Here is a 72089-nt window from a genome sequence, read left to right as displayed (position 1 = left end):
TACAGCGGCGCTTTGACTTGTTGAACCTGGTATGAAAGTGCCCTGCTGGTTGGGTGCAGAGGGAGGTACATGAGGCACTTTGTTCAGCAAGCATCGCAGAGGCGACATACTGTGACCTACGGCGGCGCTTTGACTAGTTGTTGAAGCCCGTGGTATGTAACGGTTGGGTGCAGAGGGAGGTACAGGCACTTTGTTCAGCGAGCGTCGCGGATGACTCACGACGGCTCCTTGATCAGCTGTCGAAACGGTGGCTTCATGAAGAGCCTTCTTCGACAATAATGACCGTCGCAGAGCTGATATATGGTGAAGGACCTCGGTAGCGCTTTTGCTGGGGGACGTTGTTGAGGCGCTAGCTGGGATGTATTTGTCGGAATTCGATGGAGAGAGACAAGCGAGTACGATCGTGAGCGGAAGGAAAAGCACTAGAAGACGAAGACGAAGCATTTTAATCCACAAGCTTGCTTCTCGCTCTACGTAAAAGAAAAAGGAGAAATTATGCGTTACTTATAGAACTATTGTGTACACTGTACAGACTTCCAGGCTTGAACTAAATGTCACAAGAAGGCAAGAAGATGATTTAGCTAGAATTAACAGGGTCTATTCAGGCATATTGAAGGGTCATGTATGATATGCAATTAAAAGAGCGTACGGCAATTAATGCAATTAAAGGAGCGTACATGTATGATATGCAATTAAAAGAGCGTACGGCAATTAATGCAATTAAATGAGCGTACGGCAATTAATGCAAATGAACAGCTTATAAATAGTTTATATGGGAATTGCTTCTCCCACTAAAGTGGCCACCATTGCATTTTTTTTTTATTTAATTGTGAAGTAATTATTTTAAAATGAATTTATATTTTTTTTAAAAAAATATTTAATAAATTTAGAAAAATAAAAAAAAGACAAAATTGGTTTTGCCTATTCGTGGTTTTGTTGGACTCCCTCTACATATAGAGTAACCTCGTCCAATTTATATATATATATATATATATGAGTAATTCTATATATAATTATAAAGTGCGTAAACGTCGTGTAATCGTTTTGAAAAAGAGTAGAATTTATTATTAAAAAATTAATTTTTTTTTTCATTTGAATCCCATATTTTATTTATTTTTTTCAAAACAATTACGCAAGCGATTACACAATTTTTAATTACAAATATCTTTTTTCTATATACATATATATATATGTATAAGTGATTATATATATAATTAATATTGTTTAAAATATGATCATCATGACATAATACGATATATATATATATATATAGTTGTTGCTACCATACCTTCGGCTTAATTAGAATAAAAAGGCTTGGCTTGGGTCCAATTCCAATGCTTGATCAATTCAATTGTTGTTGAGTTGAACCCGTTGGATGTTGAGCACGTGTCCCATTTCAGGACATAAGAAACACGTATCCCACATCTAACGGATTCACTTCTTGTTAAAATTGGACTCAAGCTTAATTAACTAAAATATGTAAAGCGCACTTCTCTTTTTTTTTTTTTTTTTTTTTTTTTTTTTTAGTGGAAAGATCAAACTTTATTAAATACACAGTTTACATCATAGAGATCAGACCAAACAATTTGTGAAACACTAAGTACTGGAACATAGTTCCACCAATTAAACAGTGAGGCTGTCAATACTCCATGCATGATATCTTGCCAAACTGTGAGCAGCTCCATTGGCCATGCGCTCTGCATGTTGCACTGTGACTTTAGGCATCTTCTTCATCAAGTCCTTTCACTTCTGAAATCAGATTCCCCAGCAAATTTCGACATTGATTCACCATGGAATAAAATCGCATTAACACTTAATAAAGAATTACTCTTAACTATAAGGTCCATAATTCCCATTGGATAGCTACTACAAGAAATAAAGCTTTTATCGAGAAAAAAGTTTGTCGCTAAATCTTGAATTTTCAATGTAAATAGTTTTTTGCAAGAAAAAAAAAATAATCGCACATTATTGGAAATATCTCGTCGTTGAAAGTTATTAATGACGACACAAGTACACCGTTACAAAAAATGCCACATTAAGCGACGATAATTTTGTCACAAGAAGGGTCTCATACTTGGTCTCAAAAAGTCTCCATAAAACCAAAATCGTCGCAAAAACTAACGCAATTATAACGATAGATTTGTTCGTCATTAATATTAGACAATTAATTTGTCACAGATATGAACATTATAGTGACCAAAATAACAATCACTAATAGAAAACTATTTGCGAGAAAGTATTGTCGTCGCCAAGCTAATTTTTACCGTCAAATTTTATTTATCACAAATAATACAATAAGAAGCTAGAATCTAGTATAGGTGACGACTTAAATTCGTCGCTATTATTTACTATTAGTGACGACTAACTCTCATCACTACACACCATAATTTAGAATTAGCGACAAATATTTATCATCTTAAATGGTGACATGTATTTAGAATTAGTGACAAATATATTTCATCATGTATAATTGGACAATTCTTCATTCTTTATAAATAAAAAACCAAATAATCATCAATATTAAAAAAAAATTAATAACAAATTCTAGTGCTACAACAAAATGCATAAAATTAAAGCTATCATTTAAATCTAGTACCATTGTTCATAAAAACACTCAAATAAAGTTTGTTCTTTGCAAAATAAAATAGAAATTTGAAATTGAATGTCTCTGTAAATGTCTCTTTAGGACTCTCTACGAGTCACTAATTGTGCCATAATTTTTGAGAGGCGGCGATCATATTCACTTTGTTTCTCTACCATATTGCTGGTATTTGATTACATAGATTTTGCCCATTGCATTGACTCCTCCCATTTCTGCTTATAAATCTCCATCTCATTCTTGTATTTCTCTAATTGTTGAGTGAGTTGGATGACTTTGGATGAACGTGAAGATGATGGAATAGGCATGACATAATTTCCTAATCCTTTTGGCATATCCAGATTTATGTCCCAAAACCTCGTTGAAAATATCTTCTACGGTCCGTGATGATACAACATCATTTCTCTCATTCCATAAATCTTTCATCCTATGCTGCAAAAGCAAGAGCAAGTTTTTCTTAGTAAAGTAAGTTAAAATATGTATGCATTGTGCTTGTCCAAGTCCAATGCATAACCTAAGTAAAATCAAATCAATTAACATTAAGAAATAAAATATCACAAAAGAAAAACAAACATCAGTAATATCTCAAAGTTGAAATTGACTTTTTATTTTTGTTTATTGATGTACAGTATAGTTTACAACCATGGCTAAAATAAGTGAGCAAGAGGTCTCATCTCACGTTTCTAATACATTATTTTAAAAAAAAAATCACAATAATGCAAGAACATTCTAATTACATGGTGCCATAAAACACCAAATCTAAAAACTAATAAACAATAACGTAAATATCAAACTCTTGCATATAAAAAATAACTTCGCATATAACGTTTAAGTTACCTGTATCAATTCATCTATGAACTATAGTAAGCAAATAGTGCAAGATTGACATATTCTAACTCTAACTCAAAATGGAACTCTATATAATAACCTAGACAAAGACAATGACAAAAAAAATATTAGATTCCTCATTACCAATAAAAGGAAAAAGCTATAGATATTACGTCTACATGCTAGAGTTGTAATAAAAAATAAGACTCGAGTTGAAGTAAGATATTTCGTTAAGAAAAATACATTACTTACATAATTTTCTTCTGTTGTAGGAGTTATGAAAGAGCCATCTTTCGAGTGTGTGAGTTTAAAAAAATCAATTAGAGTAGTATCCTCCCCACGCTTCAACAAATTAAAAAAATTAAAAAAACTCTATATTATTAAAAATCACAATGTATAAATGACAATTAAAAAATATATTTTCTTCGAGAAGTCAAGCAAATGATTTTGATCCAGTCATGTGATTAACTTTAAAGTTACTTCTATTCAAAGCATTTTGATCACACAGTCGACACTAAACTTACTAGAAACCAGAAACTTAGTTTTTAATTATTTAATTTAGAGAGATTTTTAGCGATTGAGAATCAGGTTAAGAGGATCTCGAAGCTGACACTAAACTTCATGCATACACACATAAAGTTAACTAGCAATAAGTTATAATTAAATAAGCATTCAAAACAAAGTAGCATTAAATGAGCACATGACCTGGAAAAACCACTTTTGGGATAATGAGATTAGACGTTAACGACAGATCAAAGACCAGCAGATCATAGCAATTACCCATGACTCCACCTTGTACTTTTAGGAAACACAACACATTCCATTTGGAATAGTACTAATTAATAAGAGTACGCACTAAGAAATGGGTCTATTCGAGACACAAGGGGCGGCTCAATGCACACCGTGGCCTAAGACAAGAATTTAATATGAGATTATTTTTAAAAACTTTTAATATAATAATACAAATAAATAGATTTTTTTTTTTTTTTTGTGCAAGTTTCAAAATCATAAAACTTTTCTTTTTCAGATCATCAATATTATTTAAAGTTGAGATTTTTTAAGTTTCCAAATTTTGTATCCCAAATAACCACGCTTTTATGTTATAAGGTTTTTATTGGAAATATTGTTTTAATTTATTTACAACTCATAGCAAAGTGTTAAAGGAATGTACGAGGTGTACGTGTTCATTGCAAATTACAATACTAACCTTTTTTAATATCTATTTTTTATAAATTCTGTTTTCGATCCGAAAGAATATAAATGTCTTGGGTCAAATTTTTTGAACAAATCAGGGAGTAGTTTCAATTTCAGTTTTTGAATAAACCACATTAGGGGCTTTAGGAGTGGGCCTTAGGCAAGTGCATTAGTCGCCTTGCCTTTGAGCCGCCCAGAGATGACCTTCTAATTAATTATCCCAACTTAATAATAATAATAATAATAAAGGTCGAACCATCACGTATATATGTGGTAACATAAGTGCATGCATATCTCATCTATGTTTTTGTTAAACCTGAACTCCAACTAATAAAATCCGAAAAATAGAATGTGTTAATTATCTTCCCGTCATTGATTCAATAGAAAAAGATTTCACCAAGTAGGATATAGGTTTTACGGTAGAATTTCTAAGAAATGAAGCCACGAGAGGCACCACAAACCATAACTAAATAAGAGGAATCTAATTTAAAAATACATCATGGTATATCAAGATATTATTAAGGAAAAAAAAATTAGAAAATCATAATAAGATTAAGATTTAAAAAAATTAAAAAATTTAACTTACATGTTCATTTACTACTCGACTGTGTTTCATGCACTTGACTACCAATTGTTGTTGAGTCTATTGCAAGGATCCCCCATAGAAGAAGATCTTTCATGAAAGGATCGTGGTTGATTTGTAGGAGCACCTCTTGAAATCAATTGGGATGATTGTCCTCCACGTCCTCGAGTAGTAATTAGAGCGATAATTACTAAGAAAATATACATACAAAGTTTCATGATATTGATTCAATAGAGATATTAGTATTAAACAATTAGAAAGTAAGAATTAGAACAATTTATAAAGATTTACCCGAAAATGATAAAGTGATCAATGAAGTGTAGTAGTAATCAAGATAGAAAAAGATTAAAAGGTTTAATGAATACATAAAAGAAAATGCAATGAGAATTGGTGGAGAAAGAAACTAAAGGAATAAAGGAAAGGCCGAATACGCACAAAAAAGCAATGAATACGTACAAAAAACTGCTCTGAAAATGGTGGGAGATGGAAATAAAGGCAAGGAATAAAAATGAGATTTGGAGGGAAAAAATTAGTGCCAGCCGAATGGATATTGCCGCCAACTTCATTTTAATGTTGAACTTGTCAACCCAGTGAACCCACTCTCTTGAAGAGAAAATCAAGGACTAACGTGCCGTGCCATTTTCCCTTGGTTCGCATGGTTGGTTGTTATATATATATATATATATATATATATATATATATATATATATATATATATATATATATATATTTGGAGTGTCAAATCATGTTAACGGATTGTGTTCATATCGTGTCAGAATATGTACATTACAGTTAATGGGTCAATACGAACGCGACCCGTTAAGGGTTTCGTGTTAAAATTTCAAATACGAACACGACACAGTAAGATAACGGGCTGGCACAACAAGACCCGTTATGACACATTAAGAAATAAATTGACATGACCCGACCCGACCCGACCCGACCTGTTCTAACCCGTTTACGTTAATGGATTGAACAAACACGATACGACAAGACACAACCCGTTTGACCTGATTATAAATATTTAAATATAAATAATATCTAAAAAAAAATTAACTACAAGTCTAAAATTACACTCCAAACAAATATAATCCACACATTGTAATAATATATTAAAATTACATCCTAAATATAATAAACAAAACACACATATTAAATATATTAATGTTACAATCTCAAATATAATAAAAACACAAATTTAACTCGTTGTGGAGCATCCTCCAAGTCCTTGCCCTTGTTGTTCTCCAACTCCATTACATCTTCGGTTAACTCGTCCAATTTAACTTCTTCTTCATGTGTTTCTATTAAAAAAAAGACATAAGTAAAATTTTATATTATTGAACAATAAACAGTCTTTAGTGCAGACTAATGCTTCAACAATATCTGCTTTTAGTACACTCCTAAACTGATCAATGATACGCCCACCAACACTAAAAGTGGATTCAAATGCAACTGTAGAAACTGGAATACTCAAAATGTCACGAGCCATACGAGCAAGATCAGGATAACGAAATTCATTTCCTTTCCACAAGGAAAGAATATCAATTTTTGCATTTCTATCTGCCTTAGGTTCATCCAAGTAAAGATCCAATTGACTTTTTTCATATGGACAGAAAGGTCATCAGGTTTAAATGTATCAAATTCCTATACACAATATATATATATATATATTTCAAGCCAATATGTGATATGAAACAACAATATAATATAAATCATTAAACAAAAAATATTATTATATATTACCTACAATAAAAAATTATCATATGAAGACTGACTTCCTCTCTACTAACAGTGCTATCAGAAGTCGTGGTAGAACATGTCATTGTGGGAGCACTTGAAGAACCATATTCCCTGAAAAGAGATGACATTTTGCTCCAAATATTCATATACTCTATGGAACATTTTCCATAAAGTTTTGTATAAGAAAAATCAATAAAATGAAGCTTGTATCGAGGATCCAATATAACTGCTATAGCCAACAACACATTGAACTCAGACCAATATTTCTCAAACTTAGCAAGCATTTTATAACACATTCTCTTCATGTAGTCATCTTGACTCTCAGAGTGCCGCTTTAATGTAAAATAAATCGAAAACACTAATGGAAAGTAGAGATTGGCTGTAGGGTATTCCATCCCAGAAAAATTACAAGTGGCTCCATAAAAATCTCTCAATAAATCGTTAATCTTCTGTACTCTTTCCCACTCAGATATTGATGGACAATGCTTAAAATTGAAATCAGTCAACTACAAATGAGTAAAGACACGACGATAGAAAAGAGCACTCTCAAGCATATTTTGTGATAACATCATCTGACCAATATCTCGTGAACTTCTCCTATGGCATGTGTCAATGTGATGCTTCATATTTCCGGTTCCATATTTGCTTGCGGCCATGTAAGTAACTCCACACATCTTGCACTTGGCTCGTGGCTTGCCATCATTGATCTCAGAATCAGGAACCATTTCACAAAAAGCTCACACGTTTGACCGTTTCTTTCTTTTTGCTTTAACTTCCTCATTTTGAAAAATTTCTGAGTCAAACGGGTCCAAATCAATCAAATCATCATTTTCACTTGCTGCCGAACTCATCTGACAACAAACAACAAGAATAAGTGTAAGAGGAGGACACTAGTCCATCAAAATGGTCATAATTAGTGTAAAGCTTAATCAAAATGTATTAAAATTAAAATTTAAACACTACAATTTATAGCAGATAATAGAAATGATGAAAGCAAGATCAATATCATTTGAATCTCTTTTTTGTTTTCTCCTTCTTCTTCTTCTTCTTCTAGTGTAAAGCTTAATAAAAATGTATTAAAATTTAAGCATTAGCACGTTCAATCAAGCCTGCAGAAGGAAAGGGCGATCCAATTGTGGATGCAATTAAAAAGCTCAATGAGGATCAGGTAAGAGTTTTAGATCATGTTCTCAATCAAAAAAGTTTCATTTTCCTTCAACTTTCAACACACCGCATTTTTATATAAACTACTTTTCCATCTATCTAAAAAAGGAAAAAAAATCATCAAACTTCTTATCAATGGTCCCCACGAGTCTCACAGATAGAAACGCAAAACGCAAATCACCACTTTTTCTCCAAATTCGCAAACATGCTCTTAGTTTTTAGGATCATGAATATTGTGTTTTAAGAATATTGTTGGCTCCATACTTAACTCTCTTAAGTGCTTTGTCTCTGTAATTTTGGTGCAATAGTAGCCTGTCATTACATTTTAAATTATATTATCTTCCCATTGGCATTCCTCTGCTCACCTATTTTCCAAACAGATATTGTTTTTTCATGGATTTAAGGGCACTTCTATCTACTTCTACTTATTACTCTTACGTCTAGCCACTCTCTGCAAACTGTTCGGATGGGGGAGTAAAAACAGCTCTCTAGTTGGTAAATCGGTATTCTTGCCAGTATAAATGTTTCTACGTTCATCCTACAGATTTATACTCAAAAAAGTTTTTTTATTCAATTTCTTTTTTTTTCGACCTTATAGCCCCTCCATTGCAATTTAAATGCATATATATAATAACAACCTAGATTAACAGTACATGAAACTTGGTTTTCAGTAGACATATTATGGACAGTACATCGAGTATTCACTGAGTACAACATAGCAAATACAGCAACAAAAATTGAGCTAATCTTCTTACAGTGGGTGGCACGGCGTGGGTGACGGGCAGTGTGAATCTTTGGCTTTAAGTTTGCGTGGGCGACTTGGCGTCACCATGAAATTGGAGGGGGGCGGCGTCACCATGAAGACTGAAGAAAACTTAAGGGTGGCGGCGACACGACGTCACCGTGAAGAGGAGTGGAGCCTGGAGGGGGCGGCGTGGTCGCGATGAGTTTCTGAAGAAGAAACATAGAGTGTGAAACTGGGGGGGGGGGGGTTGGTTAGATTAGGGTTAGGGTTTTTTACTTTTTTTTAGTTTTAGGTCATAACGGTAATTTTAAATTTTTTACTGGGTCATAACGGTTGACCCGTTAGTGACCCGTTAAACAATTGTGTCTTAACAGGTCAACCCATTTTAACCCAAACCCATTAACACTCAACCCGAACCCACTTTTATCGTGTCGTATTCGTATTGGGTTAACGGTTCATATCACATATTGTAACCCCTAATATATATAGAGAAAATGTAGGATTCTTGATTTGCCACCTTTTTAATCTGTTAACTCAATATATGATAAAATCTTGTGCCACTTTTTTCCTTTGTGCCATTCTTTTTTTTTTTTCTCAAACATAATCTATGTTTACCTAAAATCTAGATATGAAGTTCACAATCATTTAGGCAAATATATCATTAGTTAATTAGGAATAAATATGAAGATGCCATTAAGAAACTAGCAAAGCAAGAAAAATAAATAAAAATAAAAAGACTAGAGTTTTATTGTGTTTTTTGTGGAGAGTGGATTATATGATTTTAAAAGAATTCTCATATACTATATATTAATATTTCTTTATAACTAAAAAAATATTAATATCAATATGTGTAACCAAATACACTGAATGTATACAAGAGAAAAACCTAAGAAGGAAGATGAAATAGAAACAAGACTAGCTATATATTAATATAACAACGACATAAAGAATTAAGTGAATTCATATGTTGATAATAAGTCAACCATACTTGATAAGAAAATGAGCATATTAGGTTCAAAGGACTAGTGTGATGCATCATGAAACTTGAACTATAGAACGTTAAAATTGTACATACAGTTTAAATTTTCAAATGGAGTTCGAGACATATTATAATTTAATAATTTCTTAATCAATATAAAAAATGATAATATTTCTCAACTTCATTCTAAAAGTTAAAGGGTATATACAATTTTTTATATTGATAAAAAATATAATATGTGTCCAATTGAAAATTAAATGTGTGCATACATTTTTTTTTATATTGATTAAAAAGATAATATATGTCCAATTAAAAATGAAAAGTGTACATACATTTAGTACGTACGCCTTTAACTTTTAAAATGAAGTTAGAGACATATTATCATTTTAATCAATTTTAAAAAAAGTGTATAACCCATTTTTTATATTGATTAAAAAGATAATGTGTCCAATTAAAAATTATTTATGTAGGTACAGTTTTATATATTAATTAAAAGAATAATATGTCACACACATATAATACTCTCAATAAAACTAATTTTTTTTTAAGAAGAGGGACAATACCCCAAATTTTATTGATAACACTCTCTTACAGCGGAAGAATACCTTTTACAAATGGGGGAAGAGCTTTGGGGGTTACATAAATTCCTAAACCAAAACCCTTGCAAAAACCATATATTCTAATAGACTAATTCATACAGTAATTGAATAATAAATAAAAAACTAAATCTATTGTATTACTTAACATCCAAACTTTATTTTATAAGAGAGAATAAATATCTAAATTTGGTATACAATAAAGCATATTCACTACAGTTCATCATCAGTATCTGTATTACTTTGCATTGAAAACTGAAATTTATTTTTAAAAGGCTGCAATTTTTTTAATGCAACAGAAATGTTTTTTTTTTTTCTAATCAATGCAACAGAAATGTTATTTTAAAATATGTTTCATAGAAAGTTTTTTATATATAAAAGAGATGAAATAAGTTAGACAAGAGCATAATTAAACTAAGTTATCTATAAAATTAAAGTACAAACTTCGACAACATTATTAGTATTAAGTGGGAATTCCATTTCATCCGTACTTAAATTTTACACATAAAACTACATACTCACGTGTCAGCTACTGAAACTGTAAAAAATTTAAAATTTAAAATTTGAGATTTCAAATTAAAAAAAAAAAATTGACAAAATGCAACTCGTTGGCAATATTCTATTATAGCAAGATTATTAATGATGATTATAGTCGTTGCTAATTCTATAATTATCATCGCAATTACTTTCTCATTTGGTGGAAAATTCTCATTGAAAATAAACATTTAGCTACGAGTTTCATATCGTAGTTAAAACATTACCTTTTACAAAAATAAATTGGGTCGCATAAAATTAATTATTAGACTATAATGGACCAAAATTATATATTCACTAAAATTTATTATTTATGACAAAATGTTGTTTACCTATTAAAAAATATTAATGAGAAAATGCAACTTGTTAGTAATACTCAACTGTAGCAACATTGTTAGCGACGATTACAATCATTGCTAATTCTATAATTGTTGTTATAATTACTCTCTATGCTTATGAATTTGTGGCCAATATAAATGATGATATAATTTTAGTTGTTAAAAGTGATATCAGCGACGAATTTAAATTTTTTCTCACTGACGATAAACCTTTAGCTATTAGTTTTATATTGTCGCTAAAATATTACCTTTTGTGAAGATAAATTGAGTTATAAAAAGTTCATTATTAGACTAAAACTGACAAAAAATTACAGTTTCACTAAAACTTATTATTTATGACAAAATGAAAGTAGTTGGCAATATTGTACTTGTAACGCCTAGGCCAAAGCCCAGCCCAGATTTAATGAAGCCCGCCCACTACAAGTGATCGATTGAAGGGAAGCTTGAAATGGCATCGCTTGGTGAGTTTTTTTTTCCTTTCTGTTGCACTGTTTTTCTTCTTCGCGCGTCTCCCCATTGCACTGCAGTTTCGGAAATCCCTCCATCCCGTGCACTTGCTCCCCACGTCTCCACGGTTCGTTTCAGTTCCACGCATGAAGGTTTTTTTTCCTAACCACATTTTTCGAGCTACTCAGAATTTTTTTTTCCTCTTGCACAAAACTCAGTTCACCTGTGCGAGCACTGAGATTTCTCTTCCTTCTGTGTGTTCCCGGAGATTTGTAGCTGTTGGCTGAGTTCCTTAAAGGTGAGCCATCGTTCTCTCTCTTGTTCCCTGTTTCCCCTTTGCCTCACAGACATTTTCATGATTTTTCTTTGGGTTTTGGCACTGTGCAGCATCTTCGTAGGCATACCCTGCTTTTGCACATTTCGCAGACCCTCTTTTACTTTATTTTTTCTTCGGTTTGTCATTCACACACACCCACTCTGTCTTGGCTTGTCGTGCACACACTCAGACCTTAAACCTTCTTTGCGCAGACCACTCTTTTTCATTAGAGAATTCTGTGAAATTTTTAGGTGTAGACTATAGTGGGTTGCTTTGATTCGAGGAGGTTCGAAGCTTTTGTGACTCTTTTAGGTAAGTCTCTTCTGAAGCCTTTGGTAGTATTTGGATATTATATGGTTGGATTGTGAAATGTTGTAAAGTGTTATTGATATGGTTGTAGCGTTGGTCAAATTGCACTACTGAAGTAAGCTTTTGACAATTTATTACCTATGTAAATTTATGGTGTTTTGTTGTTTTATCTGTTGGATTGTGGTTGCTTATGTTGGAAGTCTTGAAGTTGAGGAGGATGATTATTTTGGACGGCTTTGTGAGACTGTTTTGTGCTAGTAATTGAGACTGTCTAGTGTAATTTTTGGGTTATTTTAGGCTGTTCGGGTTGGGTTAAGTGGCTGTTAGGTGGAAATTTCTTAGTGGTGCTAGAGTGAAAATATTGACGGCTTGAAGTGGGTTGTTCGGATTTACCTTATGGAGAATTTTAGATTAAAAAGGGGCTGATTTAAGTTTTTATTAATTGAGCTTAGTGGTATACCTGTTTGGATTATTAATTATGTGGTATATATTTATTGTTTTAGGTTGTGATACTATTGGAGGACAGATCCAAGGCATATCTTGTACACGGAAGTCAGGTAAGCGGGGTTCATATACTAGTTTTGTATAAAAGAAATGAAACGATGTTGATTTTGAAATAAACATGTTTATTTTTTAAAAGAAATTTGAAAACGACCTCAGATGTTTATTCTGCATATGCATAAATTCTATATAAGAAAAAATATTTTCTGTCATGACTGGTGTAGACATGAGCTAATTTTGTGCATTTTGTTTCTGAATTATGCAAAAGAGTGAATATGAAAATCTAAAAGTTTTTGTTATAAATAAATGAAAATATTTTGATTCTGTTTATTTAGAACATGTGAAATGATCTGAAACTATTCAGTATTTTATTTTGATATGATGTGTCATCTGAAAACCTTGGCATGAAGTTCTGATTTTGTATTTGAATGTGATCTAATTCTGATGATGTTTCGTTCTGTTTTTGTTAAGGCCCAACCACGGGTATAATGGTGGTTTATAACCTTACCACGAGAGTGAAACATGGTATACGGCCCAACCACTGGTATAATGGTAGTTTATAACCCTACCACGGGGGTGAAACATGGTATTCGACCCAACCACTGGTATAATGGTAGTTTATAACCCTACCACGAGGGTTACATGTTACTATATGCTCTTTGCTTGCTGAGTTGTTGATAACTCACCCTTTACTTTTCATAATATTTTCAGATGACATTGATAGTTCAACTGAGGATCAGTATTAGAGTTTGTGGACAAGATTAGCTGTGAATAGTTTTGAGTATCTCGCAGTATTAGTTCTGCTATTGGATGTTATTTATTTATTAAGTTGATTTCAATGGATTTAGACGGTTTATGGAGACTTATGTCAATTTTATTTTATTCTAGTTTTGTAACGCCCCAAACCCGGGTGGCTTGGAGAATTACTACCTGTCACTCATAAACATGTCTCCCAACACATCCAAAGGATAATCTCCAACAACTTCATAAATGAAAATCAATCTCAAATCTTCTCAATAATCTCATTATAAACTCCACACAATCTTTAATGCAATATTAATAAATCAAAGGGGTCCATAACTTCCCGATAGTCATAACAAACCAATTAAATATTTCATAAATCTTACTAAACTCAAGACATAAATAAAACCCAAAGATATTAAAACTAAGAACACCAGAAGTCCTTCTTCTACCAACATCTCCTCAGCTTTAGACACAAAGAGCATTCTAATCCAGGTCCTCATTTGGACTCACCACATCATCTGAAAAATATTATAATGATAGGGGGTGAGTCATCAACAACTCAGTAAGCAGAAATCATATGCTAGCGTGCAAACATGAGCATTTATCAAGGAGAGTATGCAGAACAAAATATTTTTCCAGAGTTATCATGCAGAACAGAACATATTTTCAAAATAACAGAGCGATGGTTTTAAAAACAAGTAAAACCCATGGTACTTTGGCATAACATAAACTGAGTATCATCATCAAATCAAAACAGAGCATCAAACAGAGCAGAGACCATGTTTCACCCCCGTGGTAGGGTTGTGCTAACCCCGGTGGCCAAACCAGGCAGAGACAGAGGTGAAATCTTTCCTTTATTCTTCTCGGAGCCCCGAGTGTGCACACAGGAAAGACCACAATAAAGCCACTTTGTTTCCAAAGTGGGTGCACTCAGAGACAGAGAAGTTGGTACCAACCCAAACAGAGCAGAGCATAACAGAGCAGAGCAGAGCAAAGCAGAGACAGAGTCAGATACAAAAACCAGTACACCATGCCAAAGGTTTTCAAATGTTATATCAAAATAATACAGAGTACCGAAACAGAATCAGACAGTTTACCGACACTGAACACAAAAGTCAGAACATCTTTCTAAATAAATGTACAACTTTTCATATTCTCAATATCGCTCATTTTTCAGATTTCAGAAACCACATGACAGAATTTAGCTCATGTCTACACAATGCATGCCAGAACATATTTTTCCCTTTTTCGTACAGATTTCATGAGTATGCAGATGAGTGACCGAGGTTGATCTTTATTTTCACAAGTTCCCAACACAACACAAAATATGCAAAGTTTTCAGAAAATCAACCTCAGTCTTATTAACTTGTATAAAACCTAGCATAGGAACCCCGCTTACCTGACTCCTGCAGTGTATTATCTATGACTTGGATACGGTCTCTATCCGTCTCGCCACCTATTCATAAGATAATATAAACTAAATATTAAAATCCAACAATACACAATTGGTCTTAAACAACTCAAGAACTCAAACTCTAGACCATAATTCAACGAGTTTAATCAAACTTAACTAGCCAAATAACAATCCGGACAGCCCAAACTTCGACCCAAAATATTCTATACTAAACTCAGTACGTTGGCTTTAAGTGGAGACTGATTCGGAACTGAAAAAGTGTTTGCTGAAAGTTGGCTTGACAGTTGGCTCGAGCCAAGTTCGCTCGACAGTCCGCTCGAGCGAAGGCAAGTCAGAGAGGTTCGCTCGAGTCTCGCTCGACACTCCGCTCGAGCTAAAGCAAGACAGAGAGGTTCGCTCGAGTCTCGCTCGACACTCCGCTCGAGCTAATGCAAGTCAGAGAGGTTCGCTCGAGTCTCGCTCGACACTTCGCTCAAGCCAATGCTCATTTGGCTGCTCGCTCGAATAGCGCTCGACAGTCTGCTCGAGCGAAGTACGCAGATTTTGCCAACAAAACCAGTTTACACTACACAACTTTCCATTCCCAACTCCATAACATAAAGTATAAACTAACACTTCCAAATATTTTCTCCACCACCATTCCAACAATTCCACTACAATGAAACTTCAAATAATCCAAACCTAGGACAAAACACCAACCCGAAATACTCACCACGCAACAACCAGAAAAACTCACAAAAACTACTCAAACTCACAGCCAAAACAGATATTGCATCAAAAAGAAGATAAACCAAACCCAAAACTAAGAAGCAGAAATCGCACGGTTACAGAAGGAGAAACCGATACTTGGATGAGAAAGAAAACCTTACCAATCGAAAATGGAGGGGATGCGAATTGATGCCCGTGAGTTGCAGATGGAAACCAAAATGCAGAAATGGAGGAAAAACAGAGTATAGCAGACGGCAACACTCGGGAAACCAGAAGCAACGCAGCAACAGAAATCCACGTGAGGAGGTCTAGGGCATGGGATTCGGAAACTCAAACTAATGCCAACAACAGGAAATAAAGATGAAACCGAAAAGAAAAGAGAGACGTGCGCGAGAGAGATGCGGGAGAAACTGAAACTGAAAACAGAGAAATGCGGAAAGAAACGGAAGTTGAAGGAGAAAACACTCACCTCAAAAACGACGTCGTTCAGGATTCTCACTAAACATGAAAATGGCTGGGCCATTTTCACGCACTGATCCGGGCCACTTTGATGAAGAGGCAGGGCCTTACAAGTTTGTTATTTGAGACATGAAGAAAAGTTGATATTTTATTTGGGTTGTGATATTGAGGATTTGATATGTGAGTATGTATAGTTTATTAAATTGAAGTATTTACGTTGTTTTGAATATTTGAAAGGATATATTCTTAGTTTTAGAAATCTATTAGCATTGTTCGAGTTGATTATCAGGTTATGTGAGTTAACTCTCCGGACCCTTTGGTCGGGGTGTTATAGTACTACAACAAGATTATTAGTGACGATTATAGTCATTGCTAGTTCTATAATTGTCGTCACAATTACTTTCTTATTTGGTGAAAAATTTTCCCGCTTATGTCTTTGCGACCAATATAAATGACGGTATAATTTTAGTTGTTAAAAGTAATATTAGCGACGAATTTAAATTTTTTTTCATTAAAGATATACATTTAGCTACGGTTTTTATATCGTCACCAAAACTTTCATCAATAAAAGTAATTTTTCTTGTAGTATATAGCAAAGCTGCAACCCTCTCAAAATTGCTAGCAGTTCAATTTCCATTGGATTAATCACGTCATTTTCTTTGTTATTAGCTGACATAAAGACTCTTGATCCCTTCTCATCCCTCAAAATGATCCCCAATGCCTATTCAAACTTTTATTTCCAAATCTGTGTAGGAGGATGTACGTCAAACTTCCCTTCTCATCATAGGAGTTCAGAGGAATTCAAACTTTTTTAACAACTATGTCCCCAAGATATAATATAAACATTAGCTAGAAGTACTCCCCTTGATCCTCCAAGATGGCATAACCCCATCTTGGTATGGTGTGGGATGTTGAGTAGAATAATCTCATCTTCTCGTATAGTCCCTTTGAAAAAAAAATAGATAAATTTGAGATCTACATGAAAAAGTTATTTTTTTAATGGTGTCCTCCACTTTTTTCAAAAGGAGTATACGGAGACTGCACACTCCAAGGCTGTATATTACATTACTCTCAGGAGAAGGGAAGAAAAGTAGGATAATCTTGTTAAATTATAAGATGAAATAAATTTAAATAATTAAGGTGGGTGGTGGACCAATATTTGATGATCATGTGTTGCGAACCATGTTCTTCTTTTTTTTTTTTTTTTTTTTTTTGTAATTATTATTATTATTATCTTTCAAATTACAAGATCATGAAATCAATTATTATTATTATTGTCAATGAACCAGATTTGAATCTTTAGTACCATCAGTCCAAACAAAGGAATTAAGCCCAAAGAACTTTGATAAGAGTACATTTCATTGATGCATCCAAAATTACAACATTATAACAGATAAATGAAATGAAATTGAAAAGCATAGGAAACATATAAATCCAACTACCAAACGGTTGATGTTTAAAGTCTCCTGTAGGGACCCTTCAAGTAAGATACATATTGCTTACTGAATTTGTTGGGAATAAAACCATTAAATATTTATGTTTGTTTCAGCATGATCATCAGCAATCTGATATATTGCTGTACATTTAGTGCAGTGGTCATCAAGCATGCTTCTCTGAGATCTTTATTCGCAGGGCTTTCCTAAACTTCAAGATGGGAGTCCTTACAATGTCTCCTCCATCAATCTTTTTCCACCTATATAGAGCAAACAAAGAGAGAAAACAAAAAAGGGTATAAAAATTAGAACAAGTTTTGTCAAGCCACCACCACAAATTAGGTACTGGCAGTTGGTACTTTCACGAATATCAAGCACAAATCTGGTATGTTTTACCTGTATTTAGTCACCAAAACATGGAAGAAGAGGCAAAGTAACACCCTGCTATACTCTGCACCAGCACATTGCTTCAGTCCCCCACCGAAAGGCATGAAATGCTTTGAGACCACATTTGCCTTGAGGTCCTATATATATATATATATATATGTATATATATATATGATATTGCAAATATAAAAGGAAATTAGATAAATGGAAACAGTCAATGTTGTTCACTTTTATGTTGTTAAGTACAACTAATTCAAGCACCTTCCAACGCCATGGGTTGAAAGCAAGAGGATCCTCGAATGTCTCGGGGTTCAATTGAAGTGCAGATGTAACAGCCAGGATAGTCCAGCCTGCTGGAATTGTATATCCTGCATAAGAAAATTTATCAACATTTCATTACACTTAAAATGTACTTTCTGATCAGAATCGATCGAATTCTCATGTACATATATGTTGTATGATCATGTTTACCATTCACTTGGAGATCCTTTTTTGCTCTTCGCATCAATCCGGGCGCCACACTTCCCAACCTAAGAGTTTCATTTATAACCTGTAGTTCCAGTCCAAAAACTTGGTAAATCATATGCCAATTTCCATGATATGATTATGGAATAAGAGTGTTTATCTGTAGAAGTAACTGACATATAGTGTGTAAGTCATCGATTTGTATTCTTCCCATGTGATTGGGGAATCTGGGTTTGCTTTCCTTCTGAGAATTGCCTCATGCTCAGCCTGATTATTGAATTCAAATGTGAAAAACATGTATTTTGTTGTAAACATGGTTTTCAAAGTTTGTAAATGATATATAATCTGTCACGTACAGTCAAGTCCTCTAATACAGTTGGGTTCTCAGCGAGCAGCTTGAAAGCTAATGTTAGTGCCGATGAAAGTGAATCAAAACTGACAAAAAGCAGTCCAAACATTAGCTGAACCACAAAATCATCTGTTAGGAAGCTCTCAACTTTCATGTCTTCGATGAGATGATCAAGCACGTCCCCATGATGCGTCTCTTCAGGCGAAGCGCGCCTTTTGTTTAGTACATCCAGCATGACGCTCAATGCCTTCTCATGGTCCTGAATGAGCTTAGAAGGTCAAATTATAGTCACATATGATATGTCATGAATTGTAGAGTGAGCGTGTTTCAAAATTTTAAGTACCTCTAAACATTTATGGTATGCAGTACCGGGAATGTTTACTGGGAATGAGAGAAGACCCTTTGAGAAGTTGATATACTTCTCGGGTAAGTCTACTGCAGACTCTTCAGGGTCATAACTAAACATCTGCTTTGCACCAAAATGAAGAGTCATCTGTTTTTTGGAACCAAAGTGAGATGTTTCAGTCATGGCTAAAGAACATGCATATTACATGATTTATATAAATAAAACCGTGCAGTTTTGCATAGGAAGTAACGAGAAAGAAGTTTACAGCTGCAGCAGCGCGTTTCACTTCTATGGATCCCTGGCTTGACCAAGTCCGTAGTGAATCAGTAACCAGTTCTTCCAACTGAGATAGCAACTTTGTTCTGAGACTCTCAGCACCAAAGTGGCCCAAAGCTAAATTTCTCATGTACTTGTGAATATAGGCACCATCTGGCCTATTCTCACCTTGTTTAAAGACCTTTGCAAACAAATCCAAGTACCATGATTCAACCAACTTTCCTTCTTGCTGTAGGATGAAATGGTTGAATTCGGGGTCTGCCGAAACCACGACCGGCCGACCTGCAACACTGGTTCGAAACACTGGCCCATATCTGAACAATTTTGGTAACAAACAAAGGTCAGATTTTTGTCATGCGCGCAAAGCAGAACAACTGGAATGATTAATGGTGAAACTGCATTTACCTTTGCAATCTCTTTTTAATGAATGGTGAAACATCTAAGGAATAGCTTGGAATTATCAACTGAAGGGTCTCTCCAATGAGAGGGAGGCCCATGGAACCAGGAGGGAGGATTCCATCAATCTTGGGGCTCCTCCGCTTGAATATCCAGTGAGTAATGCAGATTAGAAGCAATGCTACCGCACACAATCCCACAGTACTGGACATTGTTGATCAATCTTTGTGAATATATATGTCAAACAAGTCAGAAACAATATGGAAACAATGATGCTGGTGGATGTAGATATAAGAGTAGTGAGAACAAACTGCTTATGATCAAATGATAATGCAAGTGATGATTCTTAAATAGACCAGAGAGGATTAAGATGGTGATTCCTGGTTAACAAGGATAAAGCGTTGTGCAGTACATGAGATCACAAAAATAGGAATAAAAATCCTTGCCAACCATGACATGAATTCGCGGGAAAAAAACGAGATGGAGTATAACTGAAATATAAACATCCAGAAAACCATTTAGATCCTGAGAGCAACAGGTTAATTTAAAATTATTAATTGGAATATTCCTTTTGATTAGCATTGAATAGAACAACCATAGTTAAGTAAAAGACGAGAACACGAATCCTCACTATTCTCTAAGACAAAATACGAGACCTTGAAAAATGTTATTATTTCTCCTATGTACCACTCATTATCATGTCTCGGATGTGTCAACGTGGCTACGTGACTTATTAAAAAAATTTAAAACACAGACATAAAAAGTCGAAGAAATCTAAAATTTTAGTATTCTTCTTTTTTTATTTTCGAGAATCATTTTATTTTAAACTTAATTTAAAACACAAACACAGAATTTTACTGCTCATTTCTCAGTCTAGTATTAGTTCTAATTTTATTTTTTTTAAAACTTAATTTTCATTTTTGTAATATGGAAAATTTATTTTAAACTTTTAAAACTTCCGGGTTTTTTTTTTTTTTTTTTTTTTTTTTAAGTTTTAAATTCTTAAAATTTCTGTTTTTCTTTATCAAGGTCATATGTGTCAAATTGTTTTATGGAGGTAGATTACCATATTGATAGTTTGAAGGAGTGATTATCAAAATTCATAGGTGATTAGATGATTGTAAATTGCGTAATAGTTTAAGAGATTTATTATCATATGTTTCTTTGTTTTGGTTCTATTCTAGGTTCTAAACTCATTGTGGCAATACAAATAACAGGATCTGTTACGTTCAGTTTTGGTTCTAAATTCACGTCCTATCTATAAATACAAATGTTGAGTAAGTAATATCCTGTGTTGGGAGAACCTAGATATTTTATTCCTGGCAATGAATTTACCACGACAATTCATATTACTTATGATATTAATTATGGAATAACATATAATTTTAGGGTGTGCAAGTCTTGCATACTCCATTTGAAAAATAGTGGGGGTATACTATTAAAAAAATAATTTTTTTCATATGGATCTAAGATTCAACCATTTTTTTAAAGGGGGTGCACAAAGTTTGCACACCTTAAAACTACAAATATCATTTCTCTTAATTCAAAACTTAATCAATTAACGATTAATCTGAATGGTAAATTTCAAAACCACCTATATAGGACTATCTGAGTGGTAAGTTTCAGATCGCGATGTAGCATTATTCATTGTTAAAGACATGTTTCACCACCAACTGATCACGACCTCAAACCTGCAACAATGAAAAAAGGTGGCCCGGTGTGCCTAGTATACCTTCAATGCCTAAGTTAGAAATATGAGTATATTGCTCGGCAAGAAGGGATCTGAAATCATACCTACTACCTTGGGCTGCTATTGTTGGTCTCTTTTATAGGGGTAGAATATTGCTGATAAGATTAGTTTATTTCCTACAAGTCTCGGGGTCCTGATTACCATATTCTCAAGTATGATCGCATAAGGAATGTGCTAACCTATTGGGGATTAATACTCTGAATACCTCATCATTTCCTTAGGGGTATATATCTTCTATTAGTGTTAATAACCATAGTAATCTTATTCGGAGGTGATACGATCTTGTGGTAATGAGCATACAGTGTTCCTGCAGGTTTCTGGACCCGTTGGACCCATTATATGTTCCTTTTACTTTGTATCATTGGGCTTGTCTAATAGAAATTGAAATGACTTTCTAGTTACCCTGCAAATTCCTGTCACGTAGACATGGCGGGAATTTAAAGATTATGAAATGTTCTTGCATGTCGCATCATTTATTGTGATTGATCGTTCATGCTTTTTTGTCAGAGGGGGTTGCAACGGCCTCACGTCTAACCTTAATCACATCACTAGATCATGGAATGTGCTCGTGGCAATTGTTCTGTTAGATTGCCCATATTCTTCCTGACGCATTTCAATCATCGCATCCTTGGTTATAAGCAATCCCCTCCTTTTCATTGTTAACTCTTTCACTTTCGCATATTCCCCTTCCTTGGTTATAAGCAGTCTCCTCCTTTTCTTCGTCGAGACCCATTTTCTTTTCTCTAAAGTTCTTTGTTTGCTTCCATGGCTCGTCAGGGTTCTTCTCTTCCTTCTTCTCATTGCTCTCCCCCTCTAGAGTCCTCCTCTACCCAAAACGTGCCCGAAAGCTACGATTGGTAGTCGAGCTTGACTAAGACTAACCTTCAAAAACTAAGGGAAGCATATGGAATCCCAGATTCCATGATTCTCAAGGTTTGCCCTCTAGGGGTTGTCATTGAAGTGGATTTTGCTAAGAAAGTGACCCTCACGGTCTGTTCCCTCTCTCATGGGTTATGGCTTCCTTTTTGTCGTCCGGTGCACGACATTCTCAACTACTTGAAGATGGTGCCGACCCATCTCCACTCTAACTCCTGGAGAATCCTCATGTGTTGTTGCATCGCATGGAGGATGGTTCTAGAACCTACTAGAGGGGGGAATCCCGACTTGACAGCCCATGAGTTCTTGAATACCCACGCGGTCTGGGCGTTGGAGGGTAACATTTGCAACTTTCGCTCCTGCCCACGTTATCGCCTTACACGTTTCGAGGGTCATCACTCGAACGCCAAACAGTGGCAAAATAAGTTTTTCTTGGTTTTTGGGCAAGGATGAGAATTCCCAGTTAGGGATGCCGATAAGGCTGAATTTCCAATTTGTGGCATTTAGGAAAATGTTCTTGATGACAAAGTCATGGCTGTTACCCTTTCCCAACGGGAGCAAGCCCTTGTGGAGAGGGTTTATTCCTGAGTCAATAACAATCAGGACTCTATTTGGACCAAGGCTCTACTGACAAGGGCATACATTCGCAAGTTCTTGGTGATGCATGACCGCTCTCACATCAGCAGTCTTTGCCTACCAAAGGAGCCTAACGCTTCTCAAGACAAGAAGAGGCCCGCAGCAACCCTATTGGAGTAAGAAGGGAAATGGTCTTGTCGTGAGGCCGAGGGAGCGACTGAGTCTCAGTCTCACAAGACTCCTGTCCATAAGGATTCCCTGGACTCTAATGGTTCATGCAATTTAATGGGGCAGACCTTTTCGGATTTAGCCACTGCCCTCGACTTTGAGTTCCCTTCATAGGGACTCAACTCTACTCAGTCGCCTGACTTTGCATTACCATCAACCCAGCTAGTCATCCTAAAGTTGGTCGATGAAGAGGATGTGGACATCGACTCTGCTTTTACTTGTGGCCTCATGGATTCTACTACTCACCATTGTGATGTGATCTCGACTGAGAGAGTCAAGACCAGGGCCCCGACTAAATAGCCTCAAGTCGGTCTTGACTCTCAATGGGTGGTAGGAGAAGGGGAGTCCACTCTGGGCTCCCTTCCTTCGACTATCTCTGGTGGCTCGATAATTCCCTACAACTTAGAATTGAGCAGGAGCCGATTTTCGATTCCCTGTCGCCCTTCAGTGCCTCGGTGGGGATCGAGGAAGGGCCTTCTTCGCCCATGTTACTGAGGGGGTCTCAATCCTCCCAGTTCGGGCAGATGGTGACAAGATGGATTCCCCTCATGCTAAGGGGTAAGGTTTAGTGTTATCATCGCTTATTGTCAAGGCAGGGGCGAGGGTCCCCGAGGGTGATCCCAGCCCTTACCTCTTGGGGCTTTTTTCATGGCATGGGGCCTCTTCCTCGATATAGGGAGTTGGCAACTGTCAAAATTCCTTGTATCGGCTTAGCAGTAGGGTTAAAGTTGCCATCATAAACTTAGAACAAGATCTGTAACGATGTCTCGTTGAAATAATATTCATGGTGGCATATAACCAAAATTCATATGAATTATATGTTCCCCATAGAGAACATACAATTTGTCTTAAAAAATATCCTTTTTTGTCCATAGACCACTAAGACAGATAGATAGATATATTGTTAAATTGATTTTAATGAACAAAGGGTTCAAGCATGAAGGATATATACTCTATATTCCTGGAGTCAGAATCCCATCCCCAATCACCACGCAAGAGCCAATAAGTACAAGAACAAGAAGCGCAGTTTTCTTGAATGCATTTCCCTCTAACCACCTGTTGCTTCTTGTAGCAAATGATTTCTCAGGGAAAACAAAGAGCAATCTTTATGTTTGCACGTGGACAGAGTAGCAAATAAAGAGCAAATGTTCCACTTGTGGAGTATTTGTTAGAGGAGCTCATTGGTGACATATTAGCATCAAGTAGGGAATATGTACGCCTATTAAGAGGAGATATTATGTGCATTATTCCATGCCTCTACTGGAAGCATGCTATTAAATTGTTCGATGTATATAAAGGGAAACAGATGAGTTCAAATCTTGGTGAGAAAGGCATTGTCCAAAAGTTGACCTGTATATTTTAACATTTTTTAAAATTCTTTTGATTAATTTCCAAGCTATAACTAAATGTTTGGGGCACTATTGTATTGGCTTCACTTGATAGACGGGATGAAGAGTCATTCAGATGTATCACATGTGGTGTTTTCGAGTTGGTTGGCTAGGTTGACGTTCACCGGTACAACATGTATATCTCTGTGTGGGAGTCGACCTGTGTTGGGGACAAGCAAGTCAACTTGCACGATATTGGTCTGGTGGGAGTATTGTCCAATTTTGAATGATGGAGCGGCTCTCCCCCTGTTGGTCTATCAGGTGATGGATGTCTATGTGAAAAATATCTATATGATAATTGTAAACAGTTATGTAATTGGTGTGATGAGTTTTACATGCTTAAAAAGATGGTGATTCCTCACCTCAACGACATGCATGCATACATACATACATATATATAGTTCTGCACAAAAGGTGATTCATCGTCATACTTATATAAATATGCTTTACCGAGAGGGTGATTCCTCACCATGTTTATGAATACATGTGTTTTTGTTTGAGATGGTGATTTCTTGTCATGCACTAATACATGCATTCACCCATTTCATTACATGAACTATTTATTGCATATTCACGAACATTTTTCTCACTAGAGGTCTTGTCATAGCTGTCTAACCTATCTATGATTTCGGTTTCAGAACCATAGACTTTATACATAGGTAGATCCATTAGTGATATCCGAGGAGGCAGAGCCAAACCGGCCCGAGCAATAGGCGTGTAGACCTGATCCTGTTATAGAACCTGTTCACTTATGGAAGTTGTATTTGTAATTATCAGTTACGCAACCATATGTGTTTGGTTGGTCTTATTTAGGTGTATGAATCAAGAGAAATATTATACTTACTATTATATAAAAACTTGTTTACAACTATGTAATAAAATAATGTTACTTTAACTTTTATTTTGACTTTTACTTTTGATTTGATGGGTTTAAATTTAATAAAAAATATTATTATATTTAAAGTTTTCTATAAATTGTGAATATGTTGTAAGCCTATCACTACTCATGAATCAAATAGCTAGACATGTGTATAATTATTTAAGGAATGAAGTGACTTGTTGATATTGTGAGAATGTATCTATGGCTTGTAGACTTCTGGTACTATAATGTTTACCTTTAGATTGTTTATATTCAAGTAATTTGGTTGGTAAATCAATTAACTTAATTTATGAAAAGGTCTTCACATTCATCACATAGATATTCGTAACCTGTCACGTGTTTCACAGACGGTCCGAGGAGTAACTATGAAAAGAAAGAAACAATTGCAATGTGCTCATCCACGTTGTATTATTATCATCAAATGTTGAACTTTGAAAGAAACAACTTGTTTATTATATGGCAAACTGTGATTAGTCTTCTAAAAGGAAGGGATCAATTCTCTTTGTTATTTTGTTCATGATTCAAATTGGTTTGAGAATGAGTGTTTTAGCTTGTTGTCTAGCTTGTTGGTTTGAAAGAGTTAGTATGTCAATTAACATTTCTCTAACATTCCAAGGTTTTCTCTTCTTAACATTTATGTACTCTGATGTTGTTCAAGGTTTTTACGCATTCTTGGTCATGAGTCATGGCTAAAACAATTATAAAGTCTAAATTATGTAACTTAATAGTTTGTTTAAAAGAACAGGGGTGGTACCCGCAATTTTATTCATAGAACTCACTTTCAACGGAGGAATACTTTATACAAGAAAAGCTCGAGGATTACAAAAAATCCAAAACCAAACTTTTAAGAAAAACCATATCCCTATATTGTGCTAATTAGTATCAAAATCTACACTTAAAAAAGGTTACAAAACCATTTAATGATAGAGCCTAAATCGAGGCAATTATTTATGATAGTATGAACTATAGTGAATATAATTGAACAGGAGGAACTATTGAAAACAAATTCATGATATATATATGATTGCAAAACAAATTCAAAAGCATAGAAATTATGATCCCTTGTATGGAGTCCAACATCCTTTGTCTCTCTCTCTCTCTTTTCCAAAAGAACATGCATCTCTTTAATTTTATTTTTTTGTTTTCCTTTTTCCTTCTAAATTCATGCCTCAGTTTTCATCTTATATGAAAATCCATCACCATGCATGCCAAACTCACTTTATGTCCATTGTTAATGCATTAAAAATCGCACAACAAACCAAAATGAGAGAAAGAGTCATTTCCCGCCCGCTATGATGATCGGGCCTTGAGCAGGGTGGTTTGGGGCTTCCAGTGGCGATCCAGAGCAACTATATGGCTTATGTATGTACATCAATAACAGTGAACATGAAATAAATTCAAGAAAAGTAAATAGAGAAGGAGATCCAGATTTACATAGTTCGACACTAGGCCTATGTCCACGGGTTGTTTGGAGGGCAAATCCACTATAATATGAGTATTTTATAGTTTCTTATAGTCTCTCATTTCTCACTGTATAATAGGAGCCGAAGATCTATTTGCATGAGAGATATTCTTGCTGGAGCTCTAGTCATGAGGTTGAAGAAATTGTCGAAGAACAAGTCCCAGTCCCAGTTTGATCCCTTTTTATCACTGGCCTTAGAAGTGGTGAGGGATGTCAAGCTTTATTCCACTCCTCGTTGGCGTTCCTGACTTGTTTTTTCCTCATTTCTTATTTTTCTCTTATTTGTCATTCCTTTCTTATTTTTCCTCTGACACTTTCTTTTCCTTTGTCCCTTCTTTGTCCATTCTTTCTCTCTCTCCCTTTGTCTTCTAGTGGGGGTCTTTTAATAGGCTGGACTTGGTTATTTGGGTTGAGGATATTTTATCCCCCTTCAGTTGCCCGCAACTCTTAAGGTCGATTTGCATCAAAAGAAGGTATTGAGGATATTTAAGATAAAATATACGATAGAGATAGTCCATTGAAATCCATTAAAGAAACAAATTCTGGGAGGTGCATTCAATCGCTTAAGGTGTGAGCGTGGAGCTTGGCTTTGGCAGAAGCTGGGCTCAACTGCTTAAGGAGTAAGAGAGGGGCTCGACGTTGGCGGGAGATAGACACAACCGAGTAAGGTGAGAGCGCGGAGCTCGGCTTTGGCAAGAGATGGGCTCTACTATATAAGGTGCGAGCACAGAGCTTGGCTTTGGCGGGAGATGGGCTCGACCACGTTAGGTGCAAGCACAAAGCTCGACATTAGCGGAAGGTAGGCTCGACTGTGTAAGCTACGAATATAGAGCTCGACTTTGGCGGGAGATGAAATCGACCGCCTAAGGTGCGAGAGCAGAGCTTGGCTTTGGCGGGAGGTGAGCTCGACTCTAGTGGGAGACGGACTCAACCTACTACAAGAAAAATGCCTTTTTTTGTTATGAGCCTTTTAGCTAGAAATGGTACTCAAAATTGCCGAAATTTCCCATTTCCGACGATTTTGAGTCACCAACAGATAGCCGCTTTTGTTAAGCTAAGTAAAACATATTCTGGCGATTCTGAGAGTATCATACTTTTTCAAGGTTTTGGTGGAAGCTCAACTAGGTTCTATAATTTCAAGGTCACTTCTATTACTGTTCCTACAACCCACACACATGTATAGGTGCAAATCATGAGAATCACAAAACTTTGCTACTGAAAAAACCCTATTCCTTTGCTTTCTTGAAACCCTAACAGAAAAAATCTCCCAAACATGCTAAAATCGGTATAGTCATTGTATAAGCATTTCAATTGTATAAAATCAAACTGATAAATACAGGAATTCACAAAAAAAAAAGACTTAAAATAACAAGTATAGAGAAAGAGAGAGAGAGAGAGAGAGAGAGAGAGAGTCACCTGCTAGGCAAGGCAGCCACGAAGACGGTGTGGTAGCGGCACCTCGTGGGAAGGAGCAACAGTGCATAGAGTGAGGGAGAGAGAGAGACATGAACACGCGAAGACAAAACACAAAGTATCGAGATGAAGGAGAAGAAATATAAGGGCAAATTTTGAAATCATAACCTTTTGAGTCGATTATGGCAACAATAATCGACTCAAAAGGTTTCTTTGTAGTATAAGTTTTAGCAGCAGTCCAGTGTCATTGTAAAAGGTTAAAAATTGCCGCAATAAATTGCGGAGACAATATTCCTGCCGCAACATTCGTGATTTGCATCCTTTTACCAATGGGGTTTTTAGTGGCGACAAAAATTCGCCCCAAAAAGTGAATTTCTAGCGAATTTTCTCTAACGCAAGAAAGAAAAAGTCGATATAGTAAATATCAGTTATTGCATCCAAATATGAGTCACTGGAAATAAATTTAGCCGCAAATACCCCTTTTTCTTGTAGTGACCGCGTAAGGTGAGAGCGAAGCTCGGTTTTGGCTGGAGATGAGCTTGACCATGTAAGGTGCGAGCACGAAGCTCGACTTTGGCGGAAAATTGACTCAACCGCGTAAGGTGTGAGTGCAGAGCTCGACTTTGGCAAGAGGTTGGCTAGATCGCATAAGGTGCAAGCGTGGAGCTAGACTTTATTGAAATGGGCTCGACTTTGGTAGGAGGCGGGCTCGACCTTGTAAGGTTCAAGCGTGGAGCTTAACTTTATTGGGAGATGGGCTCGACGGCTTAAGGTGGTGCAAGGATCGGGCAGTCAAGTGACATGCACGATTGTTGGTCGCTTGGGAAGTCGGGCGGTCCTTAACTTTTCCCTACCTTGAGTTCGCCACAAGGGAGGATAAGTAATCGAGTGACTTGACCCGCTTGTTGACTCTCATTAAGGAACGGGTAGGGTCAAGTGGTCCTTGACCATTCCCGCCCGTGAGTTCATTTGTATAGACATTTGTGTGATAGGTTGCATGAGGTCATTTTTGTCTTTGATGGTGTTGTGAATCGCTGTTGGTGTTCCTGTTTCGTTGTTGATGTTTGTTCATGGTAACCCGCTCTAACTGGTCAGGGAGCTCGCCGACCCTCTGGGTCCATCATAGGCAGTTGATGAACCCATCTACTCGTTCCTAAAGGTATCCCACAGGAGGTCGTCGTTGGAGCTTGGAGGCTCGTTCTCTGATGTAACCTGCTGATGGTAGTTGTGGCACAAGCATAACACTCAGCATTTGCTAGAGAAGATGTTATGCTGGTATCGTTGTCCAAGTATGAGTCAAGGGACACGACTTTGTTAGTCCAAAGGTCAGTAAGAGAAGGGACTTGTATCCGACTAGCCGTCTTGGCAAGTCCTGAAACTTGTGTCCGGCCTAAACTTCATAGCGAGTCAAGGGACTCGCATTGGTGACATGAAGGTCAACAAGTTAAGGGACTTGTGTCCAACTGGCCATTTGGGCAAGTCCTACGACTTGTGCCCAGCCTAAAATTTGTAGAAAGTCGAGGGACTTAACTTTGTTGGCGCTAGGGTTGACAAGTCAATGGACTTGTGTCCGACTTTTGGATCACGGTGAGTCAAGGGACTTCGCTTTGTTGAAGAAGATTCTTGCCTGTGGTTTTAAAAAAAAAAAAAAAAAACCAACCCAATTAGCGTAAATAACCCAAATCACAAATGTGAGGTTTTTAAACCTAAATCGCTTTGCTAGTGCATGGCAAGGGTTGGAGGCATGCCGACAAGGCCTATGGGCAGCCATGTTTCAGTGATGATGAAGATCCGACTGCCCATAATGCCAAGCATTTTATTCTGATGGAGGCATCTTAAGACACCCAAGCGACGCCCGAGTGGGGCTATGTAACAGGTATTTTATGCCACAGAAACCAATTCTATTAGTAAAAATGAAATTCACACAAAATTTTGATAAAGATAAATCGAGGTGCTTTAACCAATGTTATTGGTTTTTTCTTGACTAAAATCCTCGGCTATTAGTAGTTGTTGTTTCATCTTCTTCTCTCCCTTTTTTTTTTTTGGCAACTGAGTTTGTCTATAGGACCATGGCCGAGATATACATGGCTGAAGAAAGTGGGCGAGGAGCAGGTGGTCAAGGAGTAGCTGGGAGAGATGCCCGTCACTTGTTGAGTGAGATCTCGAGTCGAGGGAGTGGTTGCCCGCCACTGGGTGATCGAGGAAATCTCTGGCTGAGTGCATGTGGTGGCTGGGAGAGAGATGCCTGCTACTGGGTGGCTAAGCAAGATCTCGGGCCAAGGGAGTGGTTGCCCGCCATTGGGTGACTAGGAAAATCTCTAGTCGAGATGCATGTGGTGGCTGGGAGAGAGATGCTAGCCACTAGGTGGTTGGGCACACACCACGTGGCCGAGAAACGTGCCCACCACTAAGTGGCCGAGTAACATGCTACATGGTTGGGAACACCCCATGTGGCCAAGATGGGGTGGTCATCTTCGTGCATGGCCGAGATGGTCTGATGCTCACTTGCATGTGGTGGCCAAGAGAACTGGCTGAGTTGTGGAGCACTTCACCGACGACAGAGATCACCAACGATACTGATGGTGGCTAGCGTTGCCTGCTAGCCGTGGCAGCCTCTGGAAGGGAGGGGCTCCCTTCGGGTGCACGGTGCAACATGCACTCATTGCCCACCGTGCTCGACATGCACAACCTTCATCTCTACAGACCACCCCGACCGTGACAAAAAATGCATGGGGAAGTGGGCTAGAGGCATCTCGGGTGCAAGGGGATGTGCACCAACTGGCCGAAGTGCACACAACCACCATGGTCGGAGATTGGCGCAGCGGTGATAGAAGCTAACGGGGAACCACATGGTGGCCACCGGTGCCACTCACTGAGTTCACAACGGTGAAGACATGGGCTTTTCAAGCGCATGATAAGGTGCACCTGTTCCGTGCACTAGGCACGACCCCCGTGGGGCTATTGCGAAGAGGATAGAAACTACCGACAGTCCATGTAGTGGCTGCTGCGTGTTAGTGGACCTCTCGGCGGGTTGTCGCGAGGCTCTTGGGTGTGTGCCATGCATAGTTCAAACGTGCATGGACGTTGTACAAGTTCATAGAGCTTGCCAGCTGGGTTTGTGCATGTGTACGTACTTATTTAGTGTATTTACTTGAGTGTATAGTACTTGCATAGTGTATTTAGTGTGCATTTTAGTGCAGAGTACACTTAAAGTGTACAAAGTGCTTACAGCTCAAGTGATCGGGTAATTTGGGTTCCGGCCTCACATGCCGGGTTCATAAAAAGAAAGCACTTTAAATGCACAATGCACTTAATCACCTAGGCAAGGAGAGAGATACACTCGTCCAAGTTTTTGTAACAACACCATTCATAAAAAATAATAAGGGAGAAGTTAAGAGTACTTATTTAGAAAAGAATTTTATCTACTCATTTGGAGATTATTCGGCGCACTGGAAATTTATCATTCTCCCACTTTCAGTGTCGAAAGTAAATCAGATCCCACAAACGACGCTAGCTATTAAGGCATTAAGAATCGCTCAATAGGTCGGAATGAGAGAAAGGGTCTTTCCCAGCCTGCTATGATGATTTGGGCCTTAAGCGGCGTGATTTGGGGCTTCTGGTGGCGATCCGGAGCAGCTATACTGCATCCATACGTACATCCATAATAGTGAACATGAAATAAATGTAGGAAAAATAAATAGAGAATGAGACATACAAATTTACATGGTTTGACACTGAGTCTACGTCCACAGATCGTTTGGAGGGTAAATCCATTATAATATGGGTAATTTACAATATCTTATGGTTTCTCATTTATCATTGTACAATAGGAATCAAAAATCTATTTGCTAGAGGAGATATTCTTGTTAGAGCTATCGTCGTGAGGTTGAAGAAACTGTTGAAGAAGAAGTCTTAGTCCCAATCTGATCCCTTTTTATCCCTAGCCTTGAGAGTTATAAGGGATGACAACTTTATTCCACTTCTTATTGGCGTGACTGGCTTACTTTTCATCCATTATCATTTTTCTCTTTATTTTCGTTCCTTCATTCTTTTCCATCTAGACTTTATTTTTCCTTGTCCCTTTTTTATCCATTCTTTCTCTCTCTTTCTTTATCTTCTAGTGAGAGTCTTTTGACGGATTGGGCTTGATTGTTTGGGCCTTGGATATTTTATCTCCTCAGCCATATTTCCGGTTTCCGTCGTGTCCTTAATTTGCTTCTGATTTGAGGAACACTTCCATAGAAAAAAGGACTCGGTGAACGTCTTTCAATGCTTTATTTCTTAGGTTAGTTCTCCCTGAAAACTGTATGGCTATTTCTTTCTGACTTTTTGTAGATACCATCACCAAATATTGACAAAGGGCACCAATTTAGAAACTCTTCTTTAATGGTAGATTTAGCAGGTTCCAGGGTGGTTATAACTGAAAATGAACTTGACTCAACCACCCTTGCTATTGCAATTGAAGAGATATTAGGTATGGTGAATCGGTTGCCTCATTTTGGGGTCAATTTTGGGAGTGGAAATCAAGATTACATAGTTATTCTTTCCTTAACTAACTGCATTATTAATTATAAGAAGGGTAGTGATACCCTTACCACGCTATACTACCGGTCTATTACTGATTTATTTTTTTAAAGTTTTTCCTCTGCAGGCCAGGACTTCATAAGCCCATTTCATCCTGCTCACTGCTCAGATCACATAGATTTGACCGAAGCTCAGAGGAAAGTGTCATCTTCTGACAAAATAATATAAAATTCCTTTATATCAATATTCAAAGCAAAATGGTAGCCCACGAGTTTACTCTCTCATTTTCACCGTTCATCTATTTAATTTTAATTTTTAATTAATTTATTAATTTATTTTATTTAATAATTAAGGAAATAAATTTTAGAGTATTAATATATTTTTTTATTTTTTAAAAATATGAATAAAAATAAAAATAAAATAAAATATAAAATTTATACTAGTGAACATGCTCAATCGTATATTAGAAATGTGAAATTTATATTAGAAAAAGGATAATGCTAGTCCTCCCGCTACCGTTTGCATTTTATTTATTTATTTTTTGTTTTTTTTTTACTTTAAGATTATGAAAGTATTTTTTAATGATATTGTGAATTTTTTTAAAAAAATATATATTTAAAACTGTTAAAAAAATAAATGTAAAAAAAATGAGAAAAAAAACACACTAAAATAATTAAAAATCAGCGGTAGCTGTAGTGCCGTCCTAAATTTAAAAAAAATAATACTCTCATCATTAGTTCTTACAGCTCGGTGTTATTGTCGAAATTTTTTATTTTTCTTTTTACTTAATTATTAATAAAGTATTTTTTAATAATATTGTGATTTTTTTATTTTTTTTAAATATATTTAAAAGTGTAAAAAAACATATGTAAAAAAAATAACAAAAAAAAGGACCAATTAACTGTCGACGTAGCACAAAAGCCAAAAAAAAAAAATTAAGTCCATTTATTTATTTCAAATCTTACCGAAAATGTGTAGAAAGTGGAAATGGTAAAATTGACAGCAAATTCGAAGTGAAGGGAGCGTGCAGTTTAAAAAAATAAACTGGTAGTAGACCGGTAGTACAGTGCAGTAAGGGTATCATTTTCGTTATAAGAAGGGAAATGAATGGATTACATACAAATAATTTTATAAATTGATATGAATTATTCATGTGATTCGTCAGATTATAAAATTTTTTTTATTATAAAATAAATCTAACAGATTATATGAAATCATGTCAATTTGTGAGATTATTTTATATCATTGAATGAGTAATATTACTTATTATTCAAATTTCTATCATCATTTTATCATCATATGATGTGATATTAAATAATTAAAAATTATTTATTATATTTTATTTATAAACTTATCATTTAATATTACATTATAAGATAATAATAAATAGATCGAATACTCAACCGTTTTACCGGTTGAGAATATTTCTGATGCTCCTAAGTGCACATTATGGCATGTATGAATATACGTAGGTTGTTGTGAGATGATAACATTACGTGGCATCTTTGAATTATCTGCAAATAATTATCCATTAGGGAGGAAATTGTGAATATTATTGTGGACGACCAAATGGATATGGATAAGCACGTGACGGATTGACTTGTGTCACATTTTAATGGATCCACCCCGAAACAGTTTCTAGTTCGTACCCATTTCCTGTCTACTCAGATTTTTTAAAATGTCCGTTTCCTATTCGGATCTTTCCCTGTACCGGACCGCCACCGGATTTTGCTTCTATCCCGACCGGAGAAGGCGAATACCCGAGCATCGTCGGGTCCCGCATTTTCTCCTCCCGCCGGTGAGGCCGACGTCGTTATATGACATCGCTTCGGAGAAGAGGAAGAAGAACGATTGGAAGCCGTCGATCTGTACCGCCGATGAATTACACTATGTCTCTGTTCCCAACTCCGATTGGACCCTCGCTCTCTGGCGCTACCTTCCTTCTCATAAGGTTCTCTCTCTCTCTCTCTCTCTCTCTTTTCCATTTTTTTCTTCTTGTATTTTGTGCTTGATTATGCTTTGTATGCGCATGTGTCTAACGCATTCAGGAACGTATTTGAATTCGTATAAGCGAATTCTTCGGCTGTGAAATATAATTTGGCTATATATCTATACAGGCGCGGCCTAGGAATCACCCCCTGTTGCTGTTGTCCGGGGTTGGGACCAATGCTATTGGATATGATCTCTCCCCTGAGGTTAGTGTATTTTTTACTATTCATTTCAAATCTAGTAAGGATTTTTGTTTTAATCTATTCATTGTAAGCCTAAATTACCTACCTGTTTCTATAATCTTTTATTTTATTTTTTCAAATATTCAGATGTACACTCAATTTATCACACACAGTATGAATGTATGCAGGAGCAGCATGCTTCTTTTCTTAGTTTTGTATTTCACTCAGAACTGAAGCAGCTTCTATATTTATTGGATAGCTTGACGGTTTTCATATTTTGACTTTTTTTTAGGGCTTCCGTATTAGGGATTTGTGGTCTTTAGATGAGTATAAATCATTGATATCTAATCTCTCCATTACCACAGTATGAGGTCTTAATGGTGATGTATGTAAATTGTTTGCAGTCCTCTTTTGCACGCTACATGTCTGGCCAAGGATTTGATACATGGATTCTTGAAGTTCGCGGTGCTGGGCTGAGCATGCGTGGAATGGACTTTGGGGAAATTAAGCAGCCTCTCAATGCCATGAGAGATTCCTCGGTTAAGCATGGACTGGATGTGCTTCCTTCAGAAAGACATTCTACCCATGACTCTGGTGCTTTTGCTGATTCTGACATCACTTTTGTCAATGGGAAAAGTAAAAGGACTGTCTCTAAATCAAATGACGTGAATTTAGTTACCAAATTTAGGGAAACTTTCTTGCGTTTATCAGAGAAACTTTCAGATTTTTTAAATGAAGGTTAGTTAACAAAGTTTATATTAACTGATCCAATCAAAGTTTAGAATATTTTAGTCTATCCTCATTATATGGACTTTATGATGGGACGGGACTAAGCTTGCATATTCTCTAGAAGCAGGACAAAACTCTGGTGTTGCCAGCCAATTTAGGGACTTGAGTCAATGGCTTGCAAATGTCATTGAAGAAAGTCAAGTGCCAGTTCCGACACAGTTTTTGGACTTCCAAGAGCGTTTTTCTACAACATTGGATGAATTACAGATGCAACTGGACTTGATTGGAAACTACGATTGGGACTTTGATCACTACTTGGAAGAGGACGTGCCTGCTGTGGTGAGGTGACATTCCTTCAATGCAAATAATTCAGATCTTAGCATTTGCTTATAGGATAATTTCAGATCATCGTCTACCTTGAAATCTCATTTTTCTATCACCATTATACCTTAAATTTATAAATAAAACTAGTTGAATGAGTGTCTGAATTTTTAGTTCCTGTCATCTTAGATGGAGTACATAAAGAATCATTGTGAACCAAAGGATGGAAAGTTACTTGCAATTGGTCACTCAATGGGGGGTATCTTGCTTTATGCGATGCTGTCTCGATGCTGTAAGTTGACAACTAAACATGTCATTTTGTTCTGACGTTAGTTACCTACCTTGATTGCATGACTTTTATCTTTTTTGAAAATTTTATTTAGTCTCTATCAATTCTGGCTTCAACTTCTGTACTTTTTTCTCATCTCTCTCTCTCTCTCTCTCTCTCTCATGAGCACACTCACTATATATAAGAGTACCCTTGCGCATGTATCTGTTTAGTTTTTAAAGAGAGCCATTGTTTTGTGTGATGCTAAGAGTCACAAGTGCAAGTCTGCCGGTATTTGCATGAGTCTGATTCAGGAAGAGCTTATTTCTGTTTAGTTTTAGAGTAATTATATATATAACCGTGAAGCACGTAAACGCTGTGTAATCGTTTTGAAAAAGAGTGGGGTCCACTATTAAAAAATTAATTTTTTTCATGTGGGTCTCATGTTTTATTTACTTTTTTCAAAGCGATTACGTGGCAGTTGCACAATTCACGGTTGCAAATATCTTTTCTCTTAGTTCTATTGAACTTTTTCTTACTTAAATAACATCATTAGTTGACGGCATTCATTATTTGCTTATGTACTTACATGTTTCTGGTGTGAGTTTGTTTCTTTCATCTAGCGACTTTTTTGCAATGTCACATCTTTAAAATTAAGTTATACGTGTCAAATCAGGTTTTGTTGAGAGACATATCAGCTCATAATTTTTTTTTTTTTTTTTTGTTTAAATAAAATATAAAGATTTTCAAATTTGGCTCTGCAGTGGCATATTGTTTCCTGACTATATTTTCTCTTGTATGTTAAAATGTGTTGTTTCATAAAAGGCTCTGAAGGAAGGAATTCTGGGTTGGCATCAGTTGCTACTTTGGCTTCTTCACTTGACTACACGTCTTCAAAATCATCACTCAAATTACTTTTGCCTCTGGCAAGTGATATGACAGGCTATTTGTTTTAAATACCTTGTTACTGTTTTGCTTGGAGTAATAGATCAATGTAAACCAAATACCACGAGAAGCTGATATTGGTTCGCTGTGTTACACAGGCAGACCCTGCAGAGGCTCTAAAAGTTCCCGTCATTCCAATTGGGGGATTGCTCTCTGCTGCCCATCCTCTTGCTTCTCGTCCTCCTTATGTTTTGTCTTGGTTAAATCCTCAAATTTCAGCTCAGGATATGATGCATCCAAAGTTGTTTGAAAAACTTGTTTTGAACAACTTTTGTAAGTACAGTTTTGTATCTTCTACTGACAAATTGCATAACTGCTCCTCATCAAAGTGCATTTTGAAATTTACTATGAATTTTCAGCACTTTTAAACTCTCCCCTTTTTTTAAGGGATAAAAAAAAGGAGAAAATTGCACACTATACTATCAAAACTGGTAAGCTACTGAGTTTTATCAATTTGCACCCATGCTTAAGATCTAAACGTTAACATTGATAAAAAGAGCATCCATCACAATCTTAATGGTCAGATCTTAATTTAGGATGCCATTTGCCAGAATTTGGTATTTTAGCGTGCAAGGTGAATGCCTTTTTTTTCAATAAAGTTTTTGCGAAGTTTGGTAATTTATGGTGCATATTTCAAAATGGTGGTAGTATGCAGGTGCAAACTGTAATTTCTCCTTTGATATTTAATGTTTTCCTAGTTAGAAATGCCGCTATGCTGAAATGTGATATTCGGCTGTTACATTGCCATGACATTATTGCATGATTCATGCTATTAATTGCCGAAAGAATATTTTAAACGATTGGTGAGGCATCTTCTTGTAGGTAGGTACTGTTGTTAATTCTTGCAGTCAATTGAACATGATTGTTGGCATGCTCCTTTCTCCCTGTTTTTCCTTTCTTTGCCTGAGGGGAAATTGGTTTAACCCATGGGAGGGTAGGGCTCCATGAAGGGAGACATCTGACCTGCCACTCTAACTTTCTGAACAAAGATATTTTCTTGTTGCAAAGAATACTTCCAACTTTTTGAGTATTTTCTGTTTGTTTGGTCCACATGATGGGCTGTCCCTGAGAATCGCACCCAAAACCAGGAAGCTGTCTGTTCTCTTGATCCAAACTTTTCTTCGTTTCTCCATAAAATCTTTGTTGAGAGGACATAGCAGGAACTTATAATTTCTCTATATCATCGCCCTTTTTGCTGTTCTTGCACCATGAGTTTGTGCACGATTCTTTGAAGGACTATTTTAGCTTAAATTTGGCATAATGAAGTTACTAATTTCTCCTTGCACCACTTTCAGTATCATCTCTGTATCAACATTGCCTGTGCAATTTCTTTCCCTCCCTAATATGGGGACTGTTGGTTGATCGACAATCTGATGTAATTTTCAGGTACAGTACCTGCCAAAGTTCTATTGCAGCTGACAACAGCCTTCCAAAAGGGTGGTTTACGTGACAGGAGTGGAACTTTCTTCTACAAGGATCATTTACACAAAACCAATGTCCCTATTTTAGCACTTGCAGGAGACCAAGATCTAATTTGTCCACCCGAAGCTGTCTATGGTAGAATTTAGTTCATATATTGGCTCCTATAAGGGGCTGCCAGTTTTCAATTAATTTCCTTTCCCTTTTTTGGTTTTTATTTTCTCTTCTTTTATCTGTATCCTTATAATAAGTCATACAAATGAAACAGAGACTGTGAAGATGATTTCTGAAGATTTGGTTGCTTACAAAGTTTTTGGAGAACCTGGGGGTCCACATTATGCTCACTATGATCTAGTGGGAGGTCGTTTGGTATGTGACCTATTTACATTCTAGGTTGATAAATACTTGTGTTTAATGGAAATTATAAGAATTATTGTACGAGATGGGGTTTGATCAGTTAATTTATTTGTGTTCCCCCCGCCGCCCCGCCCCCCACCGGGCCATCCTTTCCTTTTCTGATGCAGGTAGCCGATCAAGTGTATCCGTGCATTATTGAATTTCTCAGTCGCCATGACACGATTTGATTTCCTCATTTTGTTTTCTCTACTTGAGATTTGGTTCCATTCTTTTGTCCATATAGAAGTGAAACTGAGAAGATTTCCAAAGAGAGGAGGCCCCTTCAGAGTTATAGAGGAAGATTGTGTTTGTGTATGTTGTTGTATCTAATCCCATTATGTACCTTGTTGTAAAGTAAATATCATACGACACTTGAAAAGATATAACAATAGAATTCAAATAAAATAAAATCTCAGTTCTACAAGAATTTTATTATACCTTTCTCTTTACAAGAGAAAAAAACAACGTGAAAGAGGGTGTTGCATTTGCAACGTTCATCAGTAGTTCTCTTCTCTTTACAGGCTCTTTTTTATTTTATTTTCCTTAATGATTCTGAAATGGAATGGCATGGCATGCTCAAATTTGCAAAGTGATTTTCAGCTGAAATTTTGGAAGAAGTGAATCGAGTGATGGATATTATCATAAACTGTCCTAAATATCTCATGTATTATATATAATATAATTATCAGGATGGGTGCAAATAATTCTTTGAGACCATACTTTCCGGTGAAAAATTAACAATTTAACCAGTTTTGTATAGAGAAACTTTCGAGAGTGCGGTATAAGGCACCGAGATTTATTTTACAAAGATGGGTCTGAAGGGCCTGTCTTGATAGGTCTAAAGAGCCTGTCATGGAGAGGTTCCTGACATGATAAATATTATCTGGGAAGAGCTTTTAGACTCCGGGCGGCAACCTCTATAGAAAGAAGTCAAGGAACTTGTAGACCATGTGGGGAGATAGACAATACAGGCTCAGGATGATGCAGGTTAAACCACAAATAATTTGCGATAAAGGAATTTTTTCACTAAAAAAGGAAGACAATTAATTATCTTTTTCTAAGACTATATGCGAGCTTAGGGCATGGCCTGTCACTTCGAAGAAAGGAAGAGTCATAATTAAAAATTGGATTCTTTTAAATGAGTCATATTTTTCTAAGAAAAATGTTATTTAGACCGATAAAATTGATCAATTGTGATTTTTATTTTTATTTTTATTAACTTAATAGTTTAGGAAGTGATTATTAATAAATTGATACATATATTTTTTTATTTTTTTAAAATGTTTAAAAATATATAAAAAATGGTTGAAATAAAAACAAAAATAAGAAATAAGAAAATGTATTTACATTTGTCGGTCAGCTTTCTCGGTTAAAAATATCGGTCCAGACTCCAAATAGCATTATCCATTTTCAAAAGGTCTGCACGCCCAAGGCCTGCACAAATACTTTTCCTTTCTCGTTTGAAGCTGGCATGCCTGAACCATAATCACACACACCATCCTCAAAATGCATTGACACCAACATTCCGATTCCTCCATTTGATTTTCTTAGAAAGCTTTCATATATTATCCTTTTAGATAATAAGAAAAGAACAATCCGTAATGTATGATATTACCAGTGCCCTTTTCATTCAAAATAATGTCAATTAACATGGATCTGCCAGATTGCCACACAGGCCATTTGTATCAACACAAGCAAAGATGGGCTGAAGCTTCACACCAAAGAATCATTTCTTGCCCATGTATTGGATGAAATGAAATCTATACATAGAGTAAAGGGGAAAAAGAAAAGCAGTGTCCAAAAAAGACCAGCAATGAAGAAGCCCTAAAAAGTCTGCCACCAATCTTAGCATCAAGCAAGCACTTCAGCCTTGCAGACAGGGCAAGCTTTTTTCTGTGTGAGCCACTGTTTTATACATTGTATATGGTAGCTGTGTCCACAATCCAGTTTGCCCATCTCATCATCTGCTTCATATTCCTCCTGTATGCACAAATAAGATTTAGAGCCTGGTTGTAAAAAATGCTTAAATAGCTGCAAAAGTTCTTTTATGATAAAAAAAAAAAAAAAAAAAAAAAAAAAAAAAAAGGTTGTTTGATTGTTATAAAATACTTTTTAATCTCAAAAAAGTTAAAAAGTACATTTCAGAAAAAGCATTTTTAATGTTTTTTCTCAAACGTGTTTTTCCGGGTACATTGGAACGTAGTTCGAATTTTAAAGAAGACTGTCAATGGACGAAAATACCCATACAACTTTTAAATAATAATTACAGCTTTGCCCTTTGCCCTATGAATATTGAGCGTAATTGTATTACTATTTTACTTATACATCGTTGAAGGGATTTTTTTTTTTTCATTTTACTTCCTGAAAATCTTTATTAGACTATTTTCATTGTTATTTGATTATAAGATTTGATTTCTATCAAGGATATAAAGTGTTTTTTGAGGTAGAAATGACATTCTTTATATTGTTTTCAAACAAATGTAACATGTTTGAAAGTTCTCTAGACATATGGTTACCAAACAGTAATATCTTTTTAATAATAGAGCTTATTACTCATGCTCTACAACTAAAAGCCCTAAAACTAAAAGCTATATTACCCACCATAATACCAAACATGCACTTAGGAAATTGATAGGAAAATGGACAGATTTACTGGGAAAAAAAGGGAATGCTCACATTTAAGTTGCTGCTCATTGCACTGTTCATTATGAACGGTAACTCAAATGTGAGCATTCCGTTGTTTTCCCAATGAATCCTCTGTAGTCCACTCTAAGATTTAAGGCAGATTCGATGGAGGACAAGGAGTTTGCAAGCATCAGGCAAAAAGTTGCTACAACTCACCTGGCAAATGCAGCACTTCCTCTCTGCTTGCTTAGACAAATGTGGTGACAGATCATTTGCAAGTGAGAGTTTAATTTTCCTGAGGCAGCGGCCTATTTCTTCTTCTTTCAACCCAGTGCTCACATGACCAATTCTCTCACCAAGCTCAAGCAATTCCTGCTTGCCATACATAAACAAGGGAATTATCAGATAATGCACAAGATGATCTTACACATATAAGTAACATAAGGAGATCTAAGAATACGGGTGAAGACTATACATTGAAGATGGAGGCTATAGGTAAAAACAACAAACCTCATATGACATATTATCTACATCGAGTCTCCAATCTCTATATCGATCATGTGCATCTAATCTTCCCCCCATTAGTAGACTATTCTGGAGCATCATAATCTGCATCAGCCAGCAAATTCAAATGCAGCTTAAATCCAACATGATCTTGGCTAAAATATAATGCATCTTTTGTTTTTTGGATAAGTACAGTATAATTACATCTAACGTGAAGCCTTCCTTTATAAATTTGTTACTTCACCAAAATGTATGAAGACATTAATTTATATCACTACTCTAAAGAGTGACAACTTATGTAAATCCATTGTGGACAACTTATAAGCAATCCTTATCTGTAAGATACATTGGTATAAATAGATACTCAAAAAAGCATGATATATAGATGCCAGAATAAGATCCACGAGATTAGGATTGCTTATAAACCAATCCATTTATAATCTTCAACCAAAAACTAACATTCATCATTATATTCAACAGAAGGACCGGTTATAGCATCCAAACTATTTCTGACAGTGCCATAAATCAATATCAAATGATATTTATATAATGTCTGTTACTTTCAGTTTCAGCATCACATTAAAAGACTGCTGATGAAGCTCCAAAATCATACTTTAAGGAGAACATATCCTTAACCTGATTCTATTGGGTAAAGTTGTTCATCAACAATTTTAAACAAACACAACAAATATCCACAGATTACGGTAACAATTATGTACTTCTCCCAGACCATTTTAAATGACCCCACAATGACATAATCCACTATAAAAGATATATTGCTCACTAAAATTTATCATTTTCCTTGACTTCTAATAGTATGCTTCCACTTTGAAAGCCATAACCCGATAGACATCTGGGCTGCAAATTTGTTTACTGAACAGAAATATATTGAAATGAAGTCCATTATTTCTCATGAAGGACAAAAGAACCAAGACATGAAACCTACTTATGAAGCAAAATTTATCCATCTTTTAATTGTAAGGACAGGTAATGGTTAATGTAAATGATGTATACATAAATTAAATCCAAACTAAATAATGAATGAATGGGTATATTAAAACTTTAGCATCTCAAACTGCTTACAGAATTTCAAGGAGTCAAGCTCTCTACAGTAATAGGACATACTACCTTTTAACAAGACAAGATGGTTCTGCTTCATGTTTGGTATTGGGTTAGAGAAAATTTCTACTCTGTAAAAACTACTGAAAAATAAAATATACATGTACTAACATCAGATGTTAGATGTAGCAAGGTGTATCATAAATTGTAGATAATTCCTTGATTAAAAAACAATAATACTTATTAAAAGCCAGAAATGCAATATGTTATCAAATTTTAGCTCTGAATATTTAACGTATGCCAATAACCAATGTAGCAGAGAGAGCAATATAATGAATTAATATATATCAGTGGAAAATCCTTCTGTTTATTGCTTTTCCAGCGACATTACCATTTAAAAAACCACCCTAAGACCCAAGTGTTTACTGAAGACAAAAACAAAAAAGTCAACTCAACATTAAGAAAATGATTTAAATTCATTCAGAAAGCAAATTGGTTTAATTTTTTCAATATGTTATTCAAATATAGACCATGGTAGAGAAAGATGCCAATAATACAATAGTATTATCTGTTAATCAAGGCCATTCTGTCACTTGTGATACTAGTATATTATAATAGCTCTCATTCTCTCTCTCTGTCAGTCTGTCTGTCTGTCTCTCTCAAAAGTATAAAAAACCACGTGTTTAGAATCAATTCCTACACAAAGCTTGAATACAATCTATACCATAACCAAGTTCACTCTAACAATTTTTAGCGTTGACTTTAGAAAATAATGGGAAAATAGGGGATAAGTAGGTGACCTAACCCCTCAAGCCTTATCTCTTTCTTTCTCCAAATTATTTATATTATCATCATCCTGTATGGGGATCATAAAGGTCCACATTATCAATAGTTTGAATATAATATAGGAAGATCAATCATCAACTCAGACTCTTAGAATTATTTGTAAGCACATGCATTTTTTTTTTTGGTGTAAATGACTTAATGTTCTTCCACCCCTTTATTCACACCCCCCCCCCCCCCCCCCCTTTCCCTTCATCCTATTTTCTTCAGTTATTCCCTTTTTTGTTTTTTGTTTTTTTTTTGCCATGGGAGAGGGTGGGATGACCCTTGTTTCGTTTCCTATAAATAACTTCGAAATAACAGTCATAATTTCACCAGCAACAACTGAAACAGTAAGGCAAGAGAGTGTAAGTGTGATAGGTTGAACAGATAAACAAAATACAGCATCTCCAAGAAATACATATACAGAACAAAGAGAGCATGAACATGAACAAACCTCAGCAAGGCCATCAGGAGAAGGGTGACGAGCATGGCGGTAATACCTAGTTCCATATACCTCCGATCTGGAGAGTGTAGAGATGTAGTCAGGGTCAGAATCCATAAATGATATAGGTTCAGGGATCACTGCTCGCCTTGATAAATAGGGACGCTGCCAAGATAGATGAAGAGCCGATCAAGCAAAATCAAAACAAAACCAATATAGATCAAACATAAAAGAAACCAATCCGATAAAAAAGTGAGCATATATCCACATTAATGAATCAACTTATGTATAAAGGAAGAGAATGCGCTCCTCTAACTGAACCACCTGTTAGAATGTCTTATAGGAGTCTACTAAGGTGGCGACCTCACAATGCAGGATCCACAGGGATAACATCATTAAATAATACAATTAGCAGCACTATGGAAGTTTATGCACTCACGCATTGATACAAAAGTACAAACTAAAAACTAAATAAATTAACATAGTGACTTAGTTCCATAAGGCACGCAGCAGCAATTAAATATGGGGCAAGGCAAGAATTTTTTATTTCTTTGGATAAGCAGGGAAAGGAAAGAATTAAATACTCACAAACTCAAAAAAAATCACAAAAGTTCCATAAACCAAAGCAGAGAAGTTTTCATGCACATAAGTAATAAACACCAGAAAATATTAAAAAATTCAAAATGAATAAAAACAAGTTCCCCATTGAAAATTTGAAAAAATCCTGGAGAAAATTTCAAGAAAGCCTCACTGAAATGCTTCACTAACAAATAGGCGGCCATAGAATTTATTTCCAAAACCAAAATAATCGTTAAGTATCGAAACATTTATACTCATAAAAAAAAGAGTATCGAAACATTTATGAAAAGAACGAGGATGGCATTAACGAATGGAACGACGCATTCCATCTTGACAACAAAGTAAAACTATTAAAAAATAGCAAAGCGATTAGAAAAATCTGGAATTCACAGCAAAGCAACTCTCTCCAAGCTGTTTATTGCAAATCTTGTGTACACATTCCTCTATTTTCTCTCCAGTCATTCTATTTTTTCGGTCTTTCCTTTCTTTTCTTCTCTTAGATAAGTGGGTTTGGCTCCAACTCACAAAGATCTTACTTTTGCTCCATTAATTTCTTAAGTGTATTTTCTTCTTTAAATTGTGAACCAAACAGAAAGCAAAACTTGTGCATACAGACAACCCAATTAACATATCAATAAAATGTTTGAACCGCATAATAATGAAGACCACCATTTACGCAGCATACCCAGACAGAGCACCCAACAAATAGCCATTTCTACGTACAAAATCAACTCAAGAAAATGACTAAAATCCAGTACCCACCCAGAAAAGAAAAAGAAAAGGATGAGGAATCACAAAAATGCATGTACCCATAAAAGAAATGCATGTACTGTAACATTAGGTAATTTCAGCATCGACACCACAAGTAACAATATTAGAGAGAGAAGAAAAGCAACGAAGATATTTGAAAAAAAAAAAAAGACTAGTACCTCCCTATGAGTCATCTTCTCCCCATCAATCTTGCCTCTCCCAGAGGAAGCATTCCTCCGTGCCACCGCGCAATCCTCCGCCGAAAACCCAATTCCGGGTCCACACCAAACATCTTGAGCATCCATACAATTTATAGAATTAGACCCATCAAACACACCTCTCTGATGGCTCTTATTACTGTCCTTGTCCTTATTTTTGTTCCTCTTCTTCTTCCTGCTCTTCTTACCCTCCCAGTCCGCGGAGCCCCGAATCACCGCTGGAACCGACACCTGATGAGACGCCGAGGCTTTGCACCCCATGCCCCTAAACGTTGCTGAGGAAAAGCTCTTCTTTTTCTTGCTGTTGCTATTGGTGGTGGGTGTGGTTTCGCTTGTGGTGGCGGCGGAGGTGGAGAGGAGGGAGGAGATGGTAGATTTGGAGCCAGTGGATTGGATAATGGAAGGGATTTGCGAGTCTTGAATGGGAGGATCCATATCCGAAATGGGATGGTGGAATTGACTTCTGGGTCTCCTCCATTTCATTTGCTCTGCCCCTGATGAGGCCTCTGCAATAACAGGCATGATTTCTACACAGAAGCTGAGAGGGAAAGAGAAAGAAAGTTTGCGTTTTTCTGGATCAATGGGAAGGAGAAGTTGAGAGAGTAATAGGAATAATGGCCCTATGGAGCGTGAGAAATCAATTTCTTCAGAGTAGAGAGGGAGACGGGAGAGACTTGAGTTATTGCAGGGAATAGAATAGATTTTGTGGGCTAGTTTATTTTATTTTATTTTTCCTCTTTAAAGATTTGAAACAGTAGAGGAAGTGTCTTTTCTCGTTTTTTTTTTTTTTTTTTTTTGTTGTTTTATGGGGTTTGTTAGGTGGGCCTGCATTGTCTTCTTTGCTGGAATCGTCAATCATGGGTAGATGCCATCATCAATCCAACAGTGGAGTCTCAGAGAGAAGCTCTATGCAATCTGTGAATAATTTTAGCTTTTGCTTTCTTTTTCTTTTCTTTTGCTTTTCAAGCTAACTAAAAAGGTTGATGCTTACCACTCACTTATAACAAGGAGGTAATTAATCTATTCTTCACTCCCCTATCTGCGCAGCCATTCGAGGCATATGAACGGTCTACGAATTGAAGGAATATTAATTGTTTTGTAAAATACATTTATAGCAAGCACATTTTAGAAAAGAAATCTGAAAATGAGAAACGTTACTGGTAAAATTCTTTTGTTACAAAGGGAATACAAATTAAACAAGCTCCTTTTCTCCCTCTCTTTTTATAATAATGCTACTAGATCATCTAAGACTTACCATTTATGTGACGTCATGTAGTTTATTAAAAAAAATTAAATAAAATAAAAATATAAACACAGAAGAGATAGAGGAACCTAGAATTTCAATTTTCATATTTTTGTATTTTTGGATGCCCTTTTGATTTTAATATATTTATATAATTCTTTTTTAATAAACTAAGTGACACTACATAGTGCTGCCATGCTAAAAGAACCATCTGAGCAATAAGTTTCAGATGATCAAATAACATTACTCATCTTTTTAAACCTCTCTCTCTAAACCTCTCCTCCCCTAACCATTCTAGGGCTTAGAAGTCATGGATATAAAACTTTGATATGTTTTTTCTTCTTTAAGATGGAAAATAGCTTATTTATGGTTTTTGACCACCTCTAAACTACAGGTGACATAATATTATATTCTCAAAACGTTGATCTACAAAAAACAATAAGCATTGTCGCAAAATGGTAGGCGGGTGGGTCTCAAGTGCAATCCAAAGTGGCGCGTGGGTCTCGTCCACCGCCCACCTCCACATCTTCAATTGGAAAACGCGTTGCTCCATTTGATTTATAGACTTCTGATATTCAAGATTTGATCATCCACACTCCTCCATAATCGGCTCGTGAGCCCTAGGTGTTGGTACAATTCTTCGTATTTGTCAAACCCATGTTAAGTTATGATTGTGTTGAACCTCCATTCCCACTTATCTTATTATTTGCTCTAGATTTGATATACTCACCTATTCAAATTTGTAGAGTAAAAGAGTAAGTCTACCTCACTTAACATATTTATGGGAGACCACCAACAGAGCGGTTCATGAACCACTTGACAAAGGTGGCTCGATCCACCAACCAATGAATCGTTGGTCACCATTGTTTGTGCTTAGAATGGACTTAGTACCACCACCTTCAGTTCTTTTTATTTTTATTTTAATATTTTTTTTATAAGAAGTTTTCATTAATATCATCAAAACATTACAAATACTTATTAGTCCAAATGACTTGTTGAATACAAATAGGAACATTGTCCCACCAAACATTGATGTCATCCACATTCCATACAGATCTAACAAGTTTATGAGCAGCTTCATCGCAATGTCGATATACATGTTGAACAGTGCATCTCAAAAATCTCTGCATAAACTATTTAATGTCTTTAACAATGTTTCCCATCAATGATCTTGAACTATCAAAGTCTTGGATTTCTTTGACCATTAAAAGGGAATCACTTTCAATGTGTAGCTCCTGTAAACCAAGAGAAAGACTTAGTTGTAATCCTCTAAGGATAGCAATAAGCTCAATCTCAGAGGAATAATTAACTGCAATTTCCTTTTAGCTGGCTGCCATGAGTACTTCTCCTTGGCTATTCCAAAGAATTAGCACCACACCTGCACATCCTTGATTATGGAACATAGCCCCATCCACATTAAGTTTGACAATATTCTATCACTTTCTTATGTATTTTTGTTTTTGGAATAAGAGTTGTAAAAGCATGATTGAAAGAGGTAGGGCATTGACCTTCATTCAAAGCATGCAACATAACATTGATGACTGATTTTCCTAGAATGTGCCAATACTGTTGAAAGAATATAGGCACCATTCCATATGGTCTAGGTGCCTTAGTAGGGTTCATTTGGTGCAGAGCTTCCTCCACTTTAGTCTTTGTAAATATCTTTGTGAGTCCCTCATTCATTTCCCTTGTGATTCTTCTATTTAGAGGAGACAAGAAATCCATATTTCCTCTATGTGTGTTTGCAGTAAACAACTCTTGAAAATATTACAAAATGAGGTTATCTCTTTCATCTCCTTCTCTCCACATTCCTTCTCCATTCTTGAGTCTCACTATCTGATTCTTTTTTCTCCTTTGAGAGGCTTTGCTATAAAAGAATTTTGTATTTTTGGTCCCCGGCCTTTAACCACAGAGCCTTAGATTTTTGCCTCCATAAAATTTCATCCCTTTCTAGCCATCGGTGCAAATCATCTCGAGCTTGCTGTTGATCTTCTTTGCTCAAATGTGTGTGATCTCCAATTTGTATTTTTTGCAGGCAAGCTCTAGCTCGCTATATCTTAACTGGACATTCCCAAAAGACAGTTTATTCCATTTTGTAAGATTTTTGCTACACACAGAGATTTACATCATTACATTCCCCATAGCACTCTGTCCAATGTTGCTATTCCAAGAATTTTCAATTACCTTTTCACAATCTTCTGCTTCGATCCACATAGCTTCAAACCTAAAAGGTTTGATACCCTTTCTTTTTGTAATGTTGCCTTCTATCTGCATAATGATAGGTAAATGGTCTGAGTGGGCAGCTGAACCACGAACCACCTTAACATAGGGAAACATATGACTCCACATAGTGCTTGGTAGTTATCTATCCAACCTTTCATAGATATTGCTAGCCCTCTCTCTATTATTCCACCATGTAAATTTGGGCCCGACATAACCCATGTCAAGTAATTCACAATCATTCACAGCTTGTTTAAACTCTTCCATTTGTCTTTCAGGTCCCGCTCTACCCCCATGTTTTTTTTTTTTTTAGTCTGTTCAAAATTTCATTGAAATCTCCAAACACAAGCCAAGCATGATTTCCATCTCTTTTTATTGATTTGAGCAGCTCCCAAGTTTAATTCCTTCTAGTTGTATTAGGATGCCCATATATCCTTGTTAGCTGCAGTCCCTCCTATCTCTTCCTTCCTCAGTTACCATAGCATCAATATGGCTTTTAGAAAAACTATGGACAGTTAAAAGCACCTCATTTTTCCACATTAAAGAGAGTCCACCACTACGTCACTCACTATCAATAACCAAGCAACAATTAAATCCTAACTAAAATTTCAATTTTTCCATATTCCACGCTGTCAACTTAGTCTCTTGTAAAAATAACACTTCGGGAACTTCCTTTTTGACAAGATCACGAAGGGCTTAAATTCCTCATGGGTTTCCAAGCCCACGGAAATTCTAGCTAATGATCTTCATTGCTTTTGGTGGGGTTGACTTTCAACCTCCACTGATATTTCAATTTTGTTTTCTCTCAGTAACTGCCACACTTCTTTAGTTATTATTATTATTATTTAGTTAATATTTTTAGTTATAATTATTTAGTTAGTCATTCCTCCTTTAGTTAATATTTTTAGTTATTATTATTTATTATTTTAGAATACCGATTTGTAAGTGTTGTGAAATTAATGAGAAGTAGCAATATAAGAGAAATATCACTCACTTCTAATTTCTTGTGATGTACAGATCATTCCCAAGGCACTCTTTAATAAAGGAGAATAAGAAATATGAAAGCCGTACTGATCTTTAACACCCTATTCGGCCAAATAGTCTTAATCATGTGAAAAGCCCTAATTTCTTGTGGTGGGTCCATGCTGTGGCTTTGTGCTCTATAGCCTAAAAAGAATAATTATTAGCTTAGGTAGAAATTGTTCCACTTTAGAGGAGGAAAATTTTCATTTATAATGGTTTTATTTTTATTTTATATGCCATCTGAATAATAGTAATAAACAAATAAATAATATCCCATGAATTAAGCAAATTAATAGCATGTAAAATGAATAAATAAATAATAATAAAATTCAAACCCATGTGAAGTTGTTATTATGTCACATACATTGGTGATATTGATTAAAAAAAAAAAAAAAGCTTATTATTGTCCATTCAGTAACCTTAGAAAGCAAGGCTGCAACTTTCATTATTCTTTTCCAAATTTGCAGCAAGTTGTGACAAAATGCCAGCTTTGTTAGTCAACCAGAAGACCAACACATAAGAAAAATGTACTCAAAACCATAAGAAAAATGCCAGCTTTGCTGAATTTTCTGTTCTGGTGATCGAAAGCAAAAAGATACTTAAAATCAAAATCATTTTAATTTTTTTAAAATATTTTAAAAAATTACTACTAGTGAATTATGTATTTTTTTTTAAAATATTTTAAAAAAAGTGAGATGGCGCAGTAAGATCTTGTTTGTTTTTACAGATGAAATAAAATGAGATGAAATTTGTTGAGATTAAAGTTAAAAGTTGAATAAAATATTGTTAGAATATATTTTTTAATATTATTTTTGTTTTAGAATTTGAAAAAGCTGAATTATTTATTTTACTTTGTGTGAGAATTTGAGAAAATTGTAATGATTAGATGATATAAGATGAGATGAGTTGAGAAGAGTTCTGAAAACAAAAGAAACAAGAAGTAATTTGTTTTACTGTTTTTTTACTGCAATATCTGTTTTTTGGCAGGATGTTCATGGGACCATTGGAGTTGGATCCAAACAAAAATTGCTTATTATTTGAATTGAAAAAAAAAAAAAGTGTAAAATTAAGTGGGTGGCTGCTGAGTGGAAGATAATATTCTTGGATGATGCTAAGGGGATAGATGGCTCTGCTTTCAGAAAGAACAATCCAAAACGCCAAAAAGAAGTAAGGTATTTCTGCAATTTAGTCTGGACTTATTGCTCACAGAAAATCTGTGGACCATTGGATCATGTTAGTTTTAGCACAAGGGCATGATGTTCATGTACTATGGCATGTTGTAAATGGTCCAAATATCATGAAACCTAATTATAACTCTAATTATCAGAAAGTACTTCCAATACATTAAGTCTTAACTTCTAAGTCAAGAGATTATTACTATCAAACATATGATTGACAATCAAATTTACCTAATTTTCTTGACACAAGATTTTATATATTGTGTATGTGGACATTTGATCATGTATACTTAATTCACCATTTTCTAAAGTACTAAATCTAATAATTTAAAGAAATATATATTGTGTTGGGTTATGCTTAACGAGTTTGGTTCGAGAATAATTTCAGTAAAAATCATTCTAATTGTAAATTTATATGCGTCGTCCACACGGCTGAGACGACAAAATTTTATTTGTAAGAGAAGTTTAAAATTAAATTTGCTTACAAATCAAATCTTCCAATATTAATGGGCTTCTGTTAGTTTTCTTTTTCCTTTTTCCAAACTCAATCTAAAGAAGATTCTTAAAATTATCAAATATTTTTAACACTTTTCATAACCAAACAATTTTCAAATTAATCATTACAACTTTTTTAAACATTCAAATAAAAAATAAAAAATAATTCTAACTTTTTCAAATCTTCAAATAAAAAAAATAATATAAAACTATATTATTACAATATTTTAACTTTATAATATTTTTTTATCAACTTTTTCTCTCTCATTTTCTAAAACCTAAAAAATACTCAACTCAAAGTATATCGCTACTATTCACAAATTATCTTACTATTATTTACAAAATTCTCATCTCATCTCTCCAAATAAGCCAAATAAAGTTATCTTCTTGTTTATAAGGCATTATCTCAGTCAAAATTGTTCTAATCCAATAAACTATAAGCCTCATAAGATCTTATTGACAAGTCTTCGTATATAAAGTTTGGCAGTCATGACTTTGACAAAGTTTCTATTGGTAACATTGCGCAAGATTCTCCCATTTCGGTTTGCAGGAATTCAACGGTCCGAGGCAGTGGCCCATAACAATCTTTGAATAATGTTTGAGAAATTAGAATATGTAGTTGTTGTACATTTTTTCTTTTACTAACTTTTGGACGTAATAACATCACGTGAGGATGTTGTATGACTATTATTATTATCATTGTCATCCTCCTCGTTCTTATTTATTATTATAAATCCTTCATGTGACATGAAATCTCACAAAGTCAGTCTTTTAGGGGAGTAAAATGTAAAGAGTATTGCTACTATACAGCCCTCAATTATACAGTTCATTTTGTCCTATTAATGTAGTACCACCACATGGTATCATGTTATTTATTAAAAGAATAAAATAGAAAAAAAATATTCAAAATAAAATGGGAAACAAAAAAAAAACTAAACTAAAATCTTAGATTCATTCTACCTCTTTTATGTTTGTGTTTTTAGTTAATTTATTTTTTAATAAATCACGTGGCACCAAATACCACATCAATAAAACAAAATGAGCGATATAATTAAGACAAAAACATTGTAGCATTTCTAAAATGAAATAGCATTAAAGTTGTGTATTAGGTAGGTAATTCAGGATGATTCCTAGTACATACTAAAATCCAAGAAAATCGACATTGACTCGTTTCATTATCCAGATGAGATGAGATAAAAGTTAAAAATTTAATAAAATATTATTAGAATATTATTTTTAATATTATTTTTATTTTGAGATTTAAAAAAATTAAATTATTTATTATATTTTATGTGAGAGTTTGAAAAAATTGTAATACTGAGATGAGATGAGATAAGATGAGATGATATAGTTTGGTCTGTGTAACCAAATGGCCTTATTAGTCTGACCATGTTATTGGACCACGTGCATATATGTTTGGTTTTTAATTCACTACAAGAAAATCGGTCATTTTCAATGTTTTTAAGATCGCCACAAATAAAATAATACTCCTTATTTCTGGCGATTTCCATGTTGCCGCTGAATTTCAATGCAAAGTTGAAATTTTAAGAGGAAGAATTTACTGTTAGGTTTTTGTACTCCTTTCAGACAAGTATATAGTCCACTATGACCAGTTCTTAGAGAGATTTAGGTTGAAGAACAACTCAAATAATCCCAGCAGAGAAGTAAATAAAATCAAATATTAAATACTAAGTAACCATGCCAAAAAGTTTGATATATAAACTGGACTAATAGCTTTGTAATGTCATATTGTACATGACATTACCATTTACATGTAAACTTATTGCAAGATAAATTTGAAACTTCATTTATCAATATATATGTGATAGTTGATGTTATTCAATGCATAAAGTCATATATGCAGTATATGAGTAAGTGATAATTGAACATCACTTATTAAATTCCAATTTTATTTGCTGTTATGAGAAATAATGGTAGGAACATGCGATTTATCTATAACATATTGTGTATACTGATGCATTTTATTTACAATTGGTAGATTGATGTTTGCATGTCTATGACAGTGGTATTAAATGGATCAAATGGTTGCAGTAGTCTTAAATGGAGTTCCACCACCACTGCCAGCTTGTGGTCGATTTATAGTTGCCTATCATCTATCTACTTAAATAGAAGTAATGTTATTTGACTCTATGAGAAGTGCAAAAATCTGTTAGGCTATGATGTGATGGAAAAACTTGATATATGTGAATCTTCAAAAATTTGGATGAATGAATGAATTTCCTTTATTAAATTGGAATGTACCAAAGATGATTGCAAATTTTGCACATAGTTGTTTTGATGTGGATCCTAGATGCATGCTCATCAGAGTAGATAAGTCATCAAACTCAAAATGAATGAATGTCCTTGGTGACACTAGCTTGTTATTGATTTTTAGATCATTTGTAAGCAATATGATTTTGTGCTTCCCACTTGTGCATTTGCTTTTTGAGCAAGAACATATAATTTGAATGTCTATTACAACTTTTTTTTATGTATTCTGTTGTTGTGCAATTTTTATTTTTATTTTCTAAAAAATTTTACCGGCGAGTAAACTTTGCCGGAAGTAAATTATTTTAAACTTATTTGCCGCGATTTAATTTCGCCGGAAGTAAATTATTTTCATCGCTTAAACTTATTTGGGGCGAAAGGGGGCTGGGTAGAGGAGTGCGGGGCCCCATTGCCCACCTCTAGTTGCTGAAGTTTTTGCCCACTCCTACTGAAGATCACCAAAGTCCAAAGTAGTCTAGAAGATAGATATGTGCATGTTGGTTAAAGTACGTTTTGACTTTGTTTCAAGTTTGTTTTTTGTTCTTTTATTTTCTTATACATTCCATTTGAAGAGACTTGTCTTTGTAAGAAATTCAAGTCCCAATTTTTGAACAAAGGAAAGAATTTGAAAAAGATGGGCATAAGCATAAGTTTTAGAAATGGCTGACTGCATGTTGGCTAATAGGGGACTAACAAAAAAGAGCTCGAGGAAGAACTTCATGTCTTGGTGATGGACTTCACAATATAACAAGAGAGATTAAAGATATATATGTTCACTTAGGGCTTATTTGGATAGTGAGATGAAATGATATAATCTGTGAATAATAGTGAAATAGTTTGTAAATAGTAGTGAAATGATTTGAGTAAATATATTTGATAGGATTTTGAAAAACGAGAGAGAAAAAGTTGAATAAAAATATTATAAAGTTAAAATATTATTTTTGTTTTGAAATTTGAAAAACTTGAATTGTTTTTTGTGTTTTGTTTGGAAGTTTGAGAAAGTTGTAATGATTAGATAATAATTAGATGAAAAAATTAAAAATTTGAAATTGAAAAATGTTTGTGTTTGTGGTGCATGTTTGAATATTGAAATGAGATGAGATGAGTTATGAGGATTTTGCTATTTAAACCATGCCTTATGAGTACTCACCTTTACAAATGTAAATGATTTTTTTTTTTCTCTCTAATAGAGTATATATATAGAGATAATTTATAGATGCTAGGTACCAACTGTTTATGCACTCTATACTAAGTAGGACTGTTCATCCGGGTTTCGGCCTGGAAACCCGAGTATACCCGGACCGGAACTCGAGTTTTCGGGACTTGGACCGGGTTAGCCCTAGTCAGACCCGAGCTAGAACCCGGATGAATCCGAATTTTAAACTCAGAACCCGGATTTACAACTTGGAACTCGATTTTTTTTTCTTCCTCTATCCAGACTACATACGATGATCTGCTTTGCCAACTTCATTGTACTTTTTAAATCTAAATATGAAATTCAAAGGCAATAAAAAAATGAAACGAAATAAACTAGAACGAAGGATAAAGAAGACAGAAGATAATAGATGTGAAAAATCTAAAAAGGTTGGCTACTTGGCAGGCCAGTCTTGAACACTATTCTATAGATGGTCTTGAACACTCATGTCAAATTACTCATGTCAAACTGTCATGTCAAGGAAGGGTACTCACGTCAAACTCTAAAGGGTCCAAAAAGAGACAAAGGGGAAGAAAAATTGGGTCATGCAAAGGGGTTGTTATGTAGTTTTCCCCTAAAGATTGTAGCAGTCATGAACAGAAACTAACCATGAGAACTTTCACCTTAACGTTTTGACAGATTGCATGGACATGACTGAACGCAAAAGGTAATATTTGGTCCTACCATCAGGGAATCGAGATGCAAAGAATGCACATATAGTTAGCTAGCTTTGTAGTGAGCTATACAGCACAAGCAGGTTGGAAAAAAAAACTAGGCTCTGAGTTTAAAACCAGGTACTTGTATCGGGTGTACCCTGGTTTTGCAACTCGGGTTCCGGCACAGATTTGTTTCAGGCTGAAACCCGAAACTGGAATCTAGTTTCCCGGGTTCCAAACTGGTCCGAGAATAAACTCGGCTAGGATAAACAGTCCTAATACTAAGTCGGTAAATCTTCAACTGAATGATCGTGTTATGCTATTCCAAATGAAACTTCTCATATCAATGTTCAAGAATTCCTGAAAGTTGTACTAAAAACAGACATGTATGCTATAAATACTATTTATAAGGATCTTTTTTGTCATAATTTTTCTTGTACAAGCTCAAAATTATCATGATAATAATCGAAATGGATGAAAAAAGAATAAAGAAATTAAGAACTAGTTTGGTTACACAATACAGTCATCTCATCTGTACCGTACAATAGTTTTTCTTATCCAACACACTATATTTCATCTGTACCGTACAATAGTTTTTCTTATCCAACACACTAAAAACATCCACTTAAATAAACAGTGATGAACATTGAATACTAACAGTGAACAGTGCATGAACAGTGCAAAATTGACATGAACAATAAATGAACAGTACGTGAACAATGCATGAATAGTGAAAACTGGTAGTGAACATTGTGTGAATAGTGCATAAACGGTGTACTTTTTGGCTCTCTAATCAACAATGAGACCTACACATTTTTCAAATCTCAAAAATTAAAAACTATCTCATATCATCTCACTATCCAAACACACATTTTTCTTTTAGAAATTATTTCATCTCATCTTAACTCAAAAATTTTACTACTATTAAAAATATCTCGTCTCATCTTATTTAAACCGCGTAACCAAACGGGACCTAAATTTTCCTTTGTTTGCTCAATCTCATTAATAATAAGCATTGATGGGGGTTTAAATGAAACCTTAAGGGCACCTATTAACAAAACTGTTTTGGTCCATGTTTCTATCATTAATTGCATTTAATTTGGTTCCATTTAAGGTAGGTTAATGCATGTTGTGGGACACAAATTCTCAAGATTTATGTCTTTTGTTTTTATACTCTAATTGTTTATTTATTTAGTGACTTCCTTATTTAATTCTCCTAATTAACTCAACTATCCAACTCTAGATGTTCTAATTAATTATCATCTTCCTTAATTATTTACTTCTTCACACTAACTCCATTAATATTCAAATCTGAGTTTTATAACCAAAAAGTTATGGATTAAGCAAATGGTAGGAAAAAGAATACATTCATAGGAAGAAATCCCATAAAGATAGCCAATGGTAGATGTTGATGTCGTGTTTCACGGCCTAGGCAACTCCACACAGTCAGGCTCGAGCCTGGTTCCTACTAAGATGCGGAGAATGGGGGAGCTCGGGAGCTGTAGTACCTCCGACGCTCAAGTTAGTTCAAGGTTGGAGATGAAGAGAGAAAATGAGAGCTTAGGGAGAATGAGAGTAGAAGTATTCAAGAGTGTGAGTAGCCCCATTCTCAAAGAGTGAGGGGGTATTTATATCTGGTCGGAGTAAGCCCCAAGGAGATGATGACTGGTATGTGGCTCCATACTGGGATCGGGTATCCCTGCCAACTTCCTGCTTCCCTACAGACCCGCCAAGCCTGACTAGGGTTGCGCTGACACCCAAAGCGCATGTTGTTGCGTGCCAACCCTCGAGACGCATTGAATGTGGCCTGGCCCTTGCCATGGCGTGCCCGCTCCCATTCCATTAAATGGTCTTGGTCAGGCAAGTTCGTCCTCCTGTGACGTCCAGATAGTTGTGTCAGGAATGAAGATGTCCTTAACGGTCGGCTAGTTATGGTATCAAGTTGTCTTGCTCACCTCTTATCCTTTTGTTTGTGTACTCTGCCCTGTGACCTTCCCCCTGGGCACTTGGATTGACCCGACCTAGTCCAGGCCTTATACGTGGGCCTAGGCCCAGCCTTTGGGGATTCATCCCCTCACAGTACCCCGCTAATTCCTAGTACACATATGGGGGGAATTTCCAAACACCGTTTCTTCTCCACGTGATTAGTGGGTGAGGACATTTAGGCTTCTGCTGCCTTTGAAGCTCCCAACCGTTGGATTCTGAAAGTGACTCCCTCAATTTTTCCCCATCGCGTGCCTACCCTGTGCTGTTTGGGCTCCCCGTGGCCTCCTTCCCAGGTCACTCTATACTGGTGTCACATTGATTTCTGAGATCTCTATGATTCCCATTAGTTCAAGTGCATCCGCCCATGCCCCAAACTTTTCATTGGCCCTTGCAATTTACGCGTCCAACGTGATGCCCCTTTGTCTGTGTCGTTCCCTGACTCCCGAGGCCACCTGCCCAAGTCATTCAATGCTGGCATCACCTTGATTTCTGAGACCTTTCTGTCCCCGATGGTTGCACTGAGCAGGGCGTGTCCTCCCATGCCCTGGGCTCTCCATTGGCCAGTGCCCTTCACACTTCCGAGGTTATACACACTGCCTGTGTAGCCCTGCGCCATTTGGCCTTCTCGAGGCCACCTACCCATGACATTAAATGGTGCCTTGGTTCGTGTGCGTCCCTATATAAGGTTTCATTCTCCTTCTTTCTTCGTCATTTGCTTCCCTTCTTCTTCACTGTCTCCGTTTGCTTTCTTTGTCTACCCTCCAAATCCTTCTTCATTCTCAATCGAGCTTGCAATCCCTATCCTTAGTTCCTTCAGCATCCTCCACAGTTCTCAGCCACGTTCTATACTTCTGCTCATTCTGTTGCAATGGCCCCAAGAGGTTATTCATCTTCCAAACCTCTGTACTTCATTGGGAAGAGTTGGGTGTCGTTAGCTATTGCCGATGACCTTTGAGCTTTCCGGGTGAAGTATAACATCCATTTGACAGTTATTCCGGAGTTCCTTGACCACTACGAGTCTGCTGTCGATGTCAATAGGATGGAGGGCTGCGTGGCCCTCTATCCCCTGATGTTCATGAATGGGCTCCGGCTTCTCTTTTGTTACCCCATCCACGATGTCCTCCATTTCCTAGGGTTGGCCCCAGCGCAACTTCATCCAAATGCTTGGAGCCTTCTGGTGGCCAGCTGCATTATTTACTAAAGTTTCCTCAGTGCCTCTTTAGAGAATATCCCGATTTGACAGATTTGGAGTTTCTGTCCGTGTATCGGGACTGCGGTTGGACTGGAGTCTGTACAGTTTCCACGCGTGTTCACCTTGGAGGTGCATAGCTAGCCCTGAGTCGCATCATTTGCACATCAAGGACTAGTCTCGGAAATTCTTTTCCGTCTTGGGCTCGGGATGAGAGTACCCTGAGGGAGAGCGAGACCACCAGGAGTTTGTCCAGGAGGGAGGAGGCTAGGTTAGCGGCCGTGTTGTCCTAAGTGCCCAACCCCATGACGTAGAAACTGATACAGTGCTATCCGACGTCAACATTAGGAGCTACTTGACTTCTCTCTGCCGTTCGTTTGTGCTCGATCGGGACTTCCTAATAGACCCCGCTTCGCCTCGGGATTATAAGTGCTCCTCAAGCTCACCCGCCGCTTGTGGCAAAGGGAAGCACCCAAAGGTGGCGCATGATGAACAAGACAAGGCCCCACCATGATGAAGCAGGTAGGTCCTCCGGAGAGGCTGCTAGGGGGTCCTGAAGCAGGGAAGTTTCGTCTCGGAGTGGAGCCCGAGAGACCAGCCCCCCTTCCCCTCATAGGACTTCCAGAGGCGAAGCCGGGGAGTCCTAGCGCACCAGCCCAAAATGCTTGGAAGTCCTGGCTTCTTCCTCCCGGGGGTCCCCCAAGAGTTGGGCTGAGGGTCCTAGCATAAGCGCTGCCCCGACTCTCCTACTCCTTCTACCTGAGGGACTATCTTCTTCCTCGTTCGCCCCAAGGTCTTGGCTTATTGTATTCGACGGCTTCTGAGGCTAGGGGATCTCGGGGTTTGCCCCTTATGCCCAGCGGCCTCTACCTCTTCAACTTGGGGAATCGACACTTTCCCCTCCGCCGAAGCCCTCCGTGTCTGCTTCAACATCTACTCCGCTGGCATTGACTATCCCCGTGTTCGTTGCCAAAGATGAGGGAGATAACGAGTTCTTCTAGGCCGTTTTCCTGGATGCCTTTGTTGAACTAGCTCCTTGTAGAGGTGCGGCGTTGGACCCCATGCTTTCTTTCGAGGAGTCCCTTGCTTGGGAGGCCGCTCCACCAGTCCCGCTCTTGGCCGAGTCCTCGATCTCCCCTTCGTTGTTGGAGATCATTGTTTGGGAGGATGTCACTCTCTCTTTCTTCCCTAACGTTGGGGCTCCCTCTTGCTTTGGGATCTCGAAGACGAAAGATAGGGAGGAAGCTGGCCCAAGCTCTCCCTTTGTCATGGAGTTAAGCGATGACCTCAATTCACTCTCGTTGCTGCCTTTTCAGGCCCCTTGGAGTTGGAGGTGGACTCTTACTTCGCCTTTCTTGAAAAGGTGTCCTTGCCAAGCCTCCCAACTGACAGGTCTTGCTCAACAGAGGAGGAGGCTCAACCTGTGATCGACGAGGGACCTTCGAATGCTGAGGGGCCTTTCTTAGGGACTTGGGACCCCGGGCCAGTCGAAACCATTCTTCTAGAAGCCTCCGGCGTGGGCCTTTTGCAGAGGCCCATCAAGGATACACCGTGACCCATGCTACCGCTGGTCAGTGGGGCCTCTTCCTCCCTTGCCAGTCTGGGGTCCAGCCATTCCACTGGTCTAGGCTTCATGCAAGGTCGGCTTGGGTCGAAGCGATCGAGCGGGAGGCTCAAAAGCTAAGGCCTTTCTTTGTGCAAGTATAATTCTCTCCTACCTAGCCTTTTTACTGGGAGTTCCCTTTTCTTGAAGAGCGTGGGGAGCTCGAGGAGAAGGTCTGAACGTTCTGATCCCTCCTTGTCCTTGGCCGCCATGAGGTTTGCAAGACCCAATAGGAAACCAAGGCCCTCTCAATAGAGCGTGACATATTGATGGAGGACTTGGAACGATTGAAGATGTACACGAACCTGTGGGACAAGGTCCAGAAGGTGAAGAGGAAGAAGCCTGGGCTGAAGGTGGAGCTGGCCAGCTTCAAGGTGGACTTCACCCAGGCTTCTCTGGAGAACCAAAGCCTTCGGGACGCATTGAAGGACTTAAAGAAGAGAGATGAGGATCTTTGGAAGGGGGGCCTAGTGCTTCGGGAGGAGAAGGGTCATTTGGCCTGGAAGCTGGCCTCAGCAGTCAGGCGACGCTCCCAACTCATGTTCAAGCATTTTTCCTTGGTCCACGAGGTCTAGCGTCAGAAGGAAAAAGTGCAACAGAGAGAGGCTCAACTCCTCAGTCTTGAAGCTAAGCTGCAACATGCAAACGACAAGATCTCTAAACTTTGAAGCAGCACTGAGCACCTGGAGGAGATCAAGTCTCAGATTCAGCACACTAGGGCCATTCAGAATGTTGCGTGGGGATACGACTACAAGGAGGGCCTTAAATGGCTTCGGGACCATCTGCTAAAAAATCCTGAGGTGGATCTCAACACCTTAGAGTTGAAGTTGTTGGAGCCGGAACCTCTGGCTTTCACTTTAGTCAAGGAACTCAGGAAGCCAGGAAAAGCCCCCATTCCCTTCGGGCATCCCTTCTTCATCATCTTAGGCTCTTTTGTATTGGCTCCTCCCTCTGGGCCCATTATGTTTTGCTTGTATATTTTTCCTTCTTTCTTTTGTAATTTAGACTTTTTGTAACTTGGCTCATTTGCATATATATGAAGTGGACTTTCCTTTTTATCTTTCATGTACATGTGTTTGTGGCTTTCTTTCGCCTTACTCCTTTTCTTCTTGGTTTGGGACCTTTGTCTTTGCGTGGCGAGCCCTTCCCTTATGTGTGGGCTTGTGGTGAAAAGGTTGGCAAGTTGGAGGACCTGTGCTCGACTGGCCTTGAAAGGGCAGAGCTCGAGAGGCTCTTGCTCTTAGCCAATGCGTCGCGGCCAGCCCAAAGACTGGGCTTGTAACACGAAGGTAGACAGTTGAGAGACTTGTCCGATTGGCTGTGAAGGGGCAGAGCTAGGGATGCTCTGGCCTTTAGTCAATACCCCGTGGCCAGTCTAGATACTAAGCTTGTAGCACGGAGTTCGACAAGTCAAGAGACTTATGTTCTAACTAGCTATTGTTGGGGCAGAGCTTAGGATGCTCTGGCCCTTAGCCTTTACTCTGTTGCCAGTATAGAGATTGGGCTTGTGGCAAGAAGGTCTGCAAGTTGAGGGACTTGTGTCTGACTAGCTATGAAGGGGGTAGAGTTCGGAAGGCTCTAGCCCTTAGCCAATGCATTGTGGCCAGTCTAGAGACTGGGCTTGTAGCACGGAGGCCGGTAAGTCAAGAGACTTGTGCTGCGACTGGCTATTGTTGGGGCAGAGCTCGAGATACTTTGGCCCTTAGCCTTTACTCCGCGGCTAGTCTAGAGACTAGGCTTATGGCACGAAGGTCAGTAAGTCGAGGGACTTGTGTCTGACTAGCTGTGAAGGAGCAGAACTTGGGAGGCTCTGGCCCTTAGCGAATGCATCGCGGCTAGTCCAGAGACTATGCTTGTAGCATGGAGGTTGCCAAGTCTAGCGACTTGTGTTCCAACTGGCTGTTGTTAGGGCAGAGCTTGGGATGCTCTGGCCCTTAGCTAATACCTAGCGGCCAGTCCAGAGACTAGGCTTGTAGCAAGAAGATCGACAAGTCAAAATACTTGTGTTCCGAATGGCTGTTGTTGGGGCAAAGCTCAGGATGCTCTGGCTCTTAGCCAATATCTTACTCCCAGTCCAGAGATTGGGCTTCTAGCACGGAGGTCAGCAAGTCAAGAGAGTTGCATTCTGACTACTTGTGAAGGTGTAGAGCTTGAAAGGCTTTAACTCTTAGCCAATGCATCGCGGCCAGTCTAAAGGCTGGGGTTGTAGCATGGAGGTCGGCAAGTCCAGAGACTTGTGTTCCGACTGGTTGTTGTTATGGCAGAGCTATGGATGCTCTGGCCCTTAGCCAATACCCCACGGCCAATCCAGAGACTGGGCTTATGGCATAAAGGTCGGCAAGTCGAGGGACTTGTGTTCAACTGGCTGTGAAGGGGCAGAGCTAGGGAGGCTCTGGCCCTTAGCTAGTGCATCACGGCCAGTCCAGAGACTAGGCTTGTAGCAATAAGGTTAACAAGTTCAGCGACTAGTGTTCCGATTGACTGTTGTTGGGGTAGAGCTTGGGATGCTCTGTCCCTTAGTCAATACCTAGCAACCAGTCCAGAGACTGGGCTTGTCATGGGGGGCCCTATAATGGCTTGCCTTGCGGGCTGAGATACCTTTCGATCTATACTACCTGGCTAGAGTGGGTGCGGGGTCCAGCTCGCCCATGCATGAGATGCTCCGTTGTTTGTTTGGCCTCACGTGCTTTCCTCTTACTACCTTCCCAGCTCACCCCTCTTCCCTAGCTAGTCTCTTTCTTATCTACTCTCTCCAACTCAGTCTTTTGGGGAGCAGTCAACGCCCGAAGAGTGTCTTCGACATTGATAAAACTGTCAGCTCGGTCCATGAACTCCCTCAATGAAGTTGGGATCTTCAACGCGCGATAACCATCATGAAAGGATTGTGAGGTCAGATCCACCCCAATAGTGCCGCAAGGGTAATTTTTTCATCTTGGTAGTCTGTCGTCATACTCTCCCTGTTGAATCGAGAGAGGTATGACTTCAAGCTTTCGTCATCTCTTTGTTTCATGGTCGCCATGACCTTAGTGTTGTATGGCAGCTCCGTGTTGGTGAGTAGCTGATTCACCGATGATGGTCGCCATGACTTCAGTACTTTATGGGTACTTGTCCCCTAGCTTCCGGAGTGCAAGGCGCATTCTACGCTGTTTCTCTTCGGCCTTTGCTACCTTGGGAGGGCGACGAGACTTAGATTGGTGGCTTTGCTGGTCTCCCTCTGGTTCTCCATCAGCCCTTTGCAAGGAGATATTTTCCTGGCGACCCACTTCCTCCATGAGTTTCCGTATCACTTCAGTTTGCTTGTTCATTCTTTCTTCAATCATTTTGGGTCGTTCTTCTTCACTTCGCGAGGCTTGGGAGCACGTTGTTGCCGGCATACGAATGACACACTACTATAGGAAATAAAATCCCACAGACAACGCCACTGTTGATGTTTTGTTTCATGGTCTGGGCAACTCCACGCAGTTGGGCTCGGGCCTGGTTCCTGCTAAGATGGAGAATGGGGGAGCTCGAGAGTCATGGTACATCCGACACTTAAATTAGTTCAAGGTTGGAGATGAAGAGAGAAAATGAGAGTTAGGGAGAATGAGAGTAGAAGTATTCAAGAGTGTGAGTAACCCCATTCTCAGAGAGTGAGGGGGTATTTATACCTAGTCGGGGTGAGCCCCGAGGCAATGGTGACTGGTATGTGGCTCCGTACCTGAATCAGGTGTCCCTACGAACTTCTTGCTTCCCTGTAGACCGGCTAGGCCTAACTAGGGTTGTTGCTGACACCCAAGGGACATGCCGTTGTGTGCCAACCCCCTGGACACATTGAATGCAACGTGGCCCCTGCCATGGTGTGCCCGCTCCCATTCCATTAAATGTGGCATGGTCCTAGTTAGACACGTTTGTCCTCCTATGCTGTCCGGATAGTTGTGTGAGGAACGGGGATGTCCCTGACGGTCGGCTAGTTATGGTGTCAGGTTGTCCTGCGCACCTCCTATCTTACACTCTGCCTTGTGACCTTCCTCCTGGACCCCTAGGCTGGCCTTATACGTGGCCTTGGCCTTATCCCGGGCCCAACCCCTGAGGATTTCTCCCCTCACAGTAGGAGATCGTACTTATAATCACATCTTAAAAAATGGAGCAAATTGAAACTTAAACGATCGTGTCCATGTAGTACTTGTACTAATTTGATATAAAAGGTTGTTGAACTTTTGCCTTTAACATGTTAAAAAATGCATGAGTATCCATAGAAACTCAAATCCAAAAATCAAAAGGTGAAAAGATAAAGCATCTATTTTGTGAAATTTGCTCCAAAAGATGTACATCCCGAACTTCTAGTACTGTTGATGTCGAATCACCTACTCAAATAACCAATGACTGAACGAATAGCTATAGTCTAAAAGCTAAAGAATTTGTTGAGAATGTTTTTGTGAAGAAAGGATTCAAAATGGAAGATTCAAACTTGAAAGCCAAATTATTTCCTAGCTGATCAAGAATGTTATCAACATATACAAGAATACCTGCGTGAACTAGATTTTCAGTGCAAATAAATAAATAATTCATCATATTTTTACCATTATTCTTCATAATTTCTTAATGCCACATAAAATAATTAACCGACAAGTGAAACATAACAAAGAAATTTTGAATAATTATTTGATGTCGATCACATAAGAAATGACGAAAACATGTAGATCATTATGGTAAAAAAAAAAAAAAAAAAAAAAAAGAGAGAGAACAACAAAGGTATTTTGAAAACATGTAGATCATTACCATAAGAGAGAGAGATAGAGATAGAGAGAGAGAGAGAGAGAGAGAGAGAGAGAGAGAATTCCGATTATAAACATATTAAGCTCTCGTTTTCTTATAATTATTGTCACGATCGAAGTAGAGTTTAAGTTATCATGATGTACTAAATCTATCTAGAGAGGACACCCCTAAATAGACCGTACTGTTTGAACCGATGTAGGAGCTATCTTTTATTATTGTATTTTCTCAACTAAAGTGCACCGGCCCCATACAAAAGTCTCATTATAATGACTGCATGCAGTACTCGAGGGAGAATGCGTTAACTAGAAGGAAAAGGGAAAACATACTGCGATTGCATGTTTTGGTGCATTTCATAGGAAAACTTCACTTCATTACCTTAATATTCTTATTCAAAAGTAAGAATATAGTGGTATAGCTGGGGAAGGAATGGAGCAAAAAAAGTGTGACATAGTTTGAAGATCTAAGGCCAAGAAAATCCATTAGTGCATGCATGGAGCTCCTGTATGCGGCGTGGGCAATCCATGACGCTCTGCATGGGCGACTTGTGAGGTCATGTATGCAGCTAGTGGTTGGATGGTGGAATTTTTTGGCCCACCTTGTAGATCGGCATCTGGAAATTATGTAAGGTGGCGTGTGTATTCTTTTGGTGGCTAGAAATTAAGCGACAAATCGCGCGAACATTTGGACTAATAAAAAAAAAGAGATAAAACAAGAAAATAGATTGGCATCAATAGTGAGCTTGCAGAAGGGAAGAGTCTCCTCCTCCCTTCCACTAAGAGAAAAAGAGTAGTGGGTGATTTTTGGTTCTCTAGAGAGAAGGGAGAGAAAAGTTTATTAATCTTTTTATTTTTTAAATAAGATTCAAGTTGTTTGCCTAGACCCACAATCTGAACTTTCAATCCATTTCAAATTGACTAATGCTAATGACAATTTTAAGATGTGCAAGGTTCCCATACACTTCAGGATTGTAAATATTATTTTTCTTTCAAACTAGGGTGTATTTTTATGCATTGTATTAGTTAGAAAATGAAAACTTTTCGAGACCTCTTATCCCCTCAGTTTGTATTTCTCCTTATAATTTTAATTAAACGTTTGGTGAGAAAAACACACATTTCAAAAGAGTAAAATGCGCTAGACTTGAATGAGAAGAAACCCCAACAATAGCCATATGCATCTACTTTGTTTTTTCACTCTAAGATCACTACAAAAGAGTTGTTTATTTCTTGTCAGTTATTTCCTATGAAAATTGAAACCCTAAATTCATCCCTATAATCATCCTTGAAATCAAAACCCTAATCTAGATTAAGCAAAGCTTCCAAACAACAATCACAACAAACTGAAATCTATGTAATAAAAATTCCTAACAAAACAGAGAAAAAAAAAGTTTTTTTTTACCCTAGTTGTCGATAAAGAACATCAACCAAGCAAATGTTTTGGGAGGGTTCATGAACAGCGACGTCAATGGAGGAAGTGCAACATCCTCTTGGGAGACCAAATACCTGGAAATCATAATAGAGGATTAGAGTTTTGGGAGGGAGAGATAGGAAACTTCACTCGGCCAGAGAGAGAGAGAGGATGAAGAAATAGAGAATAGAACCAGAAAATCATACCTAAACCGTCGCGAGATCCGTTGAGATTGTGTGGAGCTTCCGTCGTTTGTCGTCGAGAGAGAGAGCTACGAGGGTTTTTAGTTTGAGAGAAGGGTCTGTCAAGTGTGAGGAAAAAAGGAAAATTTGAGAAAAAAAAGTAAAGCCATTGGGTGAGAGAGAGAGTGAGTAGGAGGAGAGAGAAAAAAGTAATAAAATATAGGTTCAAGGGTGAACAGTAAATTTGTAAATATATAGAAATATTGTTCATTGTAAGCAAAAAAATTGTATATGGGCATATGGCTAATCCAATGCAGTAGAAAAAGTGGGATTGTTAGCTAAATATGTGTTTGAATTTGCATTTGGCTACAACAATGCCAATTCTCTTATCATTGACCATATAAAATATTAAATAATATATGCTATCAATTAATAATGTATCATAAATCATATGATAATATATGTAGATACATAATATATTCATACATATTCTACTATTTACACTTAATTAAAATAACTAAGTAATCTTTTTTAAATACCTAAATTGCAAGTAAGCATGAATAATCTATGTAAATAAAATTATTTGATATTCATTAACCATATATAAAATGTTAAAATTTTAATTTTTAATATAGGACATTATTAATAATTATGCATATTAATTAAAGTCTAAATTAGTAAGTAGTAACTATCAACATCATAAATATAATTATAGTTAAATAATTTTTTTAATGAGTTGGTTACATAATTCACATTAACAATTCACTTACTTTTAATTTTAGTAATTTAAATAATTTCTATTAATTTATTTGCAAAAAAAAAAAAAAAAAAAAAAAACAAACTAATACTTGGGCCGGACCGAATGGATCGATAGCTAACAGTTCGATCCAGCCCACTAGGGTGATCCGTCCGATCTAGTATGAGAAAATGATGGACTAAAAGTATTGGTCTATCATCTCACGGACCGGACTGATTTACACCCCTAATTATTATCCACAGTTACAGCTTTATTTCCCCCTCCTAAAACTCAAATATAAATAGTGCCGTTTCGTATAAACCCTAGCAGTTATTGCACTATCCCAACCTCTATATATCTCTTTTATTATCTCTCATTTCTCATCGTCGACTATCAAATCTCTATCTCTCACACTCAATCTTGACATTCTTTAACAATCATTGTGAAACTAGAGTGGAGATCTCCAAATTTGCACTGGCATGGCTCTCATTGACATCATTCATTTGATGACTGCATTATCTTGCCCGCACTCCTTTGTCCTCTTCATCGTTACATCTATTTGCAGGATCTGTACCATTCTCAATGTCTCTGATCTTCAACTTAGTTTTGATGCAAATTACATTTGATTATATTAATTATGAGTTTTGTTTTGGGTTTATTCATTTCCTTTCTCTTTTTTATTGAAATTTTTATTTGAGTTAAATGATGTATGGATTGGATTTAGCAAATGTGTACTGTTTGTTATTTGTTTTGGCCAAATTTCAACTTTTAAGTCCAACTCCACTTCAACACCAAGTGTATAAAACCAAGCCAAAGTTTGCTCGGACTCAGAGTTAGAGTTGGAGTCCAGATGTGATTTTGAATCTAATCAAATCTTGGATGAGACCTTATAGTTAAAAACATTATTTAAATAGTCTGCTAGTGAAGAAATACATCATATAGCTAGTGTGTGAGATCGATAAAGCTTACTCAGAGAACAAAAAACACGTTTCTCATAATAAAACCCGAGGCAAAATAGATTGGATGAATACATAAAGAAAGAAAATAAAGATTTTAGATACTCTATTTGGCTTGAAACCATGCTTAAAAAAATCCAATATGTATACCACTTTATGGGTATATTATAATTTATATATATATATATATATATATATTGAATAACACATTAGTTAGGATTCATTAATTTGGATATTATACAATTAATAAAATTTAAGATATCATTTATGACATAATTTAATAGGGCTATATATATGGGTACACAAACTCTCAAAGGTCATACAAACAACATGAATTAAGAGAATTGAGATAAACTTTAGTCGGACAATGGATTGTCAAAAATAGTATATGAAGAATGGATTCGCTTTATAGTTTTCTGGTAATCCATTGATTCGATTAAAGTACTGATGTATTCCGCAAATATGTATCGACATAGAGTGGCAAATAGATTGATTTTTCTCTTTACCAATTAGAGTTCCATGTCTATAGATGATATAGAGTTATGAGAGTTTTAACCACTCTTATAATTGGATATATAGGTGATCAATGATCCGAGTCAAATTTAACAACTAAATCTTTATTTTCCTTCATTATTTATTTATCTTTTATTTCGATATTCTTGTGTTTCTTGAGAAATTTGTTAAATTTTGTGGGTAAGCTAGCTCCATCTATCTCACACTCCATAGGGTTTTTTTTCTTCACTTGCATAAAACTTGAATGGAGTATCTAGCGGCCCAGTTGATTTTTGTTATAGTAACTTTTATGATTTTCTTGAACTTGTGATTGGAATCGACATCAACTTTTTCATGAATAATGTCTCATGTGATGGTATGGCATATGATCACGTGAAGCATATTATTCCAAAGCGATGGGCATGTTGTGGCTCAGAGACGAGGGATTTTGCAGGGAGTTCTACATTTTTTTATATTAATTGATTCTGATACTCTCTCAAGAAACACGTAGAGATGCATACTCGACAACTTTGAATGAACCAAAGGCGAGAATAACAGTATAGATAGCCAAGGCATAAGGGGTTGGAATAGAGATTCTGGGATGTGTCCACATGATTCATTTTACTCCCGAGTTGTCGTTTGAATGATCCCTACTGTATTCAAAAGATTATTTTTCCTGTAAGGCTTGGATAATCTTTAGAATCTCCATGCATATGGGTTTTTGGCTGCAAATGTATCTATAGGGCGTATGTAAAATAGAATTTACAGAAATGTTTTTTTTAAGTGAATCTCGTTTTGAACATGGGATTAACAAAAGAGATCTCAAGGAAGAATTTCTTGAATTTCACAATATAACTAAAGTGATTAAAGATATATTGATAATTTAGCATAATTACAAGCCTTTACAATGTAAATGTTTTTTTTTAATTTTTCAAATAGAGTATATAGAGATCATATCAACATTCTACGTACAATTCGTAAAGCTTTTACTAAAAACGGACATTTGTCCTATAAATACTATTTATAAGGATTTTTTTTTTTTTGGTCATAATTGTTCTTGTAAAAGCTCAATATTATCATAACAGTAAGTGAAATGGATGAAAATGAAAAACAGAAAGTTTTCCTATATTTGCAAGATCTCATTAGTAATAAGAGGGTTTAAATAAAACCTTAAGGGCACCCATTGCCAAAAACGTTTTGCAAAACACCTTTCTCCATCTTTTTGTTATTATCTAATTGTTTATTCATTTTCTGTCTTCCTTATTTAATTCTCCTCATTAACTCAAATATCCAATATCCAACACATCAAATTTACCTTATTTAATTCAACACATTAACTCCAATATATTGAAATCTAAGTTTTATAACACAACAAAGTTATGGATGTAATGTATCTTTCCTTATTTACTTCTCCACATGAACTTCAATATTCAAATCTAAGATGTATAAGAAAACGTTATGGATGAAAGTCCCTATCAATGAATAGGATGACATTCATAAGAAGAAATAACATAAAGATAGCCGATGGTAGGACATCGAACTACCGGTCACATCTTAAACAATGGAGCAAATTGAAAAGGTTGTGAACTTTTGCCTTTAACATCTTCAAAAGTACTTATGTTTTATAAAAACTCAAATCCTAAAATACAAAAAGTGAAAAGAAAAAGGCATATATTTTGTAAAATTTGCTCCAAAAGAAGGATGAGAACTTACAAAATTAAATTATTGGGTTAGGGCATTCAACAATTCTAGTTTCTTAAGTTTTAAAATAATAATTCTAGATGAGATCTGTGTGGACTACACTGAACTGAGGGAAGGAATACCCTCACACAGGCACAATGCTGGCTACAAAGAGGCAACCAGGACATCAACGTGTAACCAAAGTGGAGGTAAGACGAGCAACACATTGTAGAGAGTCTGGCAGACGAGGGACAAGATAGGGTGACGATGGAAGGTTCACTTAACACCAGATGAGTAGAGGATGTGCTGACCATATGAATACCAAGCAACGGGTGTGGACAAGCTTGATGCAAAGCTGAGAGCACTCTGAGATAACACGGAGGGGCTCATGAGATAGTAGGTGTCATACCCAAGGCTCATGCTCTATCAAATGGCACAGGAGGAGCATGCCTTAGAAGAAGGTATATGAGCCTGCATACTATATTGTCTGACCTCATAAGTATGGCCTAATGCCATGTGGGAGACTCTCATAAGGGGAATGACTGTGGGTTTAGTTCCAAGGCGGGTTATGGAGACGTGCGCCCCTTGTCCCATTAGTCACTCGGTCTGTACCATTTTTCAAGTCCAGAG

At 36.8% G+C, this 72089-nt stretch overlaps 3 protein-coding genes across 4 annotated transcripts; 1 reads left to right on the top strand and 2 right to left on the bottom strand.

Annotated features, from left to right (window-relative positions):
- Positions 1 to 17797: 17797 nt before the first annotated feature.
- Positions 17798 to 20062, bottom strand: LOC121242380 (cucurbitadienol 11-hydroxylase-like). The gene is made up of 9 exons (XM_041140251.1): positions 19860 to 20062; positions 19444 to 19768; positions 19176 to 19325; positions 18840 to 19091; positions 18661 to 18750; positions 18490 to 18568; positions 18280 to 18386; positions 18028 to 18155; positions 17798 to 17891 (listed from the first exon to the last, which is right to left on the bottom strand). Exons 1-9 carry the CDS (start codon positions 20060 to 20062, stop codon positions 17798 to 17800), a joined length of 1428 nt encoding a protein of 475 aa, XP_040996185.1.
- Positions 20063 to 34560: 14498 nt separating this feature from the next.
- On the top strand, positions 34561 to 39623 carry LOC121242643. 2 transcript variants are annotated; one of them, XM_041140554.1, is made up of 10 exons: positions 34561 to 34898; positions 35065 to 35142; positions 35523 to 35856; positions 35975 to 36186; positions 36358 to 36460; positions 37262 to 37362; positions 37480 to 37654; positions 38768 to 38938; positions 39069 to 39169; positions 39325 to 39623. In XM_041140554.1, exons 1-10 carry the CDS (start codon positions 34626 to 34628, stop codon positions 39382 to 39384), a joined length of 1608 nt encoding a protein of 535 aa, XP_040996488.1. In that variant the 5' UTR covers positions 34561 to 34625; the 3' UTR covers positions 39385 to 39623. The 2 variants fall into 2 exon arrangements, with proteins under 2 accessions (XP_040996488.1, XP_040996487.1); XM_041140553.1 differs by having other exon boundaries at positions 34563 to 34898; positions 35969 to 36186.
- A 1166-nt stretch (positions 39624 to 40789) lies between these two features.
- LOC121242642 lies at positions 40790 to 47159 on the bottom strand. The gene is made up of 5 exons (XM_041140552.1): positions 46160 to 47159; positions 44664 to 44816; positions 42332 to 42430; positions 42038 to 42193; positions 40790 to 41176 (listed from the first exon to the last, which is right to left on the bottom strand). Exons 1-5 carry the CDS (start codon positions 46718 to 46720, stop codon positions 41048 to 41050), a joined length of 1098 nt encoding a protein of 365 aa, XP_040996486.1. The 5' UTR covers positions 46721 to 47159; the 3' UTR covers positions 40790 to 41047.
- Between the last annotated feature and the right edge of the window lie 24930 nt (positions 47160 to 72089).

The sequence above is a fragment of the Juglans microcarpa x Juglans regia genome, chromosome 8D (genome assembly GCF_004785595.1).
Source record: "Juglans microcarpa x Juglans regia isolate MS1-56 chromosome 8D, Jm3101_v1.0, whole genome shotgun sequence".
NCBI classification, from domain to species: domain Eukaryota; kingdom Viridiplantae; phylum Streptophyta; class Magnoliopsida; order Fagales; family Juglandaceae; genus Juglans; species Juglans microcarpa x Juglans regia.
This window is presented reverse-complemented; position numbering and strand designations above follow the sequence as displayed.

What these genes read in the sequence shown, in the direction of transcription:
- LOC121242380 (XM_041140251.1), bottom strand. Translation starts at nt 20,062, where the DNA reads ATGTCCAGTACTGTGGGATTGTGTGCGGTAGCATTGCTTCTAATCTGC. An exon ending in TGAAACGCGCTGCTGCAGCT is followed by an intron (nt 19,326 to 19,443) that starts GTAAACTTCTTT and finishes TCCAAAAAACAG; the next exon opens with ATGACTCTTCATTTTGGTGC. An exon ending in CTGTATTAGAGGACTTGACT is followed by an intron (nt 18,751 to 18,839) that starts GTACGTGACAGA and finishes TTCAATAATCAG; the next exon opens with GCTGAGCATGAGGCAATTCT.
- LOC121242643 (XM_041140553.1), top strand. Translation starts at nt 34,626, where the DNA reads ATGTCCGTTTCCTATTCGGATCTTTCCCTGTACCGGACCGCCACCGGA. An exon ending in TCAAATTACTTTTGCCTCTG is followed by an intron (nt 37,363 to 37,479) that starts GCAAGTGATATG and finishes TGTGTTACACAG; the next exon opens with GCAGACCCTGCAGAGGCTCT. An exon ending in TCCACCCGAAGCTGTCTATG is followed by an intron (nt 38,939 to 39,068) that starts GTAGAATTTAGT and finishes CAAATGAAACAG; the next exon opens with AGACTGTGAAGATGATTTCT.
- LOC121242642 (XM_041140552.1), bottom strand. Translation starts at nt 46,720, where the DNA reads ATGCCTGTTATTGCAGAGGCCTCATCAGGGGCAGAGCAAATGAAATGG. An exon ending in CTCCTGATGGCCTTGCTGAG is followed by an intron (nt 42,431 to 44,663) that starts GTTTGTTCATGT and finishes TGGCTGATGCAG; the next exon opens with ATTATGATGCTCCAGAATAG. An exon ending in TAGATAATATGTCATATGAG is followed by an intron (nt 42,194 to 42,331) that starts GTTTGTTGTTTT and finishes TATGGCAAGCAG; the next exon opens with GAATTGCTTGAGCTTGGTGA.